Below are 72,089 nucleotides of genomic sequence, written 5' to 3'. Positions count from 1 at the left end.
AACTCCGGTTGAATACGGGTCTTGTGATTCTTAGACGCTTCAAGGACTGGGATGAGATTCTTCCCGCAACCACGAAGGAACAGCCTTCAATCTCTAGATCTTGCAATGCGGGACACCTCAAGAGATCAAGGAAGTCACCATTGAAAGCGACGCCGCAGAGCTCTAGTTTGGTCAGGTACTTGGAGGTGAGGGATGGGTCCTCCGGCCGCATCCGAGCATAGGTATTCCCAAGGAAGCTGAGCCGCAGGACCTGGACTTTGCACTCCACGGCGTACCTGACCCAGAGCCTCACGCGGCGAACGTCAACAGCGGATCCGGCGACCCTGAGCTCAAATGTCTCCAGAGGCGAGCTTCCACGGAGGAGCAAGAGGCTATCCACAAACTCCCGGGCCTTCTTCTTGAAGGGTACCGGCGCTTCCCCGTCGGCGCCGACGATGCGCAGGCCAGTGGCGGACTTCCAGAGGTGTTGCCAGCGCCGGGCGAGCACGCATGTCTGCACGGCCTGCTGCGCGGGGAGGAAGGAGAGGACGTGGCGCAGGATTTCGTCCGGGAGGGCACCGATGCGGTCGCCGCCGCTCTCCGGACCTTCTTGCCGCGCTCGCTTGGGCGCTTTACCGGCAGGCATTCCGGCGGCCGCGGGGAGGGTGCGTAGCTCCGCAGGGCAGGAGGCGACGGGGCGAGCTCCAAGATTTGGGGACGGGGCGGATTGGGGGTTCTGTGGGTGGCGGCGCGGACGAACTGGGGCGGCGGTGCTGTAGGGGAAGGTGCTGGTTTCGCTGCTACTGTAGCTAGGGCGGAGGCATATCGGCGGCGGCGGCGAGGCGGAGGCGGAGGCTTCGTTGCATTCGTAGAGTGGCGTCAGTCCAGCACCACTCGGCTGCCACCCATGAGTCCGTGGGCCGTGCTGGGCTGCGGCCTGCGGGGAAACTCGGGCTGGCTTGATGGGCCAGGGGCACAGGACTAGGATGATGATCGATCGCCGAATTCACGATGCACGACAGCTGAACGGTGCTGCACAAAGGCCGCTGTACATCACCAGTGTACAGAACTTCCACTAAAAAAAATCACAAGTGTACGGAACTTTATGTAGTGGAAAAGTGGCTCCCAAGGGGTAGCTAAATTTTTATTGTAATAAAATGTAGATTTTCTAATTAAAATATTTTTAAATAGTTTTTTGTTGGGATGTAATTGTCTTTTTTCATAGTTTTTATTGTGACTTTTAATTTTTCATTTAGATATTTGTATTTATAATTTATATGGTTATTTATTTATGTTTTTAATACATTTTCATAATTTTTGCTCAATTTTTTTACTAGTTGTATTCTATATGGACTCTTTGTTTGTGTATCTTTTTCCAACACGTATAAATTAAATTGTTATTTTTTAATTTCTTATTCAAATTTACTAATTATTGATTGAGGCAATTTTGTTTAATCTAATCCATTAGATCATACTCCCTCTTTCCAGAAAATATGCAATTCTAGCATAGTGTCATGATTTAGTATCTCAAGTTTGATTAATTATAGATAAAAATTATAAATATTTATGATATCAAATAAATACCATTAGATTCATTACTAAATGTATTTTCTTAATAAATTAATTTGGAGTCATAAATGTTAATAAAATTCACTAGAAATTTGGTAAGCGTAAATTACTTTCGTCGGCACGCAACCCGTAGTTGCGTGTTTTCTTGGATAGAGGGAGTACAATCTAACAATGTAGGCTACTTTTTCTCATTTAATGTGGCGATTGTAAGGTTTTAGTAACACTACTAGAAAAATAATTTTAGGAGACACAGTCAAATCATTTCGGAGGCAGGCACGGCTAGTGACCGCCTCTGTAAATGCCTAGGTGGGCTCCAGAAAATTGTTCGACTCAAAATCATTTATGGAGGTGAGCGTTGTAGCGGGGTCAGAACCATGCCAAGCATTGTTGTTCGTGTTAGTGTCACAGTACGTGTCTCTGGTGGCTTGGGTGGACTCAAGAACACAAGAATCACAGAGGGGACGCAACGGTTTATTCTAGTTCGGGCCAATCGATACCCTACGCCCATAAGCTGATGATCCTTATACTCAAGAGTACCCAAAATCTGAGGGGTTACAGCAGAGTGTACAGGAGAAAGAGAGAGATTTGGCAATGGATCGCTCAGTGCTAATCCTAGGGACGCCTCACCGTCGGTGGAGCCTTCCCCCTCGCCAGAGAGGGGGAACACAACGGATGCAGTGGAGTGTTGACGGTCACTAACAACAATTATAAACTATCAACATAACCTATATTTATACATAATTCCATCACCAAACATAGGTATAGGGGTTTAAACTAATAAATTTTATGAGTTTTGGTGAATCTGTGTTTTTAGCAGGGTTTATCCAGAAAATTGTCAAGGGACACCTATTCGTCAAAGGAAATTACGGAATTACGCCGCGTAAACAGCATGTGAAGATTCTAGAAGACTCTAGGAGGCTCTCCACCGAAGTAGCCCCCGAGGGGCTACCATGTGGGGCCAACCGGCCCCACCTATAGGTCGACCAGCCTGTGGGTCCCACCAGCCAGCCTTCGCTTCGAAACTCAGTTCTCCACCGCCTCCTAGATTGCATCTACGCCGTTTATTCAAGTCGGTTTGATCCGAGGGCTCATGATTGACACTCTAGCCTATATAACTAGCCCCTACCTCCTCTCTCAGTAGATCCCTGAAACCCTAATTCATATCATGAGGATCAGAGCTAGCTATCAAGAGAAAATTAGTCCTCCATAGGATTTAGTCTTAAGATTAGAAATAGTGAGATAGTGAGTGAGGGAAGAGTTTAGAGGAGGTGCTGGCCTATCGGTGCTCTCTCTATGGCTTGTACCTTGCCAGATCCAAGCTCTACTTGAGCTTGCCTTCGAGATATCTCTGGTAATCAACTTCTGATTCGAGTAAGCATCTAGTTTATATTGTTCATCAGGATCACGACTCTTTTGAGTGCTTTATTCCTGCTCTAGAGGGAATAGAGTATTAATTGTAAGTGTAAGTGTGGTGCTTAGAGTTGGGTTAATCGTGGATGCACCCTGCATTCCGAAATATGGTAGATCGCGTGTGTGACATCAGTTCTATATAGCCTGTACTATATAGCTTCGTTGATCCTTTGTAGTCCACCTCCTGTCTGTAGGCGCAAGTAGGACGCGGTTACGAAGGAAAGCATCCTCTGCTGGTGTCTTTCCCTAGTAATGTCTCTAATTGAATAGTAAAAGACATAGCTTACCTAAGTCAGAACTAGAGAACCGTAGTTATCCTCTCTACGCTCATGTTTATCCTAACCTTGTTGCTACCCATAGTTAAGTTAGACCGTAGTTAGTCTCACACGTTTCTCTATGGATACGATACTTGAAATAATTCCAGGTGAAAGCTACAGTGGTATCCATGCACTTATGGATTTATCTGTGTGCATTAATTTATACCAATAAGGAGCTCTCGGTGCCCCTCTCTAGGTTGCTCTGCTCTCGGTGTAGAGCTCGAGTGGAATGGTGAGGACGCAAATCATATGCGTGGAATCATCCTCCCCCCTCTTAGGATCCGACCTCCCCCTTATATTCCAAGGTAGGTCGGGTACATGGTGGTTTGGGGGAGTTGAGCCTATGGTCTACATGCGCCGGAGTCTAGGAAGGTCTTGCAGCGATATTATGTGGACCGTGGCAATGTCATGGAGCCAAAGAAGCTCTAGGCATCGTCCGGCTACTCTGTTTTGACACACTAGGTGTCGGGCTATGTCGGCTTGGACCAACCTCCCTAGGTATGCCTTCTGAAAGCTTCTTGGTGGCGAAGGAGACTGGCTCGAGGGGCTAACACGTAGACCCGAAAGCCCCTGAGCCCTTGGAGGTCGTGGAGGAGTTTGTCTTCTTGCGTCACGCCCTATGCGTGACCCTCTCGTAGAAGTGGTTGATAGAGTCGCGCCTACAAGGCAGCGCTAGGGAGCCCCTAAGCCTTGGTGGCTCGAGGCATACCTTCTCGTGCCCTGGCCTTGGTTGGTGCCGGAGGCCGGAAGAGAGCTAAGGAGCGGGTCTAGGCTTCTATCGCTTGGGAGGGAGCCCCTGAGCCCTGAGCGAAAGCAGTGGTCGCGCTTGGGCTTGGCCTGATTTCTTGGCCCGAGGGTACGCACGAGCGTACCCGATGGGTATAGCCCCCGAGCTCCCCTAGTGATCCTGGAAGGATTAGTCGAGGGGTCTTTCAGTCAAAAGCTTTTGATCCTGAGGCTTAACATACTCATATGTTAGGATCTCGTCAGGCCTCCTAAGGCGATCGCCTCTAAAATCATCAATTAACGGAGGCGGACATCTTAGGACATCTGTCTCGATAAATCGATTTTCGGAGGGGGCATCTTTAAGACGACCGCCTTCATTAATCGATGGTTTTTGGAGGTGGTCGTTCTAAGTGTCCGTCTATTGAAATCGATTTCAGAGGCGGATGTCTTAAATGTCTGTCTTTATAAATATTTGCATCAAAAAATAATTCATAATTTTTTCATATAAACTCAGATGAAGACAAACTTTATATCAAAATTGTAGCTCTCGACGCGATCTATAACTTTATTTTTGAAAAGTTTTTTAATTGAATCTGTTTAGGGTCCCAAAATATTATTGTAATTTCACAGACTTTGAAATTTGAAATTTAAAATTACTCCCTCTGTCCAAGAAAGAATGCAACTACGGGTTGTGTGCCAGTTAGAGTGGTTCATGGTCGACCAAGTTCTAGTGAATAATATTCACATTTATGACTCTAAATTAATTTATTATGAAAATACATTTTATAATTAATCTAATAGTATTTATTTGATATCGTAAATGTCAATATTTTTTAATCTATAATTAGTTAAATTAAAGATATAAAATGCGACACTGTGCTAGAATTGCTTTCTTTCTTGGACAAAGGGAGTATCAAACAATCTCGGATGTTGACATGGTCTATAAGAAAGTTATATTCTCAATACAATTTATAACTTTATAGTTGAAAAGTTTTTTATTTGAAATCCTTTAGTGTTCAAAATATGTGCTTTAGGTTTATAGATTTTGAAATTCAAAATTTAGATTGCCTAAATGATCTCGAATGTTTTTCATATAGTTAATGCCAAAGTTGTAGTGGCTGACCTAAGCTTCATGTTTGTTTTAAATTCACATAGTTTGAGATTCAATTTTTTAAAATTTTCAAACAATCTCGGATGGAGATACGTCCTATACCAAAGTTGTAGTACTCCCTTCCTCCCAAAATAAGTGGCATTCCAGTTTTCCAAGAAGTCAAATGCTTTTTACTTTAGCTAACTATACACAAAAATATTAATATTTATAGTACATAAGTAATATCGTTAGACAAATCATTGAATCTATTTTTGTAATAAACTTATTTGGATATATAGATATTGTTAATTTTTTCTATAAACCTTGTCAAACTTAAAAAAGTTTGGGCGGCACGAATACCATAGCAACACTTATTTTGGGATGGAGGGAGTACTTAATAAAATTTAAAACTTGTAGTTAAGTTTTTCATTTGAGTTCATTTAGTAGCTAAAATATCCAATATAAGATTATGAAATGTTGATATAACATATAGGATATTATATATAAACATAAATGAGTGTGTGGTGCAGTGGTATAGAGAAAGTACTGCACGTTGGAAGGATTAACAGAGGTGGGCATGGTCGTCCACCTCCGGAACCTGATTAACGAAGGTGTTTTGTTGGAGGCGGACGTTGTGCCCACCTCCGTTAATAAAAAAACAACCATCTCCAAAAATGATTTTAGGAGTAGTATAAGGTGATTCACATAAATAGTGCGGCTAGACCTAATACCATTATATTATGTGTGTTGAGGTTTTATATTTTGTATTTTTGTCTCTGTGTAGCCCAACTAGTTAGAATCTTTGTAGAGAAATCTATCCACCTAAGTTTAAGTTATCGACTTAATGAACATGGGTGCTTATATTTTCTAGCATTATTCTTTTATTGACAAACGACGTGCCCACCCATTTATTCAAACAAAAGCGCCCACTAGTGTAGGATTGAGCATCAGTCCCAGTTGGGAAACCCCCTTTAGTCCCGATTTCCCAACTGGGATTGCGAGTCCAGGACTAAAGCCCCCCCCTTTAGTCCCGGTTGCTATTATCAACCGGGACTAAATGACCCCCAGACATTGCACCAAGGCTGGCACGTTTAATCTCAGTTGGTGTTTCCAACCGGTACTAAAGGTTCTTTTTTCTATTTCTTCCCTTTTTATTTTATGGTTTCTTTTCAAATTAATTCTTTTTTGTTTCGATTAGCTTTTTGTATACGAATTCTACGCTGCTAATATACGTCCATATATATATGTACGTATAAGGTTCCGTTGGAGCATTATACATAAATAACACACTAAAATATATGAAACTATATATACACAAGAGGTTGTACATGCATAGAATATGTACATAATAAAGTCACAAAAGCCTTGTATTCATGTCTTTGGAATTTCTTTCAACCCTAATCTTCCGTCGTTTGATTACTAGGTATGAATTCTTTAGGGTCATAGTAGTACGCGCCTTTGGGATCTGTGATCTGCTCCATAAGAAATCCTAACGATGCCTCTTGAATTGCTTTGATCTGCTCACATCGCAGGACCTTTTGCTTCCTCCATTCAATCTTCAATTCGAATGAAAGCAAAAGTATGAATATATATATATATATATATATATATATATATATATCAACACAATGGTAATAAATAAATTATGTATATTATTTACGTACTTCAAGGATCTCTTCACTTCCTCTCCTTGAGTACTCTATGAGGAACTCGTAGATGTAGTATCCACATAAGTTGTTCCCCGATCCCTACTGCAGACACCACTTTACAAGAAAAAGATTCATCATCAACCAATGAAGCATGTTAATAATGAATTAAACTAAATAAAGATGCAGTGACCTAGCTAGTACTTACTAGGTATTGGATTATATGTAGAGGCACTTCCCAATTACCATAATGGTGTTTCTCAGCGAACGTTTTCTAAGCACTGCTCAACAAAATAAATAAATGGAGTTATATCATTAAAATGGCATAAGAGAGTATACAGTGTGTGTGAGACCAAAATTACCACTGGAGTATATCGAGGATTTCTTGGTAATCTGCTCGGGGTCTTGTCGCTGAGTCAAAGATTTTTACACGACTCCTGATCATATCGATGACTAGTAGTATCCAGTGAAAGCTATATGTTTATACACAGGCATAACTCATTAACTAAAGTCAACATGGAGTAAGCAAAAATAAAATGGGCACAAGACATTCACACTCACTTGAAGCCATATGGGAAGAGTATCAGTGTCTTGTTAGCGTTCTTATCTAAGAACCTGAACAGAAGCTTCTCCACTTGAGGTTGCCATCTATCTTATGGAGTAACCCTATCCTTGATTATGCGATTTGGATCAATGAAACTAGCATTAGTCATCTCTTTTTTCTTTAGTTTCATCATCTCATATCTGCATATATATAGTACAAACGAATGTATATCTTGTGAGGACAACTATATATGAACAACGAACTAACATGCAAGTTACTTCAATTCAATTGTAGAAAGAATCACTTATAGACACCAACAGCTGACGAGAGATTTTTCAAGAGCGTCTCAGTTAATAGTTGGTGTAATTCATTGAACTCAATATATACAACGTCATAGCCCAAGTAATGCTCTAGTCTCACTCTGGCAACAAGCCATTCTACTTCATCATTCTCGATCACTTTTAAGTACCACTTGTTCAACAAGAACATCTGTGTACCCAGTGATGAGTAGTACTAAGGGTTGACAAGACTCTGGCCATACACATAGGTCCTGTAAATATCATAGTCGCCTATTGGTATCGATGCTCCTCCCATAAGTTGTTCAGCTGTGAGACCTGTTGTGGCCATGAAGTCTTCTAGTGCCTCCTTATTTATTGGATCACCTTGTTGAAAGGTCCTAATATGGCTAGAGGGGGGTGAATAGCCTATTTAAAAATCTACAAATTAACTAGAGCAATTTGATTAGTATGACAAATAGCGTAATGCAAACTTGCTCTAGCTCTACTAGGGTTGCAAGCCACCTATCCAACAATTCTAGTTGCAATGATTACTTAGGCACACAAACTTGCTAGTCTAAAGAGCTCAACTAGATGAATGTAAATAACAAAGCAAGCTCTCAATTCTAATTACACTAAAGAGCTTGTATCAACTAGTTTGCAAGAATGTAAACAAGCAAGTTGGGTGATTATACCACCGTGAAGGGGATGAACTAATCACAAGATGAAGATCAAGCCAATCACCGGGAGAATGCAAATGACAAGAGACAATCGATTTTTCTCCCGAGGTTCACGTGTTTGCCAACACGCTAGTCCCCGTTGTGTCGACCAACACTTGGTGGTTCGGCGGCTAAGAGGTGTTTCACAAACCTCGTCCACACGATAGGACACCACAAGAACCGACCCACAAGTGAGGTAACTCAATGACACGAGCAATTTACTAAAGTTACCTTTCGGCACTCCGCCGGGGAAGGTACAACTCCCCTCACAATCACCGTAGGTGGCCACGAACAATCACCAACTCATGCCGATCCTCCACCGCTGCTCCAACCGTCTAGGTGGTGGCAACCACCAAGAGAAACAAGCGAAATCCACAGCGCAACGCGAATACCAAGTGCCACTAGATGCAATCACTCAAGCAATGCACTTGGATTCTCTCCCAATCTCACAATGATGATGGATCAATGATGGAGATGAGTGGGAGGGCTTTGGCTAAGCTCACAAGGATGCTATGTCAATGAAAATGTGCAAGAGTCACTCCCTTGAGCCGGCCATGGGGCTATAAATAGAGCCCCCATCAAATAGAGCCATTATACCCCTTCACTAGGCAAAACGCGCTCTGACCGGACGCTCTGGTCATACTGACCGGACGCTAGCCCTCAGCGTCCGGTCGCCCGATGGACGCCACGCGTCACTAGCTTCAAACGCTGTTCGTCAGATTTCAACGGCTACGAAGCTGACCGGACGCTCCAGTAAAACTGACCGGACGCTGAAGCCCCAGCGTCCGGTCGTTTCCAGTAAGCTCCCCGAGGCATATTTTTTCGACCAGACGCGTCCGGTCCACCTTGACCGGACACAGACCAGCGTCCGGTGCTCAACCCTATCCACTGTGCCGTCTGATAGCTCGACCGGACGCAACCTTTCTGCGTCTGGTCGCTGAGTGACCCAGCGTCCGGTCAGTAGACTGACGCCAGCATCAATTCGACCAACTCCATTTCAACTCTAACTTCTTCACCCTTGCTCAAATGTGCCAACCACTAAGAATTTGCATCCGGCGCAATAGAAAATAGGCATTTCATTTTTCTGAAAGCGTCGAATTCAAACCCATCTCAACCTTGCAAACACCACCTCCTTTGTAAATGTGCCAACACCACCAAGTGTATCACCTTGTGCACAAGTGTTAGCGTATTTTCACAAACATTTTCAAGGGTGTTAGCACTCCACTAGATCCTAAATGCATATGCAATGAGTTAGAGCATCTAGTGGCACTTTGATAACCGCATTCCAATACGAGTTTCACTCCTCTTAATAGTACGGCTATCTATCCTAAATGTGATCACACTCACTATGTGTCTTGATCACTAAAACAAAATGGCTCCTACATTTTATACCTTTGCCTTGAGCCTTTTGTTTTTCTCTTTCTTCTTTTCCAAGTTTAAGCATTTGACCATCACCATTGTCATGATCTTTGTCATTGCTTCATCACTTGGAGTAGTGCTACCTATCTCATAATCATCTTGATACACTAGGTTAGCACTTAGGGTTTCATCAATTAACCAAAACCAAACTAGAGCTTTCACTTGTGCGTTTGTGAAATCACCCTCAACAACTAGCGGGTCGATAGATTGCTTAGATTGTTGCCCAAGCTATGCAACATCTTTCCCTGCTCTCTTCGCTTTCAACAATGCCTTATATGACTTGTCGAGAGAGCATTCATAGTCCGATAATGGCGAGGGCTTACGTGCATCACGCTGCTTTTTCTCACGCTCATTGATTTTTCCTTAGTTCTCGTTGAGCTATGTAGTGCAGCTTGGGTGGGTTTTTCTGAAGTTCCAACCTCATTGCTTTTGATTCTTCTAAACTTTTCCCCTAGTTATCCAAATCTTTTCTACTGACGCTTTTGATTCCTCTTTAGACTTCTTGTACGGTAGCTTCTCCGGAGGGGGGCTTTGTTTTACCATGGCTAGCTTTCTTCTTCACTGGGGACTTCACCAGGGGCGAAGGCCTCTTCTGGCTCTGCGGCACGAGAGGCAGAGGAGGGGGAGACTGCCTTGGAGGAGATGGAGATGGAGATGTAGTCGTGCCATGGAATTCATCGTCATCGTCTAGAGCACTCTGATGATCATCATGGGATGGAAATGAACTCAGGTTGGGAGACCTGTGAGTACAAAAATGACTGGGATTAAATGGTTATTACGCGAGAAGCCAATAATTGAGAATGATTAATTATTGAAAAATTGTTTCGTTCACTTTCATCCGCACCCATAATAAGGTAGTTAAGGAGAAGGCGACGGTACCCTAGACGCCACATTAGGAATAATGATGTAGCGCTTGCACCATAAAACGAATGAATGCTCTGCTTGTCCTAGGGTCTTCTTCCCATCACCTCTAGGAAAGTCAAGAGGCACTTCCCTATAGTTTTGATAACTCTATCCACTGAGACGCTATAATAGCTAGGTGGAATTGGATTCCCATGGCTTGTTGGTGTCTTCCTAGGGACCATAGGAGAAACAATACCGTGCGCCACCAAGACTGTGGCACCAGTATTCCCCAAGGGAATGTGCAACTCACATGGCGCTAAAGGCACGGTGATGTCATCCACGGGGAAGTGCTGTAATGCGTCATCTTGATTTGGGAGCTCAGTGGAAGCGCAGCTACTTCTTAGCTGAGGGGGGCTAACATTGACTGCATGCTCTGATGTTGATGACTGCCTCTGGGTACTCAACTATAGTGCCACTTGCCATTTGATTTCTTCTTGTATTCTCGCGTCCATGTTTAGTTCTCTCTCCTACAATTTAAGCACCGCCTCCTCTAACCTGAGGATCCGCTCTGCCTCCTCATACTTCCTTTACTGGCGGCTTCTGTAGGTAGCCGCATCCTCAGGGAAGCCATGCTGCCACGAAATCAACCCTTTGCCTCGCGCTCGCCCAGGGTGTTCAAGAGTTTGGAGGGCGTGCGTGAGTTCATCCTTATCTCGGTTGGGCACAAAGGCACCACTGGCAGAAGCATCTACAATATTGATAAGTCTTTATGTTGCTGTTCTAATTTCCCCACCAATAATCAGCTCCCCGATCTGTGGGTCCAGTGATCCCCCATGCGCGACAAACCAACTCTTGGAGCATTCAGGCTAGAGTGAAAATGGATGGATCCCTTTAGCAAGCAGGTCTTCTTTCATTCTTTGCCACTTTGGAATGGCACTCCTGTAGCCACCTGATCCTGTTTTGTGATGGTATTGCTGCTATCGTGGATTTTGTTGGTTCCTTCTCACCCGTTCCTCACCCTCTTCTGAGGTCTTGTACCTCACAAATTTAGGCCAGTCGTCCCTCAACTTTTTGTACGGGCTATTTTCACTGAAATCTAGAGTCAGATTCTTCTTGACAAATTCAATGTATAGCTTCTTCTTCTAGGTCTGGAATTATGTGGCCATCTTCTTGAGAGCCCTACTTTTAACTAGATTTCTTAAATCTTCACCTGCTGGTAGAGTGAAATGTGCAGTGACTGAAGCCCAAAGAATGTCCTTTTCTCGCTCAGAGACAAAACTGATGAGAGGATCATCCTTCCTCTTTTTCCATTCACGGACACTGATTGGGACCATGTCCCTAACAAGAACCCCATAGTGGTTTACAAACTTCTTTGCATTGTTTTTTGGTAGGAGCGGTTCACCGGTATTAGGATCAACTTCTGTGATTATGTAGTGGCCCTCCAACAGTTTTGTCAGACGTCATACACTTTTCATCGACGTCATTGATCTAGAGGGCTACATACATAGAAACACAAAGATTTAGTAATAGATATATATACGAATTAATGGAATTATGTTTAATTTCATATATATATAAGAGATGCAAGATTATTAACAAATATACCTCGCCAGCATTTTCTTGCAAAAGAGGTTCTTGCTCATCTTCAAAATTCAGTAAGTATTGAGAGACGTCATCGAACTCCGGGTCGACCTCGTTCTGGTTGTTGGGGCCATATTGAGTGCCGGCATTGATAATGTTCATCATGGCCTCATTCTGATCGTAGTCGTCCTGTGACTCAGCCATCTTAATTACCACAATTATATATAAATGAAAACATACACTAGTCATGCATATGCTAATTAATGGATAGAGCCAGGGGCTTAAACTTAAATAACTATAGAATTTAGGGTTATTATTTACGCTAAGCTATGGTTAGGGTTTGCATGTGCGAAACTCGATTAGGATATATATAAGGGTTTGGAGCGGAGCTCGGCCGGATTAGGGATAGGAGCGAGTTCAAGATATTAGGATATATATATATATATCATGATCTACATTGGTTTATATAAATATATCAAAATTCATCTCACACAAATTATGAAGAATCAAATTCAAATATATATAACTATAGAATTTAGGGTTATTATTTATGCCCTCTTTAGGGTTTGGAGCGGAGCTCGGTGGGATTAGGGTTTGAAGTAGAGCTCAGGATATTAGGATATATATCAACATTAATGTCAATATATCAAAATTCAGATGTATATACCAAAAAATTCATAGCACTAATAAAAATAATCTTTTTAATTGTGACGAAGATTCTAATATATTTCTACAACTATATATTGTAGTACACTACTACATTTTTTCTACAATTCATACCACTCAACATTTTTTCTATATATATTTTATATTTAAGTAAACTACTACATTTTCTCTATTTTGTCTACAGATAAAATATATCTATTTTTCTATATTTTTTCTATGCCGAAAAAATAATATGCACACACACATCACACACACTCATAGACACACACTGTTGCTCACGTATAGCACGGCGAGCACAAGCATGACGGCGAGGACGAGCATGAGCATGAGCATGGCGAGGAGATCGAGGACGATGAGCATGGAGGATGACGAGTGCGTGCACGCGTGGAGCTGGCCGGGACAAGGCGTGCGTGCGCGTAGAGCTAGCCACCGGGGACGAAGGATGAGCTCGAGGCGGTGCTAATCAGAGGTGATCTTGATGACGAGGATGACGCGCTCAGGCGGTGAGGACGAGTGAGGGATAACCAAGGGCACCGGCAGGGTGACGAGCCGAGGGCGCTAGCGAGTTGACGAGGCGAGGCCGACGTGGGGTGACGAGGCGAGGGTGCTCCGACGACGGGGACGCGGTGGATCCAAATTAGATTTGGGAGAGGGCAAGGATGACGGTAGTGGATCTGGGTCTGGGAGCTACGCACAAATGGGAGAGGCGCGAGCCGGGACACCGGTGAAGACGGCGAGAGATGGGAGTGGCGCGTGGAGGCAGCTAGAGGCGATGAGGAGTGGCGACGGTGCGGTGGTTATCGGGCGAAGAATGAAGACGATGGGGGGAGAAGAAGACAAGACGATATATATTGAGGGGACCTTTAGTCCCAGGTGAAGCCTCAGTCCGAGACTAATAGTCCCGGTTGATGGTAAAAACTGAGACTAAAGGTCTAACCTTTAGTCCTGTGTGTAGCTACGCCCCAGGACTAAAGTTGGTTTTTGACGGGCCGCAAAAACGCTTCTCTCGGGACTAAAGGTGGGCTACAGTTTAGCTTCCCGTCAGTTTCCAGAAGTTTTTCCTTTTTTAATATATTTATTTTATATAAATATGCAGAGAGTTGTTAATTGTCTAGTAAATAAAATATTAGCCAAAAAATTACAAAAAAAATTCCTAGACCTGGTTTTGCATTATCATACACAACAAAAATCTATAAACTAAACTCTTTTGTTTTATTGTATAAATATTTAACATAGTGTAAATAATAATCACAATTTGCACCATGAAAAATACACTGCTTGATTAGAATCATTAAAACTATTGATTTTCGATAGGAAATTAGTTTTCACATCTTATTAACGTTGATCATTTGGTTTTTCATCACACATTCTCCACAGGAAATCCACTATCAAGAAGAAAATTTATTTAAACCGTAGAAAATATGAAAACACGACAAAAAAAATCTAAAGTCTCAATTATTACATAATAGGTCTAATACATCACCATATCAAACGAGAACAATGAACTTCTTGACGTATGTCCTTTGGTTATGATCATACCGTAACCATGGAGTGTCCTCATTATTTAGCAGGATGCTTGGGTCACTGTTTACTGTGAAGGGCAGAATTCCATCATTCTTTTCATAATCTTCTGACTTGTCAGACCTATCCTCGATTCCCATGATGTTTCTTTTCCCTAAAAGAACTCTATGGCGCTTTGGCTCATTGTCCGAGTCATTGTCGTTGGTTTTCCCTTTCTCCAGTTTGGTAGACATGTCCTTCACATAGAAAACCTAATTCACATCCTTGGCTAAGACGAATGGTTCGTCTCTATACCCAAGATTGTTGAGGTGCACTGTTGTCATTCTGTACTGATGGTCCACTGTTACCACACCTCCGGTCACCTTCACCCATTGGCACCGAAACAAAGGGACTTTCAAATAAGGTCCATAGTCTAATTCTCATATCTCCTCTATGCGGCCATAATATGTTTCCTTATTCCCATTTGGGTCTATGGCATCTATGCGGACACCACTATTTTGGTTGGTGCTCCTTTTATCTTGGGCTATCGTGTAATATGTATTGCCATTTATCTCGTATCCTTTGAATGTCAGGATATGCCAAGATGGTTCCCTAGACAACAAGTACAGTTGGTCATCTAGACTCATGTCCCCCTGACATCGTTTCGCAACCAACCGCCAAAAGATTTCATGTGCCGACGCGTAATCCAGGCTTTAGTCCTCCCTAGGAATTCGGATTGTACAATGTCCTTGTGTACCTCGATATATGGATCCACCAAGGAGGAGTTTTGTAGAACTGTGTAGTGTGCTTTATGGAAATAATCATCCTCCTTGCTAATATATGCTTTCTTCCCTAGTGTTCTCTTTCCACTTAGTCTTCCCTCATGCCATGATTCAGGAACACCAATTGGGTCGAGGTCAGGAATAAAATCAACGCAGAACTCAATGACCTCCTCTATTTCGTAGCCCTTGGCGATACTTTCTTCTAGCCAAGCACGGTTCTGAACATATTTCTTCAGGACTCCCATGAACCTTTCAAAGGGGAACATGTTATGTAGGAACATAGGACCGAGAATACTAATCTCTTTGATCAAGTGAACTAGGAGGTGCATCATAATATTAAAGAAGGATGGCGGGAACACCAACTCAAAGCTAACAAAGACATTGGACCATGTCATTCTGTAGCTTTGCTAGATGCGCTGGATTGATCGCCTTTTGAGAAATTACGTTGAGGAATGCACATAGTTTCACAGCGGCTAATCGTATATTTGGAGGTAGAATCCCTCTCAATGCAATCGGAAGCAATTGCGTCATAAGCACATGGCAGACATGAGACTTTAAGTTTAGGAATTTCTTCTCTGCCACATTTATTATCCCTTTATATTTGAGGAGAAGCCAGATGGGACCTTGATGTTGTTTAGGCATTCAAACATGATTTCCTTCTCATCTTTGCTAAGAGTGTAGCTGGTAGGACTTAAGTACTAGCGTCCATCATCTACCTTCTCTAGATCTAGGTTCTCTCATTCTTTCATACATTGCAGGTCCTACTTTGCTTCAAGTGTGTCCTTAGACTTCCCATACACACCCTTGAAGCCTAGCAGGTTCACAAAAAGATTCTTCGTCAGGTGCATCACGTCGATCGCGCCGTGGACCTCTGGGACTTGCCAGTAGGGTAGCTCCCAAAATATGGACTTCTTCTTCCACATGGGTGCGTGTCCATTAGCATCATTCGGAACAGGCTGGCTGCCAAGTCCCTTCCCAAAGACTACTTGTACATCCTTGACCGTATTGAATATATCCTCACCACTACGGTTGTCAGGCTTTGTTTGGTGCTCTGCCTTACCTTTAAAATTCTTGCCTCTCTTTCTTAGGGTGTGATTCAATGGAAGAAATCGACGATGGCCCATGTACATGACCTTTTGCACATTTTTAAAAAAAATGTACCTTGTATGTCATGAAAATAGTGCATGCATGCATTATATCCCTTGTTTGACTGTCCTGAAAGATTACTAAGAGCAGACCAATCATTGATTGTTACAAACAATAATGCTCGCAGGTCAAAGTGTTCCTGTTTGTACTCATCCCACATACATACGCCTGTGCTGCTCTACAAAAGTAGAAGTTCCTCAACTAATGGCCTCAGGTACACATCAATGTTATTTCTAGGTTGCTTCGGGCCTTGGATGAGCACTGGCATCATAATGAACTTCCGCTTTCATGCACAACCATGGAGGAAGGTTGAAGATACATAGAGTAACAGGCCAAGTGTTATGACTGCTGCTCTGCTCTTCGAAAGGATTCATGTCATCCGTACTTAAAGCAAACCTTAAGTTTCTTGCGTCATCCGTAAACTTCGAGAATTCTCTTTTGATTGCTCTCCATTGGGACCCATCAACAGGGTGTCTTAACATATCATCTACCTTACGGTCTTCTTTGTGCCATCGCAATAACTTTGCATGCTCTTTGTTTCTAAACAAACGTTTCAAGCGTGGTATTATAGAAGCATACCACATCACCTTGGCAGGGATTCTCTTCCTAGGACGTTCACCGTCGCCCTCAACATCACCAGGGTTATCTCGCCTGATCTTATACCGCGATGCATGGCATACCGGGCATGCATCCAAATTCTCATACTCCTTGCCGCGGTAGAGGATGCAGTCATTAGGACATGCATGTATCTTCTGGATTTCTAATCCCAGAGGGCAGACGACATGTTTTGCTGCGTATGTAGTGGCGGGCAATTCGTTTGCCTTCGGAAGCATCTTCTTTGCGATAGTCAGTACCTCCGCAAATCCCTTGTCGGATACACCATTCTTTACCTTCCATTACAACAATTCCAGTGTGGTACCAACCTTTTTTTGCCCCTCTTCGGCAGTCGGGTATAGCAATTTCTTGTGATCCTCTAGAATGCGCTCGAACTTGATCTTCTCCTTTTCACTTTCGCATTCTCTCTGTGCATTATGGATGGCCTAGCCAAGATCATCATCGGGATCATCTTCTGCCGCTACCTCTTCTTTAGCCACTACCTCTTTTTTAGCTTCCCCCATTGTAGTATTATCAAAGGCACCGTATTCAGTAAAACCATGAATAATCATGTTGTCATCATCCCCTTCTTCTTCTTCTTCTTCTTCTTCTTCCATTATAACACCTCTTTCACCGTGCTTAGTCCCACAAATATACTTTGGTATGAACCCTGATGTAAATAGGTGTTCGTGAATTTTCCTTGAGCAAGTATAATTCTTCTCATTTTTACACAGAACACATGGACAGCACATGAAACCATTCCGCGTGTTTGCCTTGGCCACATTTAAGAAATCATGCACGTCCCTCATGAACTCTAGGGAGTGGCGGTCAGTGTTGTACATCCATTGCTGCTTCATCTGTATTACATGACGTACACCATATTAAAAACTTGTAATAACCCATATTATACAACATGCATGGTTAGTAGTTAATTAAAAGATCCAAAATATCCATCAATCAACATGATTAATTAATATCCTATACCACATAGCTGTTTCACGTACTCTCGAACATTAATTTATTAAAGCCTTGATACAATGTAGACAATCTCAAATAGCACTAAACAAACTAAACCTACAATGCACTTCAGCAGAATAAGGATTTCGTGACCAATTCCATCTAAAATAGACTGATCATTCTTCTGCTGATTCACTGCCTCATCATACACAGGTGCACTTGCATTAGTCGCCTCAGCCTCCTTTACAAGAGATTTTTGGGCGTGCTCAACATATTCTTCCCCCCAGTACCAACCATCAATGATCCAGTGCCATCCCACTAAAATTATAACAACCAATCAAGACCTTTAATCAAAATCATCAAGAAAAATGGCTACAAACCATAGCAAAACATGATAAAAAAATTACTCACTTTGTGATCCGGACACGTGTAGAAGATGCGTCCTTGGTTGGGACCCTTCTTCTTCACCCTGTACTCCATCACAATCTTCTGCCCACACTTGCCGCACGCAATGAGAGGGAGGTCCGACCTCAGTCGCTTAGGGACCCCATGCGAGGGTGAGGACCCAGAAGCAGTTGCCATCTACGACTCTCTATACTCATTTTTATTAACTACTATAAGTTTCTCATTTTGTGAACCATGAAATTAAATGAGCTATATACTAAAAAAACCTTTTATTTCTCAATTTCTAAACCATGCATGAAATGAGGCAATGAAAGACGCATACTAATTTTGATGAGCTACTAGAAGATTCATTCATCTACATATGCAAATTATCAAGTGATTTTGAGCTCAAATGGCATATAAATAAAAAATATCCACCATTATTTCCAATCTAGAAAACAAAAAAATTCTCTATTTCTAGACCATAAAATGAGGCAATAAAAGGTGCATACTAGTTTTGATGAACTACTATAAGCTTTCTTCATCTTCATATTCGAACTATCAAGTGATTTCGAGCTCAAATAGTATATAAATCAAAAAATCCACCATCATTTCTAATCTAAAAAATCATAAATTTCTATATTTCTAGACCAAGAAATGAGCCATGCTAGTGATGAAACATGGGAGGATGAAGTTGATAACCTTTAGAACTGGAGAATGGAAGGAGAAATGAAGTCTTCACTAATCCCGCAAGCATGAACTCCTTCCACGAGCAAGAACAGAGAGCAGATAGAGAGCTTGAAATGGCTCAGGCTAGAGGAGGAAGAAGGAGAAAGTATATAGCCCAGGACATGTAATCTCGGTTTGTGGTATAAACCCGGACTATAGGTAGAGTTTTAGTCCCGTTTGGAGCCACCAACCGGGATTGGAGGGTGCTCCCCTCCTGCAAAAGCTGCGCCTCTAGCCGTTGGGCATGTAACTTGTCCCGGTTGATTGCTCTAACCGAGACTAATTCTATCTTTAATACCGGACCAAAAAATAATCAAGAATAAAGCCTAGAATCGAAAGTCTGTTCTTTGCTGGTGATCCAAAAAGAACAAGTATAGTTTTGAGTTTGAAGGCAACATTTTATAACATATCATTTCATATAAGATATAAGATGTATAGATCCTGAGACGCCACAGTCCTACGGGGCCAGGTCCCAGGCTTGGCCGCGCGAGACGCCACAGTCCTACAGTGCCAGGTCCCAGGCTTGGCCGTGCGGCGCCGCAGTCGTACAGTGCCAGGTCCCAGGCTTGGCTGTGCGATCCGTCCATCCAACGGTTCCACGTTTGCTACTGTTCTACTGTTCTCATCGCAGGGGCGTGGTGACGGCCTTATCCTTCCACCGCCTCGCTGCTCCGCGATGGCCTTCATCGGTCTTTATCCGCCACTCGTGGTCGCTCCGCGCCTCGCCTCCCACGTGCTCGTCCTCATCCGCTCGCCCCTCACCTGGCGGATCCAGGGGAGGGGGCTGGGGGGCTGCAGCCCTCCCCCCGTGAGCCTTAATTCCTTGTTAAATTACTGTAGCATCAAGCATAAATCATCATTAAATCTTCATTATCAATCAACATGTCCATTACTTATCCCCCTCCTCCTTGATCCCATCCTGAATCCGCCACTGCTCCTACGCCGCCGCCACCGTCGGTGAGGGAGTCATGCCTGATGTCGCGCCAGATGCCGCGGCAACCGAGGAGGAGTGGCACGCCGCCGCGCCTGCTTTCCTGCTGTCGCGCGGACGGGACGGAACCACGCCCGCACGTCGAGTGTCACAGCGCACCCTCCGTCTTCATCTCTGCCCAAGCCTGGTGGCCGCATACGTCTACCTCGCCGTTGTCTTCGAATACATCGACGCCATCGAGGTTCGTGTCCCCTTCTTCTTCTCAGTCTGGATCTGGGGTTGAACCTCGATGGGGGTGTTGCCACCTTCTCCATGGACCTTGCTTTCCTCTTTCATTTTTATTTTTCTTGGACAAGAGGAAGAAGAGGGGGCAGGACAGAAAGGGACCTGCGCCGCTGCCCGCTCCCCGCATCGCCCCCGCAGGCCTCTTCCTCGCTCCCCCTTTCCCGATCTGTACACGAGTGCTTCCTCGCCGACGAACGCTGCCACTGCCTCCCCCGAGCAGCGTCCCCATCCGCACCGGCGTAGCCTTTACGTCCCCACGGACCTACCACCACAACACCATGGACATGGAGCAAGGTACGTTTCATACTCCATGGCTATTCCTTTATTGCATCCTATGTGTTCGACGATATGCCCCTGTGCTGTGATGGTTTACTAAATGCTACTCGGTTTCCTCTGGTTCTCTGGTGCAGCTAATACTGATTCCAGCTTCATTCAAACAGTCTAAAAACCCTTGATGTTCCCCCTGAAACGAAAAAATTAAAACTTTAGGTGCAATGGCTGATTAATAAGAAATCGCAAGCACATTTAACAGGCACAAAATGAACAGGCCTACCTGCAGCTGGCCGCACTAACATAGGCTTCCTAGGTTTGAGGAATCCTCAGTCATGGACGTTGTGGAGGACTTTCATGTATTGGTAGAGCAACTGATCAATAACTTGTGATTACATCATGGTTGACTGCATTATTATCAGCTTAATTGTGCATGACCTCTGTTTATGCCTGACAGGATTGTTGAGGATTTTATGTAGTAGTAAATTCAGCTATATGCTCCATGGTCGAGTATTTTGATAAACTTTCATGAGAAAATTGCATAATTGGGACTCCAATAGTTGCGCTTCGCAGTTTCGGGACTTCTAAAGTCGATTTCGTAAAAATAGCCCTCCAAACGTTGGACTCTTGATTTTCTTGACATTACGTGTATTTTCTCCCTTTTGTAGCATTCCTCCATGTATTTGTCACCTCAATGGACTTTTTGCCCTCCTGATGTTTTGCCGTGCCGCTCGTACGTACGTGACCCGCGCTGCTCGGTACTTTGCCGCTGGTACGTACGTGACCTGTGACATGGCTGCTGGTACGTGATCATACGTACACCTGGATATATGCTCGCCGCCTTGGCAGGCAGGCAAGCAGGCCTCCGCCGCCGCCGTCCCTGGGAGGCAAGAAGACTGTACTGTATTGATGGAGGAGGAGCGGTGGGCAGCAGAGACCTCGCTAGGGCGATCGCAGTGGCCGGCGGTGGGGATTCGCGCAATCCATGGCCATGGCATCGGGCACGGCCAGGCCAGGGTCCGTCGCGGCCAGGCTAGGGATCGGCGCGGCCAGGGCTCCGAGGGCCGAGGCCATGGCTCTTGCGGCCACGTCCTGGGTGAGCGGGGGCGTCCATGGCTGGCGCGTCGAGGTCGTCCGGCTGCTGGCCTTCCATGGCCGGCGGGAGTCTCGTGCAGATGGCCTCGTGCGGCGGCGCCGCGGCGGCCAGAGACGAAAGTTTCGATCTGTTTTTCTTTTTCGTAGATTGCATTCACGTACGTGGAGATCTCGTGTACGTGAGGCCACAGGGGCAAAAGGGTCCGTCCAGGTCACAAATACATGTATACATACTAGAAAAGAAAGAAAATACACATAATGTCAAGAAAATCAAGAGTGCAACGTTTGGAGGCCCATTTTTACGGAGTGGACGTTTGAAATCCAAAAACTACGAAGCGCGACGATTAGAGTCCCAAATATGCAATTTTCTCAACTCACATGTGTCCTTGTTACGCCTCTGCACATTCATGTAAGTTGTGATCTGAAGCAGCAAGTAGCTGCATGTTAATTGGCTTCCGCTTTGGTTTTGTTTTTTAATTACTGTTATTGTGGTATCAAATAATTTGTCGTGTATTAAGAAAGTAAACCTCTGATACTTTTCGTTTGGGTTCTTTACCTACTGCGCAGCTACTGCAAACCGTCCTGTCGCCTGATGTTCATCTCACTGCCATAGAGGAAGGTAAACAAGAGGTCGCTGCTCCTTCGATGGCCAGCAGAGGTTCGCCCCGTCACGAACCTGCTACAGCACTCATGCCAACGACCGTCTACATAGAGGTCAGTGAATGTTTAGGTAATGCCGCTTCAATTCAGTGAATCCAGGTACATAAAGGTCAGTGTTGTTACTGTACGATTGCATTTCTCTAGATTGCCCAAATGTATAGATTTACTCGTATATATACTTTCTATGGAATCAATATCCTGATCGGCTGTGCTCTTCCGACTGCTGCAGTTGGTGAACACAAGCAGCACGCATTACATGGATAAGCAGGTTGGTCTCTGCAGCAACAGTTGCAGCTACAACCTAGAAAAGAGCGATCAGGCCTGAAAAAAAACTATCTTATCTGTTTAATACTACAGTTTCATTTCAAGCTTATCATTTGATGATTCTTATTACTCTACTGCTTAAAGACTATTGAGATTTTATTGAACGAGAGATGTGAATATTGTTTTAGTTACAATGAGACTTTGGGTCACACCTTCCTTATGATGATAACAACTGCAGTAGAGTACAAGTTGTTATTTCGCCTTCCTTTCAGTTCGATTACATCATCAATATATGTTACCCATATTTAGCTGACACACAAATTTCTTATCCAACTCTGATCTCTGGAAAAAAAATTATTTGCTATGGTCGCTTATATTGCTGTAATAGCACCCGCGGCAACGCTCGGGGTTCTGCTAGTTTTATAACAAAACTGACCCAAGCCTTTTGCCTTCAAGTCGTGAGAACTTAATTTAAGAAATAACTAGCCTATTACATTACATAAACCAGGTAGCATACCACCCCATCACCATAAACTCTCTCACTGAAGACGAACCAACAACAGCTTGCCAACCACCACAGCAAACGCAGAGCTACCTAGCACACATCTGTTCTACCTCCCCAGCAGGACGCTCGACTAGCTAGCCGAACTTGTTCTCAATGTCAGTGGCCTCGAGCTCGCCTTCCAGGTGCAACAGCTTCACCATGGCCATGAGCAGCTCGGGCCACTCGCAGTACAGGACCTCCTCGATGCCGCCGCCGCCGTCGTCGTACTCGTGCAGGTGGCTCCTCACGTTCCTGTTGAGCCGCAGCAGGTCGGACTGGGTCCTCTTGTACTCGTGCTGGACGTTCACCACCCACTGGTTGATCCGCGCGTTCGCCCTGGCCGTCTCCAGCCAGTCGCTCTGGTAGGGCAGCCCCGAGAGGATCCTCCTCTTCTTCGCCCGGTCCGTGCGCCCGAGGTGCTTCACGATCGTGTCGTGCAGCATCAGGAACGCCTCCGTGCTGCAGACACGATCACACAAGTAGCTGAAATGAGTCTGTTTTTTTTTATTCCAAAAATGTTCAAAATGACAGTCGTCAGAAACAAGAGTTTCACCGGTTTTTCATGGGCAGCAGGGCGGCGCTGTTGACGATCAAGAACTCGTCGTCCATGGCGAGGGTGTCGCTCCCCAGGAGCGCGAGGAACTCCCGGTAGTCCGGAGGCAGCCTGGCGATGGCGGCGTCCCCACCGCCGGAGATTCTGATGATCGCCAGCAGGAGCCTGGACAGCTGCTTGTAGTCGTCTCTCACGCGCTCGATGCCGAAGGCTTTGGCGGTGAAGCTGACCCCGCGTAGCTTGACGCTGCCGCCGGTGCTCCCGATCCAGACGTTGGACAACTGCAGCGGGGCGGCCAGGTGCTTGCCGACGGCGTGGTGGCTCCTCAGGATCAGCACGAGCTTTCGGGTGATTCGCGTGGCCTTGTCGGATAGCCGCCAGAACTTCTTGGTGGTGCCCAGCACGGGCACCTGGATCAGCAGCGGGTTTGCCTTGGCGTAGCTCTTGGCGCTGCACAGGCCCTCGGCTGATGACTCGTCGATGTCCTCGGTGCTGTGGACATGGATAGGTAGCGAAATGAGCTACTCTGGAGCAGGAAGCAACAAAGAGCAGAGCAGAGCAGCATCTCACTTGGATTGATACTGAGAAGCCACCACCACTCTGCTGTCATGAACCCCACTGCTCCTCTGCTGGTGTCCGGTGTTTGGACCAGCAGCCTGCCGAAAAATACCCAATCACGCAAACATTCAAGTGAAAGGATTGTACCAACTTCTCTGGTCTCAGTCACAAACTCGCAACAGATGGGTACAGGAGGATCCTAATTATTAGTTACACTTGGATTGATCGTGGAGCTCTAAACATTATTTTCAGTGTCAGAAAACAAGAACATACACAGTAGGGACACACAAGCAAAGGGCAGATGTCGATTGGAACCTGCGTGAGGGGGATGAAGGTTACGAAGTCATGGGGGCCTGCAGCGAGACCCTGCTGATGAGGCCGAGGAGCAGCGGCGGGTGGATGTGGATCACCACCACTGTAGCTGTAGTACTGCGGCTGGTAGTAGGGGTAGCGGTCTCTGCGCCCGTGGAAGTGGCCGTCTTCTTCTTCTCGCCTGAAGCACTTGAGGGTGTTCCCCATGGAGGACACGATCACTATCTAACTGCTGCTGCTGCTGCTGCTCTGATTTTGGCTTCTTCAGCTACCGAGCTTAAAGCTAGCCGCCGGAGGTAAGGGAAGACAAAAGAGAAAGGGGTGTAGTACTAGTCTTCTCTCTTCCAAAATAGAAGTCAATCCTCGCTTCAGCTTTTTCTAACGTTAACTAATTATATATAAAAAAAATTAATATTTATAATATATAATTAGTATTATTAAATAAATCGTTGAATATATATTTTATAATAAATTTCGTACAAATCTAATGAAAGTTGAAAAAAATTTGACCAGCACTTACCTATAATATCTTTCTTTTTTGAACCGAGCGAGTGGACACGAAAGAAAGAGAGGAAAAAAAAAACAAAAACAAAGGAGACTTGACCCGAGACCTTGCACTCTTCATGATGGGTGCCAGGTTAGAGCTCGAGATGACCATTCTGTGTGCTTTTAGGACAGCAGAGGTTTTTCTTTTCAGGAGAAGTATCGTCCGTACATACAAGTGGGGAGTGGGACCGGCCCGGCAATGCGGCTTTTTCTTGCCTCGTGCCATTTTATATTTTCTACTAGTACCGGCTAAACAACCGTCGATCACGGCTCTAGCAAAAGGGTTATTAAAATATATGGTCTACGGATATCCTCTCATCGATTATTAATTTCCTCGCTCAATCACGTACTATATGCATCAATATCATTTGTAGAAAAAAAAATGGAGAGGAATAAGCACCAAAAGACGATAATCTAATTTTCCTGACTTGTAACGCTGCTGCAAGGTAGCATAGTACTCCCTCTGTTCGACATGACGGGACATAATGGAATCGTTGCCTGAAATTAAAGATGAAGCTCAGTTCGACATGACGGGACAAGGTGTCCATGTCACTAGCGCTAGCTCAGCGAGGAGTCTACTCCCTGTGTTCCACGGAAACATGCCGCAGCTATAGGTTGCGTACCCGACGAAGTTATTCAAGTTTTCAGTAAATAGTATTTATATTTATAATTATAAATTAATTTATTATAAAAATATATTTTATATTTAATCTAATATTATTTATTTAATATTATAAATATTTATAGTTTTTTTTAATCTATAATTAGTCGAACATACTAAAACAAGGTAACGAATTGGAGGTGTGGGCGCGGGGTGAATGCGGTGCAAGCTACTATCGGATCTGCACGAGGCGTTCACCATGTGGCAAGGTTGCAAGAAACCGCATAGCATTAGCATGGTAAACCAGGTCCAGCTAGATAATCAGAATAACAAATCAAACTCTTAAGCTGCCATACTACAGGTTCAACTGAAAAACAAATCTTGAGATAAAGGCGGAAGCTACTTTCTTTGGCGATGATGATATCTGTGCTTCGTCTGATCAAACTTACCAGTCCAGCTACATAAACGAAACAGCTACTGTAATTACCACGAGTAACTCTGTAACTTGCCTCAACAAGTGCAACTGTAAATAGTAAATAGTGATATCCGTTGTCAGCGCTTCCGCTGATGCAGCTTAGTTTCCTCACGGAATGGTGCTCCAAGATCCGTCTTCAGCTTTATTTAGGCTTCTATTCCTAGAAACTAAAACCTGTACATATCAAAATGCAGAGTAAGTGCCAAGGGGTGTTGTCATCTGAGAAATGGTTCAGAGGTGAGAAGGGAAAGTAAACATCAGGCACGGGAAAAGACTGGTGTGTAAATTCCTACTGATCAAACTGTACCATCCTGGAATATTCCAAAGCTAGAGTGATGTACAAGTATAACTAAAATCTAAAATGCAGCATCAACAGAAGCTTTAGTCAATTACTTCCTCTGTTCAAGAACATGGCATCTTCAGTACATTGCCTGTTCTTGACATTCAACTCTGGAGATTTCACCTAAATGCTACATTATTGTGTTTTTGACATCCAACGTTGAGTGTCGCCTATTAAATAAAATATATGTTGGTACAGAATTGCAAAACTACCGACCAATCTGAAAGTACTTTTATATTTCTACTAGGCAGAGGCAGTATTCCATTAGTTTAATCTTGAAGTAACACCTAGTATTTCCACTACAAACAATGCTAGCAAGAACATCAAGGTATTCATGAGAAGCAGAAAGTCCCTAACGTAGAATTCTAGCTGATAAGGTGGATATTAAAGCCGATAAATAAGTTAAAGTATCCAAACAAAAACTGATTTGGACGTCACATTATTGTCAATTTGCATCCGTGCATACAACTTGGCTGCTTTCATGACTGTCACCAGTAGAGAACAGATTTTCGGCTCTAAGCTTTAGTCCCAGCCATTTTTGATCTAGGACTAAAGACATGATTAGTTCCGGTTGGAGCAACCAACCATGACTAAAGTCTCCTGCCCAACGGCTAGATGCGTAGCTTTTGCAAGAGGAGAGTAAGAGGGGACCTTTAGTCCTGGTTCGTGGTTCAAACAGGGACTAAAGGCCACCCTCTAGTCCCGGTTGGAGCTAACAGCCATGATTAAACATTTAATCCTGCTTGGTGGCTTCAACCGGGACTAGAACTCTACCTGTAGTCCGGGTTTATACCACAAACTAGGACTACATGTCCCGGGTTATATACTTTCTCCTTCTTCCTCCCCAGCCCGATCCATTTCAAGCTCTCTGCCTGCTCTCTGTTCTTGCTCGTGGAAGGAGTTCATGCTTGCGGGATTGGTGAAGACTTCATTCCTCCATCCATTCTTCAGTTCTAAAGGTTATCAACTTCATCCTCCCATGTTTCATCACTAGTTCATTTCTTGGTCTAGAAATAGAGAGATTTGTGGTTTTTAGATTGGGAATGATGATGGATTTTTTTTTATTTATATACCATTTGAGCTCGAAATCACATGATAGTTCGAATATGAAGATGAAGGAAGCTTATAGTAGCTCATCAAAACTAGTATGCACCTTTCATTGCCTCATTTCATGGTCTAGAAATAGAGAAATTTTTTGTTTTCTAGATTGAGAATAATGGTGGATATTTTTTATTTATATGCCATTTGAGGTCAAAATCACTTGATAGTTTGCATATGTAGATGAAGGAATCTTATAGTAGCTCATCAAAACTAGTATGCACCTTTATTGCCTCATTTCATGCATGGTTTAGAAATTGAGAAATAAAAGGTTTTATTTAGTATATTGCTCATTTAATTTTATGGTTCACAAAATGAGAAACTTATAGTAGTTCATGGAAATGAGTATAGAGAGTCGTAGATGGCGACTGCTTCTGGGTCCTCGGTCTCGCATGGGTCCCTAAGCGACTGAGACCAGACCTCCCTCTCATTGTGTGCGGCCAGTGTGGGCATCAGATTGTGAGGGAGTATAGGGTGAAGAAGGGTCCCAACCAAAGGCGCATCTTCTATATGTGTCCAGATCGCGAAGTGAGTAATTTTTTTTATCATATTTTCCTATGGTTTATAGCCATTTTTCGTGATGATTTTGATTAAAGTTCTTGATTTGTTATTGTAATTTTAATTTGATGGCACTGGATCATGTGACGGTTGGTACTGGGAAGAAGAGTATGTTGAGCACGTCCAAAAATCTCTTGCAAAGGAGACTGAGGCAGCTAATGAGAGTGCACCTGTGTATGATGAGGCAGTCAGCAGAAGAATGATCTGTCTATTTTAGATGGAATTAGTCACAAAATCCTTATTCTGCTGAAGTCTATTGTAGGTTTAGTTTGTTTAGTGCTATTTGGGATTGTCTATATTGTATCAAGGCTTTAATAAATTAATGTTCGAGAGTACGTGAAACAACTGTGTGGTATAGGATATTAATTAATCATGTTGATTGATGGATATTTTGGATCTTTTAATTAACTACTAACCATGTATGTTGTATAATATGGGTTATTACAAGTTTTTGATATGGTGTACGTCATGTAATGCAGATGAACCAACAATGGATGTACAACGCTGACCGCCGCTCCCTAGAGTTCATGAGGGGCATGCATGATTTCTTAAATGTGACCAAGGCAAACATGCAGAATGGTTTCATGTATTGCCCATGTGTTCTATGTAAGAATGAGAAGGATTATTCTTGCTCAAGGAAAATTCATGAACACCCGTTTACGTCGGGTTTCATGCCAAACTATATTTGTTGGACTAAGCATGGAGAAAGAGGTGTTATAATGGAAGAAGATGATGAAGAAGAAGGGGATGATGACAACATGATTATTCGTGGTTTTGCTAAATACGGTTCTCACTCTCCCGAACATTTTGATGACCTGGTTACCCAGTTCGTCGGGATGATCGCCAATGGCGACAAAGATATGGCCGATATACCGAAAGATTGGGGACATGCAGAGGACGACGAGCCTATCCTAGATCTTGATCTCGATGAGTACGATCAATTCCTCCTTGACAACCCATATTTAGAGGAGGAACTACCCAAAGAGGAAGGCACTAAGTTCGAGGAGCAACCCGAGTGTTACATGAATCTACAAGACCCTGAGCCACCTCGGGAAGCACTCGAGAAGCTCGAGCTCGAAAGCGCCACACCGCCGTCGGGAGACGTTACCATCTCAGACGCCCCATATGAGACCAGCGACAAAGCGTGCCTGCGCCTCCTTCGTCAGAATGATGATCTCAAAGCGGAGAACAATCACCTTCGCCAGCATCTCAACCAGTCTCCTAACACTCAACAGATTCAAGTTGAGCACACCCACCCCGCGAATGGCCAAAACCTGGCTAATCGTCCCTACGGGACTGTCAGGCTGCTTTAATCAGCTCCTAGGGCTGAGCCAACGATGCACCCGACAACTCGAAAGTCATGGTTCAGTCGGGAGACTCCCGAAACACGCCATGGTCCTGCTCCGTGCGATCGCCGATAATGCTTTCCAAGGACCAGGGGCTGACCAATGGGAGGACCTGGAGCATATCGTCCCCAACCCAATCTACGGTTGACTAGGGAATGGGCAAAATGCTCGCTTGTTGATCAATGCACGTAAATAGGCACGTGATACCGTGGCCCTTCCTAGTATTCAACAACTCCCGAGAAGCAGGCTCAGCTGCCGATCCAACTCGAGTATACCATCTCGAGAACAGCCTCAATCCCTCGCAAGAGACAGGCTTATCGAGACATGTTTGAAAGGATCATGAACATCCCATGTTAGAATCACGTCTTCATTGTGACCTCCTTGCCAAAGATTGTCTCACTTACCACAAGAGTGTCATTCTGGAAGCCAAAAGGCGGACAGACCAAGAAGGGTACTCAGGAGACCATGACAATGATCAAGGCCCCGATGCGTCTGCTAGAAGCTCCATGCTCATCTTCGGTTGCCCGCAAGCCTACTAGGATCGAAGGCTGCAAAAGCTGACTCATCGATGGATTTATGTGACCGCACCGACCTCCTTGCTATACCTACGCTGGTCAGAACGGCCAATTACCTATGATCGAACCAATCATCCAGACCGGGTGGTTGAGGTGAGCCAATTGCCTCTGGTGGTAACTGCGGTCATCGAGAACATGAGGGTGATGAAGATCCTCATGGATGGAGGCAGTTGCATCAACATCGTTACAAAGATACCTTTGACTAGCTCAACGTGGACATAAGGAAGCTACACGCATCACAGTCCCCCTTCCACGGCATCGTCCCTGGGCATCGCGTCATGCCCCTGGGCATGATAGATCTCTCTGTGACATTCGGCTACGTGGTACACTACCGAAAGGAGACACTCTCCTTTGAAGTTGTTGACTTCCAGGGACCTTACAACGCCATATTCGGGAGGCCATGTTACGCCAAGTTCATGGCAGTCCCAAATTACGCCTACCTCAAGCTGAAGATGCCAGGACCGCGCGGCATAATCATGGTGCTGGGAAACTTCTAGAGCATCTACCAGTGCGAGAGGGATGCCGTCGAGTACGCGGAGGCCAACAACTTAGACTCGGGGACTTCAAGTCTCCCCTACCGGAGGCCAGGGAAGAAGCTCCTGTCAATGACTCCAGGACAACAGCCTGTCGCCAGCCTCGACTCCGCCGCTGGCTTCAACCCCTGCGGCTCTTGTGATCGGATCTTGAGAAGGCTGCCAACGACCCTCAGTTACGTCGACCTTTTATTTTTCTAAATTTCAGCTATCTTTTACATCTTGCAAAGAACATTTATTTGTTACATGAACAAACTGTGATCTCTCAAGTACCTTACGAAGAACCTCTCTGAGTTGCTCGGGGGCTAACCTTTGCAGTTGTTGTGTTCCCCTATCTAGCACGTTCACATGTTATACTAACTTATCAACATGCTTGGGGCTATAATGATAACCATACGTGTCGCCCACTTTTACTTTCCCAATCGATCAATGTCTCATAGGCCTTGAAATGGTATAAGTGACTTAACAAGACCTTGCGTGGACTCGACCAAAGTGTTTCATCTTGGTTGAATAATCCCCAGGTAGTTGGTCCAAAGCTTAAACTAGCATAAAAAACTAAAGATAGTGAGAGATAGAGCATATAAAGTCGGGTGCAGCACATTACAAGACGGCCTCAAGCGCCTGAATCTTCTGATGAGTCAGGCATACTGCCCTATACTATCAAGGAGAGATCCACATCACAAATTATGGGGTCGGAAGGCTCTATGGCCTATTGCTGAATCTGCCTATACAATAGGGGATCTGTGTCAATAGGTTTCCCTCTGATGGAGCCGATGTTCAGGTCAATGTAGATTGTCCCGACGGTCACCAGCACCATGTGCGCCCCGGTTGATAAACCGTACTGGGCAACTTCCTCCAGACGCCTTGGGATCCCCCTCAGCTAGGACGCCACCTCTGACGAAGAGGCATGCCCTCCCGGCTGAGCATAGGCCGCCTGGCAGGCAACGCGTCCACCCGTGACTACACTCTGGAGGTCGTCAAGGGACAACACCTGTGACACGTACTTCGCCTCCATGACCGAAAGGGTCCCTACATGTAGATGCTCGGCCTCAGCAGCCACGGCCTCTAGGTTTGCATAATCAGACTTACACTTAGCAAGCTCGTTCTTAAGGCGCCTCACCTTAGCCGACTCCGCTGCGAACAAAGTGTGTCAGTCCAAAATCCGCATACAATCGTAACACGATTCATTGCCGAAAACAAATGCACCTTGGATCTGCTTCTAGAGCTTCTCTGTCTCTTCCTGAGCAAGTGCCCGCTTCTCCCTCTCCCTCCAGTATGTGGAGCCAGAGACACAGAAAGCATCCTTCTCTCGAGATAGCCCGATAATAGCCTCGACAGCAGCTGAAAAGGTAATGAAGGTTTTACAAGCCTCACCAAACATTAAGGAGAAAGGTCTAAAAGGATCAAGATGCCCAAGAGGGGGGTGAATTGGGCTAATTACAAATTTCTTTGCAATAATTAAATCATATGGTTAGCCCAATTAACCCCTTGTGCCTAAAAAGTGTTTCTAATTGTTCTACCGCACAAAAGACTTACAACCTAAGTTCCAATCCTACTCTAGCATGGCAATTCTATGAATGTAAAGACAAGAATTGAAATGCTCAAAGTAAATGCTCAAAGTAAATAGAGAAGGAGGAACGCGGCGATGTTTTGCCGAGGTATCAAAGAGTCGCCACTCCCCACTAGTCCTCGTTGGAGCACCCGCGCAAGGGTGTAGCTCCCCCTTGATCCGTGCAAGGATCAAGTGCTCTCTACGGATTGATTCTTTGACACTCCATCGCGGTGAATCACCCACAACCGCTCACAACTTGAGTTGGGTCATCCACAAGCTCTCCGGATGATCACCAAGCTCCCAATCACCACCAAGCTGTCTAGGTGATGGCGATCACCAAGAGTAACAAGCACGAACTCTCACTTGACCACGACAAGCCTAATGAGAAGGGTGGATGCACACTTTGCTACTCTTGATCTCACTAATGAGGTCTCTCTTTGGGATTCTCAAATCTCAATCACCTCACTAGGACCTTGCTCTTCTTGGCACTCTCTAAGGTGTTTCTCAGCTGTTGGAATGAGCAAAAGTACCCCCACACACGAGTAGAGGTGGTATTTATAACATGGGCTGAAAAATGAACCGTTATGTGCCTCTATGGGGTGACCGGACGCTCCGGTCATGTTGACCGGACGCTCCGATCAGTACACCCCGAACTCTAGTGTTACAGTGTGACTGGACGCTGGCCAGCGTCCGGTCGTGATTTTCCCTCTCTGGAACCTTACTGGAGTCGACCGAACGTAGGCTCTCAGCGTCCGGTCACTTCACCTCTCAGCGTCCGGTCGCGCCAGACGTTTTCACCTTGGTCAAATGAACTGACCAGACTCTGCGCCAGCGTCCGGTCAATATTTGACCCTCCATTCACTTCCAACTCTCGATCATATGTGAATGAAGTTTGCTCCATCGGATCTAAGGGCTGTTTTGGAGCTACCTAGCGCTAGTTTTAACAAGTGTGCACCACACCTAACTCACTAGACTCACCTAGGTCAAGCTACGCGTCCATACCCCCCTTAATAGTACGGCCAAAGGAAAAACAAAGTCCTAAACTACTCTAAGTGTCTCTCCAACTCCAATCGACACTTAGAACTAGTCCATCCTTAACCTTGTCGTCCATCCTTTGAAAACCAAAACGATTTCCATCGTAGGGGCATGACAACCATAATTGCCCAATCGATCTCCATTACCGTGACCTGACTTAATTGCCTCTGCAAAACACACGTTAGTCACAGTAATCACGTATTGTCATTAATCACCGAAACCCAACTAGGGGCCTAGATGCTTTCAAGGTCCTAGTAGAAACCCTACCTTGGGCCTCATCCTAATGGTGCTTCAGGGCCGCCACCTCTCTCTTGCTTCATCGCCCGGCCGAGAGAATCTCTCCAGGATGAAAGCGGACTTGGCTGAGGAATTCTTCTGAAGATACTACAAGAGTAAGACAACATAAGTCTTAGCTTCATTTAGAACGAATCAACCAAAGACTTAGGGGCCAGACCCATCGGGTCCACTGCGTGGCCCTGAGTATAAACCAAGGGTGACACTCGCCTAGGTGCAACCACCAGTTCGGTGCTCGGGGGCTGGAACTCCCGACGCGGATCATACCTCTAGGGTAGCGCTAAGGGAATCCACAGCCGAGATGCTCTTGGTCTTCACGGCATCGGCCAGGCCTCGTAGCGTAGCAGACAAAGTATCTGTGTGTTTCGCCATCCCGTCCAGCTCCCCAAAGTCGAAGACAAGACGACATCGTTCCTCGACATCATCGAACAAGCTCTCACCTTTAGTGTCGAAAGCTTGCAGGGATGGACCTCCCCCTACTCATTTGGTTCAAAACCTGAGAAGGACCAGGTAGACGCCGTCCACCTACGGAGGAGAGTCAATTCGCAGCAACACCCTCTTGAGGCCGTCCTCTAGAATAACTTCCAAGGACGACCCCGATAGATCAAGCTCGTGAACTAGCTCAATGATAGGCTCTTTCCCTTAGGCACCCACGCTAGGAACCTAAGTAGGTTCACCCTGCACAAGCCCCACCTGGGTCACCGAAGAAACATCTTCCCGAGCATCCTCCAAAGGTGGCACGCCTATGATGATACTAGCCATGAAGTCATTAAGGGTAACAGTGACCAAAATCTTCTATGAAATACTCAAATCCTCACTCTCGTTTGGGTGAACTCCTAGAGCTATGATCTCACTAGCGTTGTCTAGCACGATTGCTTCGGGCAACCTCTCAGTTGATAAGGTCTTCAACCGAGAACTACGCCCAAAAAGCAAGCATCGGGAACTCAACACCTGACAAAAACACGAGAGAAAGGAATTGAACTTACATGTTCCCATCACTGGGAACATCCAGCAGTGTAGGCTTCTTCAACCACCTATGCGAGGTCCCAGAACCTTGCTCAAAGGGGACATACTCCACCTTTAGGCCAAAGTCGCCAACGATCAAGACCGTCTCGGCTGATGGCTTATCATTGGCAGGCCTAGGTGACCCTAGAGCCCTCGACATGCGAACAACTCGTGCTAAACCAAATTTACATACACCAAGGCCATGACTGGCCAAGGATAACCGACGTACCTGGCACTACCGATGCCTGGGCTCTTCATCCCCCTCATTGGTGCTTGCAGACTCTGCTGCAGTCCTGTGCCTCCTCGTCTGCATGCCTGAACACGACGCGCTACGACCGGCATGTCCTAGGCGAGGACCAGGGACAATGGCACCCAACTCCTCTCGAAGTGCGGACATCTCACCATTACTGGCTGATGTCTCCGCACCATCGGTCCTCTGCTCCTGGACCTTCTCCAAAGGGGCCCTAGAGCGGTACTTTCGGTAATCCTGCAAGACGGAGCAAGTCACACGAGGAAATTGGGACGAGTTGTCAACTGATCATCGAACAGCTGACACCTTACCGAGTTCTCATCATCTCTCTGCTTCGAGCTCAGGGGCTCCACCAGATGGTCTTTGCCTAGGAGCTAGGATTTTGGACCCAGCACCTTGTTGGTAACAACCATCACCTAATGTACTGATGGCGTCAGGAGAGTCGCACATCAGGGACGCACATTCCCTTAGGGGATGGATCCACCTCCAAAAGAAGGCCGCCAGGCAAGCCTAACCGGTAACCCCTCTCCTTTGGTGGTAATCCTACAGATCACTCTCGAGTTCGTCCATCTCTTCCGGATCAGACTCGGGAACTTCCTCTTTCTCTGCCGCTGGCAGAAGGGGTGGGAGCTTGTGGGAAAAGGCCGAAGCCAAGCAGTCATAAACATAAAACCACTTCTTCACCCAATTCAGGATGTTGGAAGGGAGATTGATGTGAAAGAATGGAGATTTGTCGGCATCCTTGATCCAAAGGCTGCTGGTGACCTTCCGGTCCGACTAAGGAAGAATGTCGAAGCAACGATAAAACAACGCCCAGTGGGGTTCGACCCCCATGAAATCTTCACAATAGGAAATGAACATCGTTAGAAGCACAATCCTGTTCGGGGTCAGGTGGTGTACCTGCACGTCGTGGTATCAGAGATCTCGGACGAACCAGTGGATGGGCACCCCAAATCCATGGCAAAAGAAGTTGATGAAGACTACAATCTCACCAGAATTAGGGGCGGGCACGTCCTGCCTAAGGGCACACCAGTAACCCAAAAGCTCCCTTGGCAGCAGGAATCCCCCAACCACAAGATTCTTGATGTCCTCCTCGGTCGCCGTCGACACCTCCCACAGAGAATTGGGGACGGGACTTCGTCCCCCTTTGCTCTTCGAGCCCATATCTTCTTCACTTACTGAACTAATGGTTTTGGCTTTCTTGGCCAGGGTCTTTCTCGACACCATGACTATGACTGTCGGGAGCGAGATCTAGATGTGACGATGTCTGCTAGGTCAAGGTAAGCAGAGGAGTGAGCACTACTGCTTTTTGTCGGCAGTGGCAAAGGGACAGGTCGTCTCCACCCTCGGCTAACCTATAAGGGTGGCTAATACTAGTCAAAAACCCTTATGGACCCTGGGCCTAAGGCCTAAAATTGCTGGTGAAACCGGGTGGACCAACATTTGGGCCCCACCAAAGCCCAGCGTAGCCCACCAAAGCGGTAGGTGCAGTCGATGATTCTGGCCCAGAATCATGAAAGCCAAACCCTACCATTTCTAGAGTGAGGGGGTGTTCAGGAGGGTCGCCAGCCGATCCTAAAACCTCTGGCCTCGAGGCTACATAAATCTCTCGAATGTTCGGACAAGCTCCAAGTACCTTATTTCAGCGGACGCGTGCCCCTCCAGGGGAAATCGGAAAATTGGTCAGCCCATTCCTGCAACCAAAGTACGAGCTCCTGAAATCTAGAAAAAGAGTTTTATGATGTGCCCCAACTAGTCAGGCTTTGTCTTGCCGCTTTCGGATAGCGGACGTTCACCTGTTCTACCCGTTATTAACTCGATAGAATATCATACACCACAGCCCCAGAGGTTTACATGTGTTCGCTATTCGCCCAAGTGATCCTTGAGCTTTCAGGATTGTGGCTTCAGGAGCCATGAACGACCGCACTTGGTCGGAGTAAAATTTTAGATCGAGTCACTTGCATAACCTGTAGTTATACTAACTACCCATCGGGTTGGGAAGGAGGGTCCATAAAAATGCAAGGTCAGGTTCGACTGAATGAAAATCTTCAAACCACCCGATTTAATCGGGACCTAGGTAGTAGTGTTCAAAATCAACAAAAGTCATTATTTTTTATTAAACTCTGCTGCACTTTACATCGTCAAGTTTACAATAACCAAAATCTATCAGAAACTGTTATAGTTATGATGACCCTTCTAAGCACAAGTTTGACTTCGCCACTCAAGCGATAGACATCTCATGAAGCGTAGAAGTTGGACAAGGGGCCACCTTGACCCTCACCTTGCCTTCAACCTTCATGAGCACGGACGATGCTCAGAAGACGCCTTTGGGAGTCCCACCTCACGGAGCTTCCTCTAACATCCGAGAAGAGGAGCCCCATGAGGATGGTGGCTCGCGCCATCTTCTGCGGCATCGAGGAGGAGCAAACGACGTCGATTCGGTGGCATTAAGCCTCTAAATCAATACATGAGAGCACCCAGGTTGAGATCTATGGGGTAAAAGGTTTCCCGGCAACAGCAAGCCACCCTTTGCCCTCTAGGATTCCCTACAGATACTCCGACATAGAAAGCTCCTGTGTGCCGACCACCGGTGAGCCCGGCCGCCGTTTCCTCGGTGACCTGGGCCGCCAATGGTATTGTTCCTCCCCATCTTCGCAGAACTTCCTCTAACACCCAAGGAGAACGCCCGCTGCCAGGCCACTACGGAACCCGATCTTGAAAGCTTTCTCCCAGCATCGGCGCGACCACCGAAAATCACCATGAACCATGGCGCACAAGCAGAATCGCCACTCTCACACTCCGTCTAAGGCAAGGGGATTTGGAGAAGAAAGGAGGGGTGAGACTCACTGGCCTTCCTACCCCCTGCTTAAATAAGCGCCTCGAGGATGGTGGTAGGGGAGTGGGTGCCTAGCATTAAAAATGCACTCAAGCATCGAGAGGGTTCCGTAAAGTAAAAGCATGGGAAATGGCATGGTTTGGGTTCCTAGGCACCACTATACTTATCTTTTATAGGATTCAATGACGCGCATGCGATGCGTTCAAATGGGTGGGAGACTTCCACCCGGAGGAATCCTGGAACTCAGGAAGGCATTGCTGCCAGTCAGTGCAACACGCACAGTTGTCCCGATACTCGGGACCTTCTGACTGTATTCAAGCATCTCGGCACCCAAGAAGTGTTCATCAGGACCTACGGCACCCGAACGTTACAGGGACTCATAGCACCCGAAGGTGGTATAGCTCTACGAGCCCATCATTAAATCCTACGGGGGCTACTGTCAGAGATATGGGCCCGGGGTACCCTCATCAACCATATATCTGGCCCATTAACAGAGGACGACCGAGGAGGAAGCCCGCAAGGACTAGGCACAACTACCAACTTGGAGATCACGACGTATCAAGGATATCTGCCGCCATCACAACTATGGTAGGATAGAATTGATTTGTTGTAACCAACTAGGAATCCAATCTGTAGCGCCGATCGCCCTCGTTGTAACCCTACCACTCTTCCTATATAAAGAGGGGTAAGGGATCCATGATCATCACGTCCACCACGACAGCATCGCCTCATTCCAATCTACCTCGTAGCTAGGAGCAACAACCCCTATAACCAAGCATACGAATACAAGAAGAAGTAGCAACTGGACGTACGACTTTTACTCGCTTCCTGGGGGCCTGAACCAATATAAATCTTTGTGTCTCGTGTGCAACCATCTGGATCAATCTACGCGATCACGTTGCTAGGCATTGCTGGAGCTAAACAATCTGACATCTAGTAACTTCAAACACTTGCGTAGCTGGGGCACGTGGAACACTAGGTGCACTCTAGTCAATTCCTTGGGTAACTCCAACTTGTATGCTAGCTTGCCAACTCCTCGACAAATCCGATAAGGTCCCACAAACTTCGGTGCTAGCTTCCCTTTTACATGAAATCTGATAGTGCCACGAAGTAGGGAAACCTTAAGATAGACATAGTCCCCAACTTTGAACTCGAGATCTCTCCGCCTGTTGTCTGCATAGCTCTTCTTTCGGCTCTGGGCAATCCTCATATTCTCTCGCACTTGGGTGACTCCTTCCTCGGCGTCCTTGATCTTTGCTGGGCCAAAGAACGATCTCTCTCTCACTTCTGACCACATCAGAGGTGTTTTGCACTTCCTACCATACAGGGCTTCGAAAGGTGACATCTTGAGGCTAGCCTGGTAACTGTTATTGTAGGAGAACTCTGCGTGAGTCAAACTCTTCTCCCAATCTGATCCGTACTTCAGTACACAGGCTCTAAGCATGTCCTCCAAGATCTTGTTCACTCTCTCTGTCTAGGGGCGGTAAGCGGTGCTGTAATCTAGTCGAGTCCCGATAGCCTTGTGTAGACTCTTCCAGAACTTGGACACCCATTGTGTCCCTCGATCGGACACTATACTAATAGGAGCGCCGTGAAGTCTGAGAATGTTGTCCCCATACAGATCTGCTAGCTTCTCAACTCGGTAGTCAATCCTGACTGCTACAAAGTGAGCTACCTTGGTCAATCTGTCGACAATCACCCAAATAGTCATGACCCTTCCGGATTCGAGGCAACCCTACTATGAAGTCCATAGATATGCTCTCCCACTTCCACATTGGAACATCTAGGGGCTTCAGTAATCCCACAGGCCTTTGGTGTTCGGCCTTGATCCTATTGTAGGTGTCACATCGGGCGACATGCCCGGCAATATCCTTCTTCATGTTCTTCCACCAAAACAGCTTCTTCAAGTTTGCATACATCTTAGTGCTACCCGGGTAAATGCAATACTTGGAATTGTGTCCTTCAGCTAGGATCTCCTCTCGCAAGGCTGCTTTGCCTATTTCCATTTCCTTCCCTATTCTAATTCCTTTTCTGTTTTCTATTCTACACTTGAGCTCCTATGCATGTATACATGTGTTGCCAAGCATGTATGCATCCTTATGGGGTCCACTAGGGGTCATCTAGGGTATTAGGGTCAATGCCAGGGGTTGGCAACACACACACAACAAGTTTTATCACAAATGTTTAGTTGATTTTATTACATCACCTCACATAAAATCAAGAAGATGCAACTCACAAGTTGTTTAAAATGCAAATGCTCAAACATGCTATCTTGGGCTCTACTTGTGCAACTACAAGGGTGGTTTTCCTAGCATGCACACTCACCATGCATGGGTTTGTTTAGAAAAATTTTTAAGGTGTGATTTTTGGTTATCTGAAAACCTGCGTTGTTACAAAGGGGGGCCAGGGCCAAGGTTGGCCGCCACTGAGCTCCGCCAGTGCTCGGAGATGCTCTAACAATAGCTACTTTAAACTAGAAAACACCTACTACTTCAAGAACAATGCAGAGAACAATGTTTTCTAAACAAATCAAGGTTTGGATTTCTGAAAGAAGAGAACATAAAGATTTTGGTTCAGATGCAAGACAACTAATGGGTAAAGGGAGCAAGAAACAACATGAATGTACTTCATAACTATGCAACCTATATAAATGAGAAAATCAAATGAAAATGTGAACAAAGTGGTGGTACTTGTTTTAAGACCACTTAATGAATGGTCACGTAAGCGTCATAAGTAATTGCAAAGCAAAAAGGGACTGAAATGAAAATATAATAAACAAAAAGAAATATGAACAATATAGTGGCAAGTAACCACCAAGATGGTGAGGCGGCAGAGACGCCATCCACCGTGGTGAAGAACGATTTGGTGATGATCAAGGTTCGAGGTTGCATGAGGCACTAATGGTAGCTGTAGTGGAGGGTGGTAGTGCGGAGGGGCGTCTAGTAATGGGAGCCCAACAAGAATTAGTGGTGAGTTAGCCCAACAAAAAAGGAAGTGACGAGGAGTCAAAGATCGTGGCCCATGCAAACTCAGTGTGGCTCAGTTGATTTATGTTGCATAGGTTGAAACCTTGTCTATTAAGTCTCATGTGTTTATATTTTTCTTATCTATTCAAGATTTTATCAATACACAACATTGCCCATCGGCAGCAAGGCATATGCGTTGTCTTTGTCTATATCAAGATTTGCTAACAAATTCATGTAGAAGCGAAGGCTTTAAGTGCGTGTTTGTGGACATCTACATTTGTAATTTGTGTTTGAAAAAAGCTGGATCATGCTAGCGCTGGTGAGGCAGAGAGGGAGGGGAGTGGCCGTTAGACGTTCGGCAAACTGACCATGCTAGCCCTGTTGCATTAGTCCTCACTCAAAATCAAGGGGTAAAACTTGCCAGGTGCAAAAATTCCAATTTATGTGTTGAGTATACAGTTTGCCGAACGTCTAATGGAAGTCAGTTTTTCTTTCCCAGTCTTGCTACCTGATGTCCATTTAAGTATTAGCATAGCACACGTGAAAACAGAGAGAATATATTTAAGTATTAGCACACGTGAGAACAGATTAATTTGTCCACATATTTCAACAAATCCTCATGAACTTTTTTTTGAGAACACAAATCCTCATGAACTGATCCAGATCCAACTTAAATAACCCAAGTTCTGATCAATTTATGCTACAGTTCTACATGTTCACAAAATCAGAAGCCTAGCACTGACAAGACACAAGATTACCCACAAATGTTGTAGCGAACATTTGCCTAGCGTTTCATAATATTGAGCAACAGTAGATCAAACGACAGCCCAAATACTTCCTCACATGTGAAATCAGAAACTGAAACCTGTATGAAAAAGATAGGCACAAGAAGTTCAGAGTAAGATGTAATCTGTAGAAGAATTCAGCTATTTGACAGATAATTTGACGTGCTGAAAAACCTCAAATTGGTTTTTGAGGAAAATAAAGCACGGGACACACCTGTTGCTGTAAATTTTATTTTATGTAAAAAGGTCACACACCTGTACAAAGAGCAAGAAAAGCCAGCAGGAAAAGCTGGAAATAGGGTGAAAAGAAAAGCTACTTGAAAGAACTATACAAATATGGAAGCCAGGAGAAGAGGGACATCCATCTCAATCTGATGAGCATGTTCAAATAATCTGACGATGAACCAAAACATTGATTTCTTTGACACCTAATTTCCCAACCATGATATGCTACAAGCTTTTCACTTATAATGATAAAAAGAGTGCTCGGCACACTAGTTTTCGGAACACATCAGAGTTTGATTTATCCAAAGACGACAAAATTTAAAGGTATTTTCAGTGAAAAATAAAAAGAGGGTCGAAGAAAAAAAGCTTCAGTGTAAAGGTATCATGCTAATATTTGCAATATACAATGATAAGATGATGCCCGAAGGGGGCGAACCTTCCAGAAAATGGGAGGGCGCAAGACAAAAAGTCAGCATTTTGAGTTACTTAGAATAATTCAATGCAGATATTGAAGATGCAATTTGGAACTAACTGGCAAGGTGACATATAGTGAAAACACCACAATTCAGTCATTTCTGTCCATTACAAACTAATTAGCAAGTCAAGCATTCAAAACTATTTAAGAACTGAACAAACTGTTCTATTGTCAGTGCAATGCAATTCAGTTAAAATAATTATGTGTACTGCTTTGTGGATGCCACCTGACATCAAAATGTCCAGGCTAGTGCATGGATTTCTTTTCTCTCGAACATGCAGCACGGCGAGCTGTGTATCTTTGTATTAGGGTAGTGCATGGATTTCATTTCTCTATCATTTGTATCGTAGATTGTAGGATTTTACAGTTTCTTTTTATTTTTATCAAATTTACACTGCTAACATTCTTTCATGAAAATGAAGGTTGCTGAAAATGTCAGAAATATAGAAGCACAAGGACAGTTCAAGTTAGCTTACGTATGTTAAATGTGCACAGGAATTTCAGAACTTTGGCAACTCTCTCATCAACCACTTCACACTTGATTTCCATTATCTTAAGGTATTTTGAAATTGCAGCAGATTGCATTGCTGAACTGAAGCTTCCTTCCATTTCTACATTATGTTTAGGCCCCTGCAGTGAACAAGTAATGTAGGATCAATAAGAAGTGTAACAAATCTAAAATGCAGCAGTAGCCAATTAATGTAGTATGTACCTCAGAAAAGAGTTGAAGAGTGAGCTTCTCTAAATTTGGTGTGTTCAAGAATACAAGCTAATGCATGGATGCCATCAGGTACACACCAGTACTCATTGAGCAACGAAGTCCTCAAGTTGTAAAACATAGGGCACCATCTCAAATCCCTTTTGAAAATAAACTGGACAAGGCACAAACATAAAAGATAAGGTAAGTTGGTGACAATGCAAGAAAAAAGCAAAAAGCAAAGGCCATTCTAACCAAGAGCTATCAATGTCCAGCGGATATGTAAATAATACTGTGGATTTGAGGCAAACAATGCTAAAGAGGAGGAGATCGACGAAGGAGGCAAAGGGGGAGCCGAAAGGAACTTACCTATGCGAACACATCTTCTGCCCCTACGGATCTCGCGGATTCGACAGGCATATCACGGATTTGTCGTCCTCCAATCCTTCGTACCAGATCCTGCATCGATGAGTACGGGCGGGGTGGCGGCGGGGCTAGGCAGGGGCTTCGCACCTGGGTCTCCCGTATCCAGGTCACCGCCGACATCGCGCAGGGGCTAGAGTAGGTCCATCACCACGCAGGCGCCGTCCACGGCTGCATCTCGATCTCTGCCGCTATCGTATCCTACCCGGGCCTTTGTGCGCAACCGAACTCACGCTCCCCACCAACGCCAATGAGGTCGGCGACTCCCCTACACCGCTACACGGCCTCGGGCTCCAGCGAGCCGTCGCGGATCTCGATCAGGCCGCTCTCCTCCACACGGGCCTTGGTCGTTTGACGGCTGTGGCAGGCGACGGGGTAAGTGCGGCGCAGGGCCGTCCCATAAATTTTATGGCCCCTGGGCAAGTAACGCTAAGGGCCCGGCAATATAATATTTAAATAGGATGATTAAAGTATATAATTTATAGTATATATTTAATTTTTTTTGAAAAGGTAACAGTACATCAAAGAAGATAAAAAAACGGCAAAATAACTACGATGGTTACCTCAAATAAAACTACGGTGCTTTAGTGCTTTTTAAAAAAACGTCTTGGGGCATTTCTTGATGCAAAATCTTCAAGAACACTTTCAAGATCAATTGTATCTAAAATATCCTTCTCAATACTGCACATAGCCAAACCATTTAATCTTTCTTATAGCATAGTTGACCTCAAACAATTTTTCAGTAGCTTCAATTTGGAGAAGCTTCTTTCAGCTGATGCTACTGTCACTGGAATAGTTAACAGAATCCGATATGCAATAGAGGCATTTGGATAGCAATCTGCAACTTTAACAAAGTGAAGAATCTCATATGCTGACATCAACTGATCTGGCAAAGTTACTTGCAACACTTTCAACTCAGAGAACAAATCATCTAACTCAACATCAGACTTGTTGTCATGAGAAAAAGTATTCACAAAAGTTGTGCAACGGTCTCGTAGATCACTATGATCCAAGGACTTTAAATTTTTCGAATTGAATAAGAAACCAAATATTTTCTCAAATTCCTTTAGCTGATCAAATCGACTAGTCAATGAAACAATTGCATAATCAACAATAACTAGGAAGTAGTCATCATTGAAGTCATCTATAGCTGACCGTTGTAACATGATAAAAAATATTGAATTACAAATCAAATCCCTGAGGCCTAGCCCTATCCCCGTAAGCAGGTATTGATCTGTACACTAAAGTACTGAACTGCAATCAAATTGATTTGTTTATTTAAGAGGCCTGATACCTTTGCCGACTTGCCGTTGCCGTGAAGAGGGACGCTGCACCGCAGTGCCACGCCGCCATGCCGGAGGGACGTCCGTGCTCGCGCTCGCGACTAGCCCTAGCACGCCGACACCATCACGTAGTCTGCAAACACGCACTCACGATCGAGAACGAGAATACGAGCGGCCGCCGCCAATTGGTACGCACTATTGCCTTACCGGCGTATGGGCTGATAGCATCTACTATACAATATACACATGGGTACCCTCATGGGCCCCTAGCCTCATGGGCCCATGGGCATCGCACAGGCTGCCCCCCCCCATAGGACGGGCCTGGTGCGGTGGCAGGGGAGTGATGGGACGGGGGCTTAGGGACCGACAGCGGTGGGGGTGGGGTGCGGGTGCCGCGGGGGGAAGGCAGAAAAGATGGGGAGGTGCGCGATGTGTGCTTGGACGGAAGGGGAAGGGGAAGGGGAAGGGGAAGCGGAAGCGAGGTGACGGCGGGGCGTCGATCGAGGAACCCGCGAGCAACCCTGATCTGGGTAGAGGAGATACGACGGGCATAGGGGCGTCGATCGCACAAAGCAGACCGACCTAGCGTCGCGGTATCGCATGGGCTCGCGGCGCGCGGGAAGGGAGGCCCACCGGCGGCGACGAAACTATCGGTATCATGGAGACGCGGGGTCGCACGACCTATCGTCATGCCGGACAGACGTTGACAGTAGGAATTTTTTAGCTGCAGAGAAGAGATATCTTATTGAATATTTAAACACATACATAGAGTATTAAATATAGACTAAAAAAATAATTAATTACATAGTTTGCGACTAATTTGCGAGACGAATCTTTTAAGCCTAATTAGTCCATGATTTGACAACGTGGTGCTATAGTAACACATGTGCTAATGACATATTAATTAGGCTTAATAAATTCGTCTCACGGATTACTGACGGATTAATTAGGCTTAACAAATTCGTCTCGCAGATTACTGACGGATTCTGTAATTTGTTTTTTTATTAGTATCCGAACACCCCCATGCGACACCCCAAAACTGTACACCCTAGATTTAAACAAGGCCTCAATCAAATAGTTAGAGCATCTCTAAGAATTACCAAAAATTAATTCCCAAAATATTGAGTTTTCCAAATCATCAAAATGATTCGGAAGCAGCAAAGGAAGATTTCTTCAATAGTTTTCAAAAAATCACTCATAAAATGTAAAAATTTGGTCTATACGAAACTTTCGCGGCGACGGTGTGTTTTTTTTTTGTTTTGCGGAAGATCACACATGTGCCTATATCTACGGCTGCCTCCTTCCACGCCGCGACCGCCCCCTACCACGTGACAGTCGCCTCCTTCCACGCCGCAGCCAGCCAACAAACACCCTTGCTAGCGCCAGCCACGCCTAGCCGGCCGCCAGCGTGGCCACGAGACTCGCCCCGCCGGGCCACAACCAGGCGATAGGCTCTCCCTGCCGGCCACAGCTGGCTAGCAGCCTCTCCCTGTTGGCCACAGCCAGCCGCCAGCATTCATAGGTAGCTAGCGACATCCTAGCTAGGGAATATGAGTGCTGAGAAATCACCTCTACAAAGAGAATTGGATGATTCATCATCAAATGACAGTGACTATTTGATCTTGTCAGTATCTCGAATTGTGCAAACATATTCAAATGATGCAAGAAGACATGGTGGTTCTATCTCAGGCCATATAGTTATTGATCGAGATAGAGAAGGCGGCCACCAAAGGATGTTTCAAGATTATTTAGCAGATGATCCGACGTATTACCCACATTTATTCGGTCAGAGGTTCGTCTACATTGACTTGTGATCGGTTCATAGTATGTTTATTAATTAATTACTATATGATATGTTTTATTTTTTTAGTTTATTTCAGGTGCAGGATGAGTAGGGTTCTTTTCCTACTCATAATGTATGCCGTAGAACCCCAGGAGTGCACCCAATGTATGTCACACCCCAAAATTTTCATTTTGGGATGTGAATAGAAAACACTAAATAAAATAAATGTTTTTATGAATTTTCTAAAATTTTCCAAGATTTAATTATGTTGTTTATAATTTAAACAGTGAAAATGTGATTTTCCTAAACTTTTAAAATTTAAACTTGATACGTTTGTTGCATTCATTCATGCCGAGGGGCATTAAATTTTATTGTGTGAAAAATGAACTTCAAAAACTCGACTTAGCCTCGAATAGGTTTTGCTCTATTTATTTAAAAATAAGAATGAATTTCAAATTTTGTTTTATAAAGATGTTTTAAAAAATAGTTTGAGTTTTAGAAGTCTTTGAAAAAGTAATTTAAATATAATTTCTAAAAAGTTATAGTCAAATTCTTTAATCCTTGTTTGGCTAAAATCTTCATAATATCAGGCCTAATATCTCTTCATCCCTATCTTTGTTTTATCTAACGTGCTCATACAATATCCTTTCGTTCTTTTTCTCTACAACTGTTTGGTACCCTTTTTCCTTTTGTTTATAATTCTTTCTTTCCTCTTGGCCTTACTCCTTTGCACGTCATTTATTCTCAAGCATGCAAGAGCCACCAACTTTCATCACGTGAGCATCCCAACTCCAATTCATCTAGCATCACTTCTTTTCAGATAAATTCAGATCAATAATCAGCAAGTCCAGAAGACGTCTAGTAGTCCAGTCTTTATTGCAACCCACCTCTTTCCATCATGGATTCCACCCAGCTCCAAATTAACTCCCTGAGCCCAGCACAAAATAACGTAACCCATCCTCACAATGTTTCAGATGTCTCTGCTGAACACTATGGCCAACCGCCAGGGCCCATACAAGTGCACATCCAAGAAGCAGTGACGCCACCACTACTGAGCAATGATTTATTGCCCACTCTATTCTCCATCAATTTACGCCATCAGGAGAAGAAACCGATACCTTCGCATTAACGTGTGCTCCACCGTCATCCAAGGTAATTCCTTTCTGACGTAGTGACGTCTCAACTCTCCCTCCCTACCTCTATATAAAGGTTCCTCAGCCTTTCCCCTGTGATCAGAAATCCCCTCAGATCTCTCTCTCGCATATCTTTCTGCTCCTCTCCTCTCACTTTGCAAGTCAGCATGCTATCAAGTAGTGTGTGCCGGCGACCTCGCCATCTCTACATACCCCGTGACGACGCTTGATACTGCAGGCCGGTTACTGTTCCGCTACTGCCGTCCCTTGAGTTTGTCGGTACCATCATCGTCATCGTCATCGAACATTCATCGCCATGGCTGCACTTCTGCCTCGACGCCGGCTTCTTCTTTGCGCTTCGGGTTATTTACAGATGCTTGTACCGGATGTTAGGTTCTATAGAAGCGAAGCTATCCAAGGATCTAGAAGGAAAGTTGGAGAGTTTGAGCAAGCTTTTGGAGGCAAGTGTAACATGAGTTCTCTTGTTACCTAATAACCTTATAATCACTTTCATATGCTTGTATCTAATATGATGAACCCCTAAGAACTTTACCTAGTACTTTTGTTATCCTATACTCCTTGTTTACCCTGGGTTTATTCATATGGCTAGTTTGGCTTAGCCTGCAATCACCAATATTATAATCTCAATCTTGACTAATGACTTATGGAATCAATGGTTTAAATGATGTTTTTTAGCAACATGGACAGAAAGAGGTCTAGAGCTAGCATTGGGCCTTCTTGGGTGCTCTAGTCTGCCCTCCGTAAGGAGTGAATCTTAAAGCAGCAACTTAGGACATCCGTACAGCATTGAGAATCAAAATGGGCACGATCTTAGTCGTATAGCTAGTTTTCTCTAGCTTGTTTGTAGTTACCGAAAGGCGCAAGATAGGGGCCTAGGTTGCAGAACGGCTTCTTGCCTGTCAAGATGTGTTTGTTGACTTCTAAATTCCTTGGAGCGGAATCTGGGTGTACCTTCTGTTTCTTGTTAGCGGCTTGCTTCTGCTCTGCCATTGCCTTCATCTTCACCTCTCACTTGTCTTCGTCCTTCAATTTGTTTCAGCAATGCATTAGAGTGAACAACTTGTTTTCTCTCTAATTCCTTGAACATAGCTGATGGTTCAGAAACCTGCACATGTTTGGTTATTAAATGTGAATGTTTTGAATGGTACGACCACTTTTATTTCTACGCTCAATCGCGTCGTAGCATCCACAATCTTGTTGACTTATTCCAAAATATGCAAACCATCTATGCATAATTGAACTCTCCATTCGACTTGATTCAATTGTCTTGTTCTATTCATAGTAGTCATAAATACTACGCCAAAAGGAGGCACGAGATTGATTAGCACTTTGCACGAGATCTTTGCTAACGTTCAACCAAGATGAGACAACAAGTTCATCCTCCTTCACATTGAAATTTTTTTGCCTTTTCTGATTTGGCCTTGTAGCGCATGTTCGAGCAGAACCTACATGTGGCTCCACATCAGCTGCTTGCACTTCAGTAGGAACCTCCTCATGTGCCTATGTGTCCTGTGTCATGGGGATAATGAGATCTTCCAAAGAAACATCCTGCTCCACTCCCATAACCATGTTTGTCCAATATCCACACCCGGACATTGTGAGGAGCCTACCAATAATGAGGAACAAATCAATGCCAAATGCCTTGAAGAAGAAAAATATGTTTACAACATCATGAACAACACTTGTAATCTACAAAGATTTTTTCCCGCAATAGGAAAAGCCTTCCCAGACCACAGCCGACCATGGCCTGTGTAACACCCAAAAATTTCAGTCTTTTGAAATAAGAAAAATTTGATTTAATTATGCAATTATATGTGCATTTTCAAATTTAGGAAATAATATTTTTATGAAATTAAAAGTAAATATAAGGATAGAAACATGTTGATGCATTTATGCTGCTGCATATTTGTTTTTGTAATGATTAGCTCTGACTAAAGTTTGAATTGAATTCAAATTCAAATTGAAAATCATTTGAAAAATTGATTTGGAAAAAGATAAAGGAAATAGTTTTCCCTCCCTTTCTCTTCCTCAATTCGGCCTGTTGGCCATCCTTTCCCCGCCGGCCTGGCTGGCCTGCTGGCCCATTCCTTCCGCTGGCCCAGTTGGCTGCTGGCCCTCCTTGCCTCCGCGCCAGCCCAGCCCCGCCGAGCCCAGCAAGCGCGCCGGCCCAGCACCGCTCGGCCAACCGCTGCCGCCGCGCCTTCCTTCCCTCTCAGCCGCTGCCAGCCCGGGCCCACGCGTCAGCGCCGTCCCCCTCCTCCCGCAACCGCAGCGCCGGTCAAGCCGGTCAAGCTGCAACCTCCCCGCACCCGCTCCTCGCGACGTGGGCGCATCTCCCTACGCCCCTGCCTCTACAAAAAGGGTGCCGAACCCCTCGCCGCCCCTCCCTACTGCCTCCCCGCTCTATTTTGCGTTCGCCCGCGTACGAGAAGGCCACAACCGTCGCACGGAGAAGCACCGTGGTCCGCCGTCCGACCCTCCGCGCGAACCGCCGTCCCCGAGCCGCCTCCGTCCCTGTTTTGCTCCGCGGTGAGACCCCTTGCTCCCCTCCTTTCCCCCGTGCTCTCAATTTCGTGTTTCATGGCCGTTTGAGCCCTATTCGCGTGCGCCCGTTAGCTCTCGCAGCCGGCCATGGCCGCTCCCGCGCCAACCGCAAACTCTGGTCGCGCTCTAGGCCTAGACAAGTTTGTCTGTTTCCCCTCTCTCTCTCTCGGTGCCTTCAATTTGTCGAACCGTGGTCTCTAGGGCTTTAAACAAGTGCACCGGCGAGCTCCTCGCCGATAAACCATGGCAGCGACTGTGGCAGAACCGCCTAATCTAATGCCTCACAGGAGTGCTCGTCTTCCATTAGGCACTAAGCACTCGAGGGAGAACACTAAATTACTCGATTCCGTCGGGCACACCCCAGGGGAGAACCCAAAAATCCACATTTTTGCCATCAGGATCACAAATGAGAGAATAAAGCTTACATCATTCATAACTATTTCTTACATCACTTTTAATACAACATTAGAGTATAATATCTATTAATATAACAGCGGAATGAAATCATATTATCAGAGTTATAAATAATTTAATTGAACAGCGGAATAAAAACATGTGAACAGAGTTACAGCGAAAATAAACATCTATTAATGACATGATGAAGTATTGATATATAGCCTACAGCAACAGATTATAAAACTTTCATTTATAAAAGTATTTGGTGACAATGATAAATAACAACTACGATCGCAGCGTAAAGGAAATCCTCTCTAAGCCCACCAGACGGACTCCACACACAAAGGTCAGCTCAAGCGTCCACCTGTTACCTGCAACAGGGGGAAATAAAACCCTGAGTACTCAATTGTACTTAGCAAGACTTACCCGACAGGAGAAAAGAAAATACTCCAAGGATATGCAAGGCTATCTGGCTTGCGGGTTGCATATTGCAGGAAGCATTACTAAGCGTGCGTCCTTATGTTCGATTTTTATTGATAGCCGCATTGGTTCATTAACTAACCATTCTATGTAAGCACCTGCACTACTTTCAAGTAGGTGGTAAGCAATCAGATTTCCTTTGTCCATCTTCCATCTTTCATCTTCCAGTTCTTACTACAATGCTAAACCGTAGACAAGCCGTACCGGATAGCCTGGCGATTCACGAATCAATGCCCCCAGCTGGGTACCCCGAAAACACACGCCCCACTTGTACCCCAGGCACAAGCAGGACCAACCCATCACTCTCCTGTCCTGGGTGTCCAGGTCCCCGTCCAAACTGGGACTCCAAGCCCCCGTCCCTGAGTCCCGGAATCAGTGCGGTGCAAGGACCTCCTCCACCAAAAACAAACCCTAACAGTCGGTCCGGAAAGAGCCGGATCCGCGACAAGAGAGCAACAAGCCTTCCAAGCGCCCATACACAAGTATGTGCCCGGGATAATAAGTCTGTGACCTGCCTAGAGTCATATGCAACGATTAGTCCTTAACCGACTAGACAGGAAAAAACGATGTAACCAAGCTATGACCCGCCTCCGCGGCGACACAACTTCTTACACCCACCAATACCCAAACCATATCCCTGCCCGATCACCATTTTCCTTTCCACCATTTGTATATTCCAAGTGATAATCATATAGTAACATATTTCCTATATCTCGCGAGTGACAGGCAATCACTTGACTTCTACCGGAGTCCTGTAGCATAGCAATCTACACAATCCTGTCATACTAGTAAGACTCATAGGATAAAGATATATATGCAAGTGGGTTTCATCCAACTCCTTAAAACTTAATGCACAAATATAATTTAAATTGCAGAAAGTAGGGGTTATGCACCGGGGCCTGCCTGGGTAAGATATATTTAAAAGTTAGTATCTGCATCCTCAGATCATCCACATCATCTGGATAGAAAGTCCATTGCATCACCTTCGGATTTCCAATCATCCTTCAATCGATCCATCGATCCATCATCGTACCTACAAAGATGTAATTAATCAACTGCAATCGTGACTCGTAAAATATGACGTACGCCTCTCGAGTTAACGGCTAGTTCTAACGATGACCGTAAGTAGGCTACATATACACGTTGCCAGATAAGGCGTTATTAAACCCAAGTTGTTTCTTTATTCACTTCTATCAATTTAATCTTTATTCGCAATAGGACATCATTATTTATCTAGCAACTAATTATTCTAGAGCTACAAACTTTATAGTGAATACCTAATATTGCTAGGAACCTACTGTACAAATTTCAGATTCAACAATATTATCAATTTATCATGAAAATTCCCACATGTTCATATTTTACAATATTAAGTACCATAAATTAATCATATAGCTTCCCCGAATATTATCCAACTATGTGAACAAACTATACTAACAGGTAGATCATGATTTTAGGAGACTAAGAAAACTAGTTTGGCATTTTTATGATTTTTCTATGATTTTCTACGAATTTTACAAGTTTACTTTATAAGCTAATTTAGAAATTCCTCAAAACGAAAAAGGGTAGTTGGACCTAAACTGGCCCAGCATCCCAGGCGAATGCGCGGCCCATAGGCGAGGCGCGCGGCCAGCGACCCAACCGAGCGCGCAACCGGCCCAATAGGGCAGACCGACCGAAGGCCTAGGCGGGGCACCGAGCAGCCCAAGGCGGGCGCATGCCGGCCAGAGGCCCAGGCAGCCAGTAGCAAGGGCGAGGCGGCCCAACGCCAGGCAGGCCGTAGCCCAGCAAAATGGCCCACGCGGCCAAGACCAGATAGCGACGATGTTTAAGCGATTAGGCCCCTGATCTTCCTCTAAATCATTCCGCGGTACTAACGTACTATTTGAGTGAGTCTAGTATTTTGCAAAAACACCCCTGTATAATTCTTTTGCTTGGATATATGCCCTCCTCACCTTGCTTCTTCAACCTCAGAACAGAGCGCACGGAGCAGAGCCACCGGCCGATGGCGAAACCCGGCCGTGCGCTCGTTGACGATGATGAGGAGGCCAAACGGCGTAGTGGCGGGGCGCAGTGGACTGGCCGCACACACCGCATGGCGCAGACCTAGGGCAGGGGCCGTGGCTGGAGAGGCGGGCAACGGCGCACACGGAAATGGAGCAGCAACGGGAAAAGGAGGGGCGCTGTGCTCGGACATGGCGGGTGCGGCCTTGGCGTTGGAGCGTGCCGACGACATCCGCGGACCGCAGCATGGTGGCTCTGGCGTGGAGCGAGGCGAAGGGACGCGCTTGCGCAACGCTGAGAGGGCCGCACGGTGGCTGCAGGACCACGGGCGCACAGCAGTCCCGTGCGGACAGAGGGGTGCGTGCACGCTCGTCGGCGGGGCACTGCAACCGGGAGGCGCACGGTTCGGTGGAGCTTCACGGGGCATCAACAGCAGGCGAGCCCGGTGGACGGAAGGCGGCAGAGCAGAGTGGGCGGCGTGGGAGCGCCAGTGCGGAGAGTAGAGGAGCCACGGCGTGCTCGGAGCGGACCAGGGAGCAGCACTGTGGCCGAGGGGATCCATGTGCTGCCGCGAGGGAGGAAGAAGGGGCAGAGTCAAGGTGATGGTCCAGCGCGGTGCGGGGAAGAAGAAATGGAGGCGCCGGTGCGGAAGCAGAGCACCCAAGGTGCGCCTGGCAGCAGCAGGGCCACACGTGGCCGGTGGAGGAGGAAGAGGAGGGGCATCAGCGGTGCTCCAGGGCCTAGGGCACCTCCTCCTCAGCACAGCAGGAAGGGAAGGGAGGGGAAAAGCAACGCGATGCTCGATAGTGGTGCTCCAGCTGCTGTCCTGGTAGAAGAAAAAGGAGAGCAAAGAAGGACGGCAGGAGATAGCAGTGGCAGAGGGAAAGTGGTGCAATGACCAGCAACAAAAGATAGATACATGACCGAAGAAGATAGGAGCAGACAGGGGTAGGCAGAGGCCAAGCCAAGGAGATACGGAAGGCAGATGCGTGAGAGAGAGCGAGGTCAACTTGTACAGAGGACAGATTTCCACCACTGGGAAACTCTCATCACCGTTCATGCATATAAAGCTAGACCCGTGAGTCTATATATGTATATATATATCTCATTCTATTTATTACGGACTTTTATTCTATTATAACAGTTGCTCGTCCTGCCGAATCATAAAGATCAAATCGTTCGATAGCATCGCTATTAGGACAGTCCTGAATATCCCTACGTACGGCGTAATTTAACTTGAGCATGTATTTGAGTCCACTGAAACTAAGTCATACAGGATTCGCTTATCGCTTCACGTATGTCCTAAATAATAATAAAAATTCGAGAAACTCGTTTCACAAGTTTTACTTAGGCCTAAATCGTGGCACTAAATAATATCGTAACACCGGGGTGTTACAACCAACCCCATTAAAAAGAATCTCATCCAGAGATTCGAAGCTAGAACCAAAAAGGGAAAACGCGATTACATTCATAGATCAGGGGTTACACGAAAGATTACACGACTTCGAATACAAAACCGCACGGGACCTAGGGATACATGGTTAAGAGCAACTTGGTACAACCGAGACCTACTCCAGAAGTCGAGATAGACGAGGACAATGGAGAATCAACAAGAAGATGATTATCCAAAACATGGCGTAGCACCAATAGATCCAGAAACAGTCGACGGAGAAGTAAAACATCATGAACCCTAAGATTGACTACCCAAAAAGGGAACTTGAACTTCTTCGATGAATCGGATCCTTCCTTCTTCTCAGATCACACTATCACCTCGAACTGCCGAACCTAGCTTCACAACGATAACTGGATTTCGTAGCTCTGCTGTGAATGCGAGAGGAATGGTGATGAAGAAGAAGAGCAAGGACCAAGAGTATTTATAGAGGCGAATGGAGAATAGAGGTGGGGAGCAACACACCGGAGTGGAGATAAGATTGGACATGTTGCGCTCCTTGTGCGAGCGGCGGAGGGGAAATAAACGAGAGGAGAGGGGGTCCGCTCGACGAGGCAGGCGTGTGGTCAGTCGTGTCACCAAAAGAAGAAAGAAAGGGAAGGGGAAATGGGGGGGGGTCTGGTACGGTGAACGACGGTGCAGGGTAGAGAGCCGACTGGACACCAGGAAAAGGAAAAAGCGCATAGTGCACAAGGACGGCGAGCACTGCACGATGCCGCGACCACGCAAAAATGGGGTGCTACAGGTCCCGACATAGACGGCCTTCGCAGGGCACGCAGCGAAATGACCCAGCACGCATAGCGTGGTCAACTAAGCACAGGGCTTGGGACAAGACGTCCACTCAGACTTTTACGACTACCCACGGCTAACCTTCCTTACTACTCTTATTTTTCTTTCCTTTACTCGACCACATCCGTCTTTCATGTAGACTGAGACCATGTCATACTTGCTTTCTCCAAACCATCTCTTGTGTACCTTGAGAGAACACTTCTGCATCACCCTGTTGTGGATTTCCCGTTTGAACACCTGAACATTTCTAAGGAATTTTTTAAAACAAAATGGTACGGCGATGTAACTTGGTAAAGGTACTTGGTCAACAACCTCGATACCAGCGCGTGCCGAGCAGCATCACCATGTGACAGTTGTTCTACGGGGAGCCCTCAGTTTCATCGTGGCACCATAAGCTTTTAACCAGGCTACTATTACCAACTTACACGCCATGAAGGCGGTGGGGTCATAGACCACAGAGTAAGGGGAGTATTGCAAGGGAAAATTCAAACAACAAAGTTCCCTTCACAACAAGGGACAAGGAATTCAATCCAACGACGGATTTGTTTTAAAGAAATTCACGTGTTCTGCTGGGGCATCCACAATTAGTCGATACAGTGTCCAATAACATCCAATCACGGCTGATCTGCTGGCATCTGAATGACAACTTTTCTTGTAACCTGCTAAATATCACCCTAGAAAACTTTAAACACGGCTAACGAAACTAAAGTAGATGAACGCAATAAACACAGTGAACTGAATAAAATGCATGTTCCAACGGTCTGATACGGGTACAACGCATAGGCATTCAGGCTCCCATGCACGATACAACATTCACCTTCCCTACTGGCGGATGATCCCAACAACTATGGATGAACAACACGGCAAGAATACAATACCGGAGGATAGTGACGAAAAACACTACTACTACGGGTACAACATCCTAAGGCAACTAATCTACATCTTCACATGGCGAAGGCTGAGTGAGAGGAATCAAGGGTTCTTCTGACACTTCTGAGGGTGGAGGTGCGGGCGGTGCTGCAACACCAGTTCTTCTTCTTTCTGGCGGGTGGATAGGGATCCCTTCCAAGATTGGGGCATCCTGCCTTCCAGCAACCAACGTCCTCCGTTCGGCCCTGGTGACAAGATAGGCCACCCGCAGCTGATGAACATGCTGATCTTCGGTCTCCTTTAGAGCTTCCTCCATGGTAGCCTCTCGGCTCTCAGCAGCTGCAGCGCTGGCATGAGCTTCGGTGAGCTGCACCTGGAGCATACGGTTGAAGATCTCGGCTTCCTTGGCACGCCGAAGGCACGCCCCTAGTTCCACGTCTTGACAGTCGTACTGCTCCTCCAGAACGAGCAGGTACGTGGTCAAGTGCACCACGGTGGGACTGTCCTCTTGCACATCTCGTCCTTGCAAAGCCTCCATGCGGGCCCTCCATGCCCGCCGATTCTTGTCCAAAGGAGGAAAGAACCACATGGGGGTATGGGCAATGGGCTCCTCATAGATCTGGTAGAGGTACTGCAAGGCTTTGCGGGCCACAACCTGGTAGGTGTCGACGAAGCGAAACTCGGTTGTGGTCACACTCCAGGCTTCAGTGAGGTCGGGGAACTCTTCACTCTTCCCGATGTAGACGGTAACCTCACACCGCTCGGTGCCATGTTCCTCATACTCCTAGCCCTCATACTCGGGGCGATCATTGACTCCGAGCTTTTGCAGGGTGGCATGTAGGATTCTGGGAAAACCCTCAATGTTTAGGCAGTAGGTACTAACCCAGGCTCCTGCCATCTTTGGCGGTGGTTGCAAGGAAGGCTAAGCGAAAAGCTGGCTCAAAGGAAAAGCTAAGCGAGCTAAAGTGCGCCGAGTGGTGGTACCAATGGCTAAGCCAGGCTCTACTTATAAAGGCGGAACGTTTAGTGGTCCTGGCGCGGTCCACCAGGGTTCCCGCACGAGATCACTACGACGAATCGACCAATTTCCGCGCGTTCGAGGCGAGCGACGTGCGATGCCATTACCGATTAGTATGACTGCAGGGCAAGGGTCCGACAAGAGAGCAGAAAGGGGTATGGGGAGACTCGGGTCACGATCGGCGTGAACCATGGGCGAACACGGAGCATGAAGCCAAAATGCAGACCTACTTCGAGAATAGGGACGAGTCAGTCGTGCACAATACGACACGCGTGACACCTAAGGATAGCGTATCTACCAGCAATACTGCCCTATAATGCACAAACAGGATATGCATGAATGCACGTCCTATACGTCCTTCCACTGTTGCCAACATATAGGGCAACCGTTCTCAGATTTTTTGCACATCGTTCTCCCAGTAACTAGTCGATACTATCAAACTATGCTCGAGTCAGTGTACCTGCAGAAAACTTGATTAATCCTATCTAAGTCAGCAAAGTGCCATCTATCCTGGATACATAACCATAGTAATAGGGCTACTTGTATAACTTCGCATACAAACGTCCTAACTTTTTGAAAGGAATTTGTTGTCAAATTTTAGTTTAGAAAAGGTTTTCGAAGCCGTATTTCCTCATTTATGCTCTGATACCACATGTGGTAGAACCGCCTAATCTAATGCCTCATAGGAGTGATCGTCTTCCATTAGGCACTAAGCACTCGAGGGAGAACACTAAATTACTCGATTCCATTGGGCACACCCCAGGGGAGAACCCGAAAATCCACATTTTTGCCATCAGGATCACAAATGTGAGAATAAAGCTTACATCATTCGTAACCATTTCTTACATCACTTTTAATACAACATCAGAGTATAATATCTATTAATATAACAGCGGAATGAAATCATATTATCAGAGTTATAAATAATTTAATTGAATAGCGGAATAGAAATATGTGAACAGAGTTACAGTGGAAATAAACATCTATTAATGACATGATCAAGTATTGATATATAGTCTACGGCAACAGATTATGAAACTTTCATTTATAAAAGTATTTGGTGAGAGTCATAAATAACAACTACGATCACAGCATAAAGGAAATCCTCTCTGAGCCCACCAGGAGGACTCCACACACAAAGGTCAGCTCAAGTGTCCACCTGTTACCTGCAACAGGGGGAAATAAAACCCTGAGTACTCAATTGTACTCAGCAAGACTTACCCGACAGGAGAAAAGAAAAGACTCCAAGGATATGCAAGGCTATCTGGCTTGCGGGTTGCATATTGCAGGAAGCATTACTAAGCGTGCGTCCTTATGTTTGATTTTTATTGATAGCCGCATTGGTTCATTAACTAACCATTCTATGTAAGCACCTACACTTGTACCATAGGCACAAGCAGGACCAACCCATCACTCTCCTGTCCCAGGTGTCCAGGTCCCCATCCAAACTAGGACTCCAAGCCCCCGTCCCTGAGTCCCAGACTCAGTGCGGTGCAAGGACCTCCTCCACCAAAAACAAACCCTAATAGTCGGTCCGGAAAGAGCCGGATCCGTGACAAGAGAGCAACAAGCCTTCCAAGCGCCCATACACAAGTATGTGCTCGGGATAATAAGTCTGTGACCTGCCTAGAGTCATATGCAACGATCAGTCCTTAACCGACCAGACAGGGAAAAACGGTGTAACCAAGCTATGACCCACCTCCGCGGCGACACAACTTCTTACACCCACCAATACCCAAACCATATCCCTGCCCGATCACCATTTTCCTTTCCACCATTTGTATATTCCAAGTGATAATCATATAGTAACATATTTCCTATATCTCGCGAGTGACAGGCAATCACTCGACTTCTACCGGAGTCCTATAGCATAGCATTCTACATGATCCTGTCATACTAGTAAGACTCATAGGAATAAAGATATATATGCAAGTGGGTTTCATTCAACTCCTTAAAACTTAATGCACATATATAATTTAAACTGCGAGAAAGTAGGGGTTATGCACCAGGGGCTTGTCTGGGTAAGATATATTCAAAAGTTAGTATCTGCATCTTCAGATCATCCACCATCAACCTGGATAGAAAGCCCATTGCATCATCTCCTAGAGAGAATACCATTACACCATCTTCGGATCCCAATCATCCTTCGATCGATCTGTTGACCCATCATCGTACCTATATGATATGCATGCGATGCAATGCAAAGATGTAATTAATCAACTGCAATCAGTGACTCTTAAAATACGACAGTACGCCTCTGAGCTAACGGGCTAGTTCTAACGATGACCATACTTAGGCTACTATATACACGTTGTCGGATAAGGCGTTATTTCCCAATAATTAGTTAGTTATATAAACCAACGATCGTTTAATCTTTATTCGCAATAGGACATCATTATTTATCTAGCAACTAATTATTCTAGAGCTACAAACTTTATAGTGAATACCTAATATTGCTAGGAACCTACTGTACAAATTTCAGATTCAACAATATTACCAATTTATCATGAAAATTCCCACATGTTCATATTTTACAATATTAAGTACCGTAAATTAATTATATAGCTTCCCCGAATATTATCCAACTATGTGAACAAACTATACTAACAGGTAGATCATGATTTTAGGAGACTAACAAAACTAGTTTGGCATTTTTATGATTTTTCTATGATTTTCTATGAATTTTACAAGTTTACTTTATAAGCTAATTTAGAAATTCCTCAAAACGAAAAAGGGCCGTTGGACCTAAACCGGCCCAGCATCCTAGGCGAATGCGCGGCCCACAGGCAAGGCGCGCGGCCAGCGGCCCAACCGAGCGCGCAACCGGCCCAACAGGGCAGACCGGCCAAAGGCCCAAGCGGGGCACCGAGCAGCCCAAGGCGGGCGCATGCCGGCCAGAGGCCCAGGCGGCCAACAGCAAGGGCGAGGCGGCCCAACGCCAGGCAGCCGCAGCCCAGCAAAATGGCCCACGCGGCTAGGACCAGATAGCGACGATGTTTAAGCGATTAGGCCCCTGATCTTCCTCTAAATCATTCCGCGGTACTAACGTACTATTTGAGTGAGTCTAGTATTTTGCAAAAACACCCCTGTATAATTCTTTTGCTTGGATATATGCCCTCCTCACCTTGCTTCTTCAACCTCAGAACAGAGCGCATGGAGCAGAGCCACCGGCCGGTGGCAAACCCCGGCCGCGCGCTCGTTGACGACGACGAGGAGGCCAAACGGCGTAGTGGCGGGGCGCAGCGGACTGGCCGCACACACCACACGGCGTAGACCTAGGGCAGGGGCCGCGGCTGGAGAGGCGGTAACGGCACACATGGAAACGGTGCAGCAAAGGGAAAAGGAGGGGCGCCATGCTCGGACATTGTGGGTGCGGCCTTGGCGTTGGAGCGTGCCGGCGGCATCCGTGGACCGCAGCATGGTGGCTCCGGCATGGAGCGAGGCGAAGGGACACGCTCGCGCAAAGCTGAGAGGGCCGCGCGGTGGCTGCAGTACCACGGGCGCACAGCAGTCCCGCGCGGACCGAGGGGCGCGCGCGCGCTCGTCGGCGGGGCACTACAGCCGGGAGGCGCACGGTCTGGTGGAGCTTCGCGGGGCATCAGCAGCAGGCGAGCCCGGTAGACGGAAGGCGGCAGAGCAGAGGGGGCGGCGTGGGAGCACCGGTGCGGAGAGCAGAGGAGCCGCGGCGTGCTCAGAGCAGACCGGGGAGCAGCGCTGTGGCCGAGGGGATCCATTTGCGGCCGCGAGGGAGGAAGAAGGGGCAGAGTCAAGGTGACGGTCTAGCATGGCACGGGGAAGAAGAAACAGAGGCGTCGGTGCGGAAGCAGAGCACCCAAGGTGCGCCTAGTAGTAGCAGGGCCACATGTGGCCGGCGGAGGAGGAAGAGGAGGGGCATCGGTGGCGCTCCAGGGCCTAGGGCACCTCCTCCTCGGCACAGCAGGAAGGGATGGGAGGGGAAAAGCAACGCGGTGCTCGGTAGTGGTGCTCCAGCTGCTGGCCTGGTAGAAGAAAAAGGAGACAAAGAAGGACGGCAGGAGACAGCAGTGGCAGAGGGAAAGTGGCGCAATGACCAGCAACGAAAGACAGAGACATGACCGGAGAAGACAGGAGCAGACAGGGGCAGGCAGAGGCCAAGCCAAGGAGATACGGAAGGCAGATGCGTGAGAGAGAGCGAGGTCAACTTGTACAGAGGAAAAATTTCCACCACCGGGAAACTCTCATCACGGTTCATGCATATAAAGCTAGACCCGTGAGTCTATATATGTATATATATATCTCATTCTATTTATTACAGACTTTTATTCTATTATAACAGTTGCTCGTCCTGCCGAATCTTAAAGATCAAATCGTTCGATAGCATCGTTATCGGACAGTCCTGAATATCCCTACGTATGGCGTAATTTAACTTGAGCATGTATTTGAGTTCACGAAACTAAGTCATACAGGATTCGCTTATCGCTTCACGTATGTCCTAAATAATAATAATAATAAAATTTCGAGAAACTCGTTTCACAAGTTTTACTTAGGCCTAAATCACGGCACTAAATAATATCGTAACACCAGGGTGTTACAGCGCCGCCGCGTCGGTTTCGTCTCCGACGAGTCGCCTCCCCTCTCCCCTCCCTGGTTAATCCTAGCCGTCCATCACGTGATCAAAGGCCTAGGATGGCCAATACCCCTTCGCGGGTGATTATGCTAAAGAGTCCCTCAAGTTTGGACAAATTGAACCCGCAGTCCAAAGCACGTTTCCAAAGTACGCTTTCTCGTTTTGAAAACGTAAAGTATATTGTTTTAATCCAAAATACGTTTTTAGTATTTACAGAAATGCCACTAGATTTGTTTTGCTCATAAAAACTTCGTTTTAGCTCCGAATTGACCCATTCAAATTGCGTTAGTTTTGTAATTTTATAATCTACATGTTAGTACCACTGTTAATCATGTTTGTAACTGTTAAATTTCATGGTTAGGTTTACTTAATAAATTGCTATAGGAAATCCCGTTTAAATCATAACTTTCGCGTATTAGCTCTGTTTTTCGTGAATTTCGCGTTGCCATGATCGTAGCAAGACGTAGATTCTTTTCATAAACATTTTAATTTGTTTTCTATATTGCTGGTGTACTATTATAACTGTAGTATTGTTTGCTTTGCATGAATGCTCCTGGAATGATGTATGTTATTGTGTTGGTCGTGTTCAGACGGTGAGGAGAACATTGGTGACCAGGAGTACTTTGATGACTAGCAGGATCAGCAGGAGTTGGCTAACCAAGGCAAGTATAGCATGGGCCTACCTTGATGTCCTATTCACTTTAATCATTCACTCATGTGCATGTGTCTAACTTTGATAACCATAAGGCCATACTTGTTATTTGATGACATGTTTCCTTGACTCCTATGGGTTAATTGCATATGGGTAGATTGCTAGCGCTCTAACTAAACATGATCTATACAATGGTTAATGGTTCTATGGAACTAAAAGTAAAACATACTTTATAACAACTGATCCATAGGGCGAAGGTGCAAATTACTTTTGATCATGTTGCTCCTGGCCCTCCATAAGGACTTATCTGTCGGCAAAAGCTGGGACTGACAATGCAATCATGAGAGTCATATGGCTCTAACTTTACCTCAGTAATAGGACCTTTTCTAGCTAGTTAGAGGTTACCTTTGTGGCGCAAAAGGGGCTTGCCACGTTGGGTATAGGGCTGCCTCTGTTCCTATGTGTATAGTCGCTATGGATATGTGCCATAGGAAAGGGGGGTTCCTACATCTGCCTGCTGAGGAAACCTAGTGGCCCTAAAAGTGCTAACTACAGTAAACCTGTGTCATCCTTTTTGAGCTTCATAACCCCATGTTTCTTGTTAAGTACGGGAAGTACTTACGCTTGTTTACTTTCTATATTTGGATAAAATCCCGGATGGGTAACAGATGACAACGGGTATGAGGAGTTTCCTGAGGATTATTAGGCTTGTGGTCAACCAGTTGACCTTCCCTGTGATGGAGTTCCACGAGAGAGTTATCATTTTATCTTCCGCTGTGTTGTGTAAGACTATGTGTTGTTATTAATCGTGATGTAAGATACACTGTGATGATACTTTTTATAATTTGTTAACTTGTATGTGTGACTGATCCCTGGGCACTCATGAGTTTAGTGCATTCAATTTTATCCTTAAAATTGGGTGTGACAAATTGGTATCAAAGCCGTGTTGACTGTAGGACGCAAGCCTAGTTAGAAACGGTCGTTTTAACATCTTTGCTCCTCTGGTTTCTTGCTTACTGTCTTATTCTTGTTATTTTATTAAAACATTTATGCTTTTCATACCTTAATCTATTATATAAAATTGTTGATTCTAATTCTATCTCACTTTAAATCTATAGATGTCTCATAACCCGAAGACCGCTCGCCTCAGCACTGTAGGCTACCGTGCCTTGTTCACCCCCCGTGCTCCACAGGCGGAGAAGGAGATTGTGATCATCTCTGATGAGGAGGAGATGGCTACCCCAACACCTGCACCTGCTCCTACTCCAGCGGATGCACCTATCTATCCTGCTGTAGCTACACCCAAGGAGTCATCAGCTACTTCACCTACACCTGTGCCATCCCCAGTTGTCCCTGTGGTGGATGAGGAGATAGGCTGGAAGTGCAAGTACTACTTCAAGCCAGCCCTAGAGACGGCCTACTACCACACCCTCCTTACACATGTGCTAGATGACTACTATCCTGATCTGCACGCCTCCATCAGCTATCATTGTGCAGAGTACCAGCATCCTTTGGAGGCAACCTTTTGGAAGGTAGAGCTGGTTGTCACTGCTTGGAATGACATAAAGAATGGACATGAGGTGGAGACTGTCCACCATGCCACTGCCAGAAGGGCCCATGCATTGGATGGCATGGAAGATGCAGCGCAGGACGCCTACATCTACTACCATGGCCATCGTTTTGAGGCCATGAAGGAGGATCGTTTTAGGTACCTTCCTCGCAATGATCATGAGGGTAACTGGCAGGTCCTGGCACCACCAACGAGTGACCCAACTCTGGAAGCAACAGTGCAACATGTCCATGCCATGCAGGGGGTAGATGAAGAGGTCAAGGGAGAGCTGCGAGCATCACAGAGGGTCGAGAGACGCCTCCAGAAGCAAGTTGATGAACTACGTGCTCAACTTGGGTAGCCACCGATCTACAAGAAGAAGCACCGATCGTTCACCACGATTAACACTGCCCCATAGGTGTTAGGTGCCTTGTTTAATGTTACAACGTTGTTAGTTCGTGAGTCATGTCTAGACTTGTTGGTCTTGTGAACTTTAATGATTAGATGTTTTTAATTGTGAACTTGGATGATTTGGAGTTTGTTTGATTGCTGGAGGTTTGTGGGCATGTCCACAACTTCTTTAGGTTTGAACCTTAAGTTTAGATGATGTTCTTAATGTAGATGGGTTTGCTTTATCTTATCTCTACTGTGCTGTTTTCTGGAGCAACCTGTGTTCTTTATCTTGTATCTTGAAATCTGGGCTGCCAAAAATTCTGAAATTTTTGTGGAGATAACTAGACTTCTGTATCTTTCAAATGTCTCAGGAATCATGTCAATAGCTGTTCAGGTTTGTGAGATCTAGCTGTCACAAGTTGAGGTTTCTGCGCAGATTGGAACCCAGAACAGATTCGGTTTAGCGCTGTTTTTGACCATGTGCATGTCAGAATCTGTAAAAGTAATCTAAATAAAAGTTGTAGCTGATCTCCTAAGATTTCCAACCGTTCTTGGTACACCTCTGTTGGACCACTGAAACTCTAGTTACAACAGATTTACTAAACTGCTGTATTTGAATCTTGTCCAGAAAATTTTCAGCATTGTTCCTTACCTTTATAAGCTCTCTATAAATTGGAAATCTCTAAAATTTTGCGTATTTGTTGGAAAGAAGATGGCCACAAGAGGAGGAAGAGGTAGAGGCCGTGGTCGTGGACGTGATGCTCTCATAAATCCATCACCACCGCCACCAGTGACTATGGAACAATTGATGGGAATGCAAGCGCAGTTGATGCAAGCTATGATGCAGCGCTTGGATAATGAACCTGCAAGAGGACTACCGCCTGTTCAGGTCAGAGATAAGCGTGGAGAGTTTATGAAGGGTCGCCCACCGGTGTTCACCCATGTATCAGACCCTATGGAGGCAGATGATTGGTTGCATGCTGTGGAGAAGCAACTTAACATAGCACAATGCAATGATCTTGAGAAGGTGCTGTATGCTTCTGGTCGACTCCAGGGAGCAACTTAGGATTGATGGGATTCTTTCCAGTATGGACGCCCCAACAATGCTCCTGCTATCACATGGCAGGAATTCAAGGATAACTTCCGGTCATATCATATCCCCGATGGACTGGTGGAAATGAAGCAAGAGGAATTCAGATCCCTTAAGCAAGGATCCATGACTGTGGCGGAGTATCGTGACAAGTTTGCTCAACTGTCATGTTATGCTCCAAATGATGTAGCGGAGGATAAGGAGAAGCAACACCATTTCCTCAAGGGACTTTATGATGGCCTATAGCTCCAGCTGATGTCCAACACCTACCCTAACTTTTAGTCCTTAGTGAACCGCGATATTGTGATTGACGATAAGCGCAAAGAGATGGAAGCCAAGAAGAGGGGCTTCAAGGGCAAGCTTCTGGAAGCAATACCCGCCCACGTGCCTATCCCCAGCAGGGTTTTTCAGCAGAGGAATCAAGGACCATCTAAGTAGGGAAACCGTGGTCAGTATCCTCAGTGTAACCAGTTCTAGCAACGCCCTCAATACCAGCAACAGTACGGTAATCAGCGTCCCCCGCAACAGACCGGCAATCCGGCAACACGCCAGGGAATGCCCAATAGTGCTCCTATGAAGAGTGGTGTACCTAATAACCCCAATGCATGCTACCGCTGTGGAGAAGTAGGTCACTATGCTCATCAGTGTCCAAAGAAGCAGAACCAGCAAGCTCCTCAGAACTAGAATGGCAATCAGAAGTTCAATGCCCGACCACCTCACACTACGAAGGTGAACTATGTGTCATCTGATGCAGCTCAGGAGACACCTGAGGTCATGTTGGGTACGTTCAGTGTCAACTCTATCTCTGCTACAGTACTTTTTGATTCCGGTGCTTTGCATTCATTTATTTCCTAAGCTTTTGTTAGAATGCATAGCATACCTTTATGTGCCATGAAAAACCCCATACTAGTAAATTCACCGGGAGGTAGTATGCCAGCTTCTTATTGGAGTCCCTCAACTAGCATTTCCTTAAGGGGGGTAGACTTCAAAGTGAAACCAATTGTGTTGAGAACAGCGGGAATTGATCTTATCCTGGGAATGGATTGGATGAAACAACACCGAGCAATGATTCAGTGTCAGGAGAAATCTGTTGTTGTGACATCACCCAATGGAGATAGAATCTGTGTAGAAGTGATAGTGCAAGCTCAGCCAATAGCCACTGTGAATCAGTTGGATGGTGATGCTAATGAACAAGATCGTGTTGTGGAGGAGTTCCCGGATGTCTTCCCCGATGACTTGCCAGGTATGCCACCTGACCGAGACATTGAATTCATTATTGAATTATTACTTGGAACTGCACCAATAGCTAAATGTCCATATAGAATGGGGGTTAATAAATTAGAAGAGCTTAAGAAACAACTAAAAGAGTTACAAGAAAAAGGTTTCATACGCCCCAGTTCTTCCCCATGGGGGGCACCTATGATCTTTGTGGATAAGAAGGATGGTAGTCAACGGATGTGTTTGGATTACCGTTCACTTAATGAGGTTACTATCAAAAATAAATACCCTTTGCCTAGGATTGATGATTTGTTTGATCAGTTGAGAGGAGCCTATGTGTTCTCCAAGATTGATCTCCGCTCAAGATACCATCAGCTTAAGATTCGAAACTCGGACATTCCCAAGACAACATTCACTACACGGTATGGCTTGTATGAGTATACCGTTATATCTTTTGGATTGACCAATGCACCTGCATACTTTATGTATTTGATGAATAAGGTGTTCATGGAGTTTCTTGATAAATTTGTGGTGGTATTCATTGATGACATACTAATATTCTCCAAGACTGAAGAAGAACATGCTGAACATATAAGGTTTGTCTTGCAAAAGTTTAGAGAACATAAGTTGTACGCTAAGCGGAGCAAGTGTGAGTTTTGGTTGAAGGAGGTCTCTTTTCTGGGTCATGTTGTCTTCAATGGTGGAATAGCAGTGGATCTAGGCAAAGTGCAAGATGTATTGAATTGGAAACCACCAACCAATGTAAGTGAGATTCGTAGCTTTTTGGGATTGGCTGGATACTACAGGAGGTTCATTGAAGGTTTTTGCAAGCTTGCTAAGCCTATGACAGCTCTGTTGGAAAAGAATGCTAAATTTGTATGGTCAGATAAATGCCAGGCAAACTTCAATGAGCTAAAGAAGAGATTGACTACAGCTCCAGTATTGATTTTGCCCGACTTAAGCAAGAACTTCTCTATATATTGTGATGCATCCCGTTTGGGCCTTGGATGTGTGCTTATGCAAGAAGGAAGAGTGGTGGCATATGCATCTAGACAATTGAGGAAGCATGAGTTGAACTACCCTACTCATGACTTGGAACTGGCAGCTGTGGTTCATGCTTTGAAAATCTAGAGACATTATTTAATTGGGCATAAGAGTGATATCTATACAGATCACAAGAGTTTGGAGTATATCTTTACCCAATCAGATCTGAATCTGAGACAATGTTGTTGGTTAGAATTGATCAAAGACTATGATTTGGAAGTGCATTATCATCCGGGAAAAGCAAATGTCATAGCTAATGCACTTAGCAGGAAGAGTTATGCTAATGGACTTGGGATGACATTTATGTCAGCAGAGTTGTGTGCTGAAATGGAGTATCTCAACTTGTGTTTTGTCACTAATGCAATGGAACTGGTGATAGAGCCTACATTGGAGAAAGAGATACGCAAGGGTCAATTGGAGGATGACAAACTAAAAGAGATAGCAGAGAATGTAGTGCTTGGAAAGGCACCAGGATTCAGGATGGATGATAATGGTACTCTTTGATTCGGAAAAAGGATATGTGTACCTGAAGTGAAGGCTATCCGTGATGCAATTCTGCAAGAGGCCCATGAGTCTGCTTATTCTATACATCCTGAAAGTACGAAGATGTATTTGGATCTCAAATAGAAGTATTGGTGGTATGGTTTGAAGAGAGATGTGGCAGAGTATGTGGCTTTGTGACACTTGTCAAAGAGTGAAAGCTGAGCATCAAAGACCTACAGGATTGCTACAACCAATGAAGATTCCTGAGTGGAAATGGGAAGAAGTTGGTATGGATTTTATTGTAGGTTTGCCCCGCACTCAAAGAGGTCATGATTCAATATGGGTAATAGTGGATCGACTCACCAAGGTTGCTCACTTTTTAACAGTCAAGACTACCTATACGGTGCAAGGCTAGCAGAGTTGTACATAGAAAGAATTGTGTGCTTACATGGTGTTCCCAAGAAAATTGTGTCGGATAGAGGCACTCAGTTTACATCGCAATTCTGGCATAAAGTACATAGATCTTTGGGGACAAAGTTGAATTTCAGTTCTGCTTACCACCCACAAACTGATGGACAGACTGAAAGGATCAACCAAATTTTGGAAGATATGTTGAGAGCTTGTGCACTATAGTATGGTAATAGTTGGGATAAGAGTCTGCCATACACAGAGTTCTCGTACAACAACAGTTACTAGAAGAGCCTCAAGATGGCACCTTTTGAGGCGCTGTATGGACGTAAATGTAGAACACCTTTGTTCTAGAATCAGACTGGTGATACTCAAGTGTTTGGACCCAATGTCCTTAGAGATGCCGAAGAACAAGTGAGAATGATTAGAGACAACTTGAGAGTGGCTCAGTCCTGACAGAAGAGTTACGCTGATACTCGCAGAAGAGAGCTGACTTTTGAAGTTGGTGATTATATGTACCTGAAGGTGTCACCAATGAGAAGTGTGAGAAGATTCAATATGAAGGGCAAGCTAGCACCGAGGTATATTGGACCTTTCTGGATTATAGAGAGACGTGGAGAAGTGGCCTATCAATTGGAACTACCAGGAAGTTTGTCAGGTGTGCATGATGTGTTTCATGTTTCTCAATTGAAAAAGTGTTTGAGAGTACCAGAAGAGCAGATTCCTTTGGAAGAGCTTACTGTTAAGGAAGATCTTACATATGAAGAGTATCCGATAAAGATCTTGGAAACTGTAGAAAGAGTTACAAGAAGCTGAACTATAAAGATGTGCAAGGTGTAGTGGAATCGGTATACAGAGGATAAGACTACTTGGGAAAGAGAAGAGGATCTAAGAAAGTTATATCCCCAACTATTTGAGTAAGCAACCTCCCAAATCTCGAGGATGAGATTCATCTTAAGGGGGGTAGAATTGTAACACCCAAAAATTTCAGTCTTTTAAAATAAGAAAAATTTGATTTAATTATGCAATTATATGTGCATTTTCAAATTTAGGAAATAATATTTTTATGAAATTAAAAGTAAATATAAGGATAGAAACATGTTGATGCATTCATGCTGCTGCATATTTGTTTTTGTAATGACTAGCTCTGACTAAAGTTTGAATTGAATTCAAATTCAAATTGAAAATCATTTGAAAAATTGATTTGGAAAAAGATAAAGGAAATAGTTTTCCCTCCCTTTCTCTTCCTCAATTCGGCCTGTTGGCCATCCTTTCCCCGCCGGCCTGGCTGGCCTACTGGCCCATTCCTTCCGCTGGCCCAGTTGGCTGCTGGCCCTCCTTGCCTCCGCGCTAGCCTAGCCCCGTCGAGCCTAGCAAGCGCGCCGGCCCAGCACCGCTCGGGCAACCGCTGCCGCCGCACCTTACTTCCCTCTCAGCCACTGCTAGCCCGGGCCCGCATGTCAGCGCCGTCCCCCTCCTCCCGCAACCGCAACGCTGGTCAAGCCGCAACCGCCCCGCGCCCGCTCCTCACGACGTGGGCGCGTCTCCCCGCGCCCCTGCCTCTACAAAAAGGGTGCCGAACCCCTCGCTGCCCCTCGCTGCTGCCTCCCTGCTCTATTTTGCGTTCGCCCACATACAAGAAGGCCACAACCATCGCACGGAGCAGCGCTTGGATAATGAACCTGCAAGAGGACTACCGCCTGTTCAGGTCAGAGATAAGCATGGAGAGTTTATGAAGGGTCGCCCACCGGTGTTCACCCATGTATCAGACCCTATGGAGGCAGATGATTGGTTGCGTGCTGTGGAGAAGCAACTTAACATAGCACAATGCAATGATCTTGAGAAGGTGCTGTATGCTTCTGGTCAACTCTAGGGAGCAACTCAGGATTGATGGGATTCTTTCCAGTATGGACGCCCCAACAATGCTCCTGCTATCACATGGCAGGAATTCAAGGATAACTTCCGGTCATATCATATCCCCGATGGACTGGTGGAAATGAAGCAAGAGGAATTCAGATCCCTTAAGCAAGGATCCATGACTGTGGCGGAGTATCGTGACAAGTTTGCTCAACTGTCATGTTATGCTCCAAATGATGTAGCGGAGGATAAGGAGAAGCAACACCATTTCCTCAAGGGACTTTATGATGGCCTGTAGCTCCAGCTGATGTCCAACACCTACCCTAACTTTCAGTCCTTGGTGAACCGCGATATTGTGATTGACGATAAGCGCAAAGAGATGGAAGCCAAGAAGAGGAGGCTTCAAGGGCAAGCTTCTGGAAGCAATACCCGCCCGCGTGCCTATCCCCAGCAGGGTTTTTAGCAGAGGAATCAAGGACCATCTAACTAGGGAAACCGTGGTCAGTATCCTCAGCGTAACCAGTTCCAGCAACGTCCTCAGTACCAGCAACAGTACGGTAATCAGCGTCCCCCGCAACAGACCGGCAATCCGGCAACACGCCAGGGAATGCCCAACAATGCTCCTATGAAGAGTGGTGTACCTAATAACCCCAATGCATGCTGCCGCTATGGAGAAGTAGGTCACTATGCTCATCAGTGTCCAAAGAAGTAGAACCAGCAAGCTCCTCAGAACCAGAATGGCAATAAGAAGTTCAATGCCCGACCACCTCACACTGCGAAGGTGAACTATGTGTCATCTGATGCAGCTCAGGAGATGCCTGAGGTCATGTTGGGTACGTTCAGTGTCAACTCTATCTCTGCTACAGTACTTTTTGATTCCGGTGCTTTGCATTCATTTATTTTCCAAGCTTTTGTTAGAATGCATAGCATACCTTTATGTGCCATGAAAAACCCCATACTAGTAAATTCACCGGGAGGTAGTATGCCAGCTTCTTATTGGAGTCCCTCAACTAGCATTTCCTTAAGGGGGGGTAGACTTCAAAGTGAAACCAATTGTGTTGAGAACAGCGGGAATTGATCTTATCCTAGGAATGGATTGGATGAAACAGCACCGAGTAATGATTCAGTGTCAGGAGAAATATGTTGTTGTGACATCACCCAATGGAGATAGAATCTGTGTAGAAGTGATAGTGCAAGCTCAGCCAATAGCCACTGTGAATTAGTTGGATGGTGATGCCAATGAACAAGATCGTGTTGTGGAGGAGTTCCCAGATGTCTTCCCCGATGACTTGCCAGGTATGCCACCTGACCGAGACATTGAATTCATTATTGAATTATTACCTGGAACTGCACCAATAGCTAAACGTCCATATAGAATGGGGGTTAATAAATTAGAAGAGCTTAAGAAACAACTAAAAGAGTTGCAAGAAAAAGGTTTCATACGCCCTAGTTCTTCCCCATGGGGGGCACCTGTGATCTTTGTGGATAAGAAGGATGATAGTCAACGGATGTGTTTGGATTACCATTCACTTAATGAGGTTACTATCAAAAATAAATACCCTTTGCCTAGGATTGATGATTTGTTTGATCAGTTGAGAGGAGCCTATGTGTTCTCTAAGATTGATCTCCGCTCAAGATACCATTAGCTTAAGATTCGAAACTCGGACATTCCCAAGACAACATTCACTACACGGTATGGCTTGTATGAGTATACCGTTATGTCTTTTGGATTGACCAATGCACCTGCATACTTTATGTATCTGATGAATAAGGTGTTCATGGAGTTTCTTGATAAATTTGTGGTGGTATTCATTGATGACATACTAATATTCTCCAAGACTGAAGAAGAACATGCTGAACATATAAGGTTTGTCTTGCAAAAGTTTAGAGAACATAAGTTGTACGCTAAGTGGAGCAAGTGTGAGTTTTGGTTGAAGGAGGTCTCTTTTCTAGGTCATGTTGTCTTCAATGGTGGAATAGCAGTGGATCTAGGCAAAGTGCAAGATGTATTGAATTGGAAACCACCAACCAATGTAAGTGAGATTCGTAGCTTTT

General features: G+C 45.5%; 2 protein-coding genes, 2 long non-coding RNA genes and 1 pseudogene across 4 annotated transcripts in view; 1 reads left to right on the top strand and 4 right to left on the bottom strand.

Annotated features, from left to right (window-relative positions):
* The window catches only part of LOC136490065 (MEIOTIC F-BOX protein MOF-like), a 4,865-nt gene extending 4,057 nt beyond the window's left edge, over positions 1-808 (bottom strand). Inside the window, exon 1 of the mRNA XM_066486556.1 lies at positions 1-808. This exon is cut by the window's left edge and continues 263 nt beyond it. Coding sequence (XP_066342653.1) covers positions 1-625 — 625 coding nt within the window. The 5' untranslated portion in view covers positions 626-808.
* Positions 809-14,271: 13,463 nt separating this feature from the next.
* Positions 14,272-19,563, bottom strand: LOC136488454 (uncharacterized; annotated as a pseudogene).
* Positions 19,564-19,775: 212 nt separating this feature from the next.
* Positions 19,776-22,601, top strand: LOC136486523 (uncharacterized). The gene is made up of 3 exons (XR_010766858.1): positions 19,776-20,386; positions 22,025-22,171; positions 22,347-22,601. It is a non-coding gene; the product is annotated as an uncharacterized lncRNA (long non-coding RNA).
* A 134-nt stretch (positions 22,602-22,735) lies between these two features.
* On the bottom strand, positions 22,736-24,672 carry LOC136486522 (uncharacterized). Its single transcript, XM_066483432.1, has 4 exons — positions 24,352-24,672; positions 24,049-24,134; positions 23,479-23,970; positions 22,736-23,384 (listed from the first exon to the last, which is right to left on the bottom strand). The coding sequence occupies exons 1-4, from the start codon at positions 24,553-24,555 to the stop codon at positions 23,021-23,023; spliced, it is 1,146 nt and encodes a 381-aa protein (XP_066339529.1). The 5' UTR covers positions 24,556-24,672; the 3' UTR covers positions 22,736-23,020.
* Positions 24,673-40,968: 16,296 nt separating this feature from the next.
* LOC136490064 (uncharacterized) lies at positions 40,969-43,344 on the bottom strand. Its single transcript, XR_010767493.1, has 4 exons — positions 42,910-43,344; positions 42,556-42,715; positions 42,320-42,473; positions 40,969-41,223 (listed from the first exon to the last, which is right to left on the bottom strand). It is a non-coding gene; the product is annotated as an uncharacterized lncRNA (long non-coding RNA).
* Between the last annotated feature and the right edge of the window lie 28,745 nt (positions 43,345-72,089).

Source organism: Miscanthus floridulus, chromosome 10 (assembly GCF_019320115.1).
Source record: "Miscanthus floridulus cultivar M001 chromosome 10, ASM1932011v1, whole genome shotgun sequence".
NCBI classification, from domain to species: Eukaryota; Viridiplantae; Streptophyta; class Magnoliopsida; order Poales; family Poaceae; genus Miscanthus; species Miscanthus floridulus.
The sequence above is the reverse complement of the archived record's forward strand: the minus strand, read 5'-3'. Positions and strand labels throughout refer to the sequence as shown.

Bases quoted from the DNA above. Each gene is read 5' to 3' on its own strand.
- LOC136486522 (XM_066483432.1), bottom strand. From the start codon at position 24,555: ATGGGGAACACCCTCAAGTGCTTCAGGCGAGAAGAAGAAGACGGCCAC. The intron at 24,135-24,351 runs GTTCCAATCGAC...ATTTTTCGGCAG, and splicing joins CCTTCATCCCCCTCACGCAG to GCTGCTGGTCCAAACACCGG. The intron at 23,385-23,478 runs GTGAAACTCTTG...TCGTGTCTGCAG, and splicing joins CTGCTGCCCATGAAAAACCG to CACGGAGGCGTTCCTGATGC.